Source organism: Hyla sarda, chromosome 2 (assembly GCF_029499605.1).
Source record: "Hyla sarda isolate aHylSar1 chromosome 2, aHylSar1.hap1, whole genome shotgun sequence".
NCBI classification, from domain to species: domain Eukaryota; kingdom Metazoa; phylum Chordata; class Amphibia; order Anura; family Hylidae; genus Hyla; species Hyla sarda.
The window spans coordinates 434017576-434089664 of NC_079190.1; positions in this window are offsets into that span (position 1 = coordinate 434017576).

The following is a 72089-nucleotide window of genomic DNA, read 5'->3' on the forward strand; positions in this document are numbered from 1 at the left end:
TTAGACTTATTAGACTGCTCAAAAATAAAGGGAGCACATCCTAGATCTGAATGAATGAACTAATCGTATGAAATACTTTTGTCTTTACATAGTTGAATGAGCTGACAACAAAATCAGACAAAAATTATCAATGGAAATCAAATTTTATTAACCCATGGAGGTCTGGATATGGAGTCACACTCAAAATCAAAGTGGAAAACCACACTACAGGCTGATCTAACTTTGATGTAATGTCCTTAAAACAAGTCAAAATGAGGCTCAGTAGTGTGTGTGGCCTCCACATGCCTGTATGACCTCTCTACAACGCCTTGGCATGCTCCTGATGAGGTGGCATCTCCTGGACAGTCTGTGGTGCAATGTGGCATTGGAGGAGCGAGATATGATGGATAGAGCGAGACAGGATGTCCCAGACGTGCTCAATCAGATTCAGGTCTGGGGAACAGGTGGGCCAGTCCATAGCATCAATGCCTTCCTCTTGCAGGAACTGCTGACACACTCCAGCCACATGAGGTCTAGCATTGCCTTGCATTAGGAGGAACCCAGGGTGGCAAGCACATGGATGGCTTTGCAGCCCTCCAAAGAAATGCCACCCCACACCATTACTGACCCACTGCCAAACCAGTCATGCTGGAGGATGCTGCAGGCAGCAGAACGTTCTCCACTGCGTCTCCAGACTCTGTCATGTCTGTCACATGTGCTCATTGTGTACTTGCTTTCATCTGTGAAGAGCACAGGGCGCCAGTGGCAAATTTGCCAATCTTGGTGTTCTCAGGCAAATGCCAAATGTCCTGCACGGTGTTGGGCTGTAAGCACAACCCCCACCTGTGGACGTCGGGCCCTCATACCACCCTCATGGAGTCTGTTTCTGACCATTTGAGTGGACACATGCACATTTGTGGCCTGCTGGAGGTCATTTTGCAGGGCTCTGGCAGTGCTCCTCCTGCTCCTCCTTGCACAAAGGTGGAAGTAGCGGTCCTGCTGCTGGGTTTTTGCCCTCCTATGGCCTCCTCCACGTCTCCTGATGTACTGGCCTTTCTTCTAGTAGCGCCTCCATGCTCTAGACACTTCGCTGACAAACACAGCAAACCTTCTTGCCACAGCCCAAATTGATGTGCCATCCTGGATGAGCTGCACTACCTGAACCATTTGTGTGGGTTGTAGACTACATCTCATGCTACCACTAGAGTGAAAGCACCACCAGCATTCAAAAGTGACCAAAACATCAGCCAGGAAGCATAGGAACTGAGAAATGGTCTGTGGTCACCACCTTCAGAACTACTCCTTTATTGGGGGTGTCTTGCTAATTGCCTATAATTTCCACTTGTTGTCTGTTCCATTTGCACAACAGCATGTGAAATTGATTGTCACAGAAGTGTGATTGACTTGGAGTTACATTGTGTTGTTTAAGTGTTCCCTTTATTTTTTGAGCATTGTATAATCTCCCCAGTGTTTTTTGCAGATTGGCTTCTATATAGATTTTTCTTTGTGAAAAATGTGTTATTGGTCTTGATTTTTTCTCTTTGGAACTAATTAGTTATGCAGCCCTCTTTATTTTAGTAATAACCTTTAAAGTGATTGTCCCATATTTGGCTCCTCTGAATTGCAGCGGCCACAGGTGTCAAGAATGGAGAAAGCTTGTAAAGCGGGGAAGTTACGCAAGTTACTCCAAATTACCTTAATGGGAGTTGTGAAAATGGCATAGCCACTGGCATAGCGGGGGCCCCTGTCTAAATAGGGGCTCCTAGGCCTACCAGCAGTGGCCCCGGCTCGCTGCTTATACCTGTCCCTGATCCCCAGACAAGCAATCGCTGCTTTATCCTGTATGCGCATACACGCGCATACAGCTGAAAGCTCCCGGTCAGTGTAAGCCTCAGGCCTGCGGCTTACACTGACAGAAGAGCGTGACCTCTGCCTCTACACAGTGCAGGAGCAATGGTGTCACTCATCGTCACCTGCACTGTAGAGGGAGTGGGCGTGGCAGCTGTACTCCTGATCGCTGCGTGGGAATGATCACTTGGTGAGTATTTGTTTTTTTGTATATTTTTATTTAACCTTACACAACTGAAGAGAGGGATGGTGTGTTGGTGGGGGATGGGGGAGGACGACTTGGCTACCTACAAACCTGGCTAACTACATACCTGGCTACTAAATTACCTGGCTACTTACATACTGGATACCTACATACCTGGCCACCAAAATAACCAGGTATGTAGCGTTTCCCAACCAGGGTGTCTCCAGAAACTGCAAAATGACAACTCCCAGCAAGAACAGCCTGAAGCTTTCCAGGCATTCTGGGAGTGATAATTTTGCAACAGCTGGAGGCACCCTGGTTTGGAAACACTGACCTACTTACATACCTAACTACATACCTGCATACCTAACTAACTACTTACCTACATACCTGGCTACATACATACCTGGCTATCTAACTGTCTATCTAAATACCTGGCTGCCTACCTACTTACCTACAAAACTGGTTACCTAGAGTGGGGCAAAAAGTATTAAGTCAGCCACCAATTGTGCAAGTTCTCCCACTTAAAAAGATGAGAGAGGCCTGTAATTTTCATCATAGGTATACCTCAACTATGAGAGATATAATGAGAAATAAAAATCCATAAAATCACATTGACTGATTTTAAAGAATTTATTTGGTAAATTATGGTGGAAAATAAGTATTTGGTCACCTACAAACTAGCAAGATTTCTGGTTCTCACAGACCTGTAACTTCTTCTTTAACCCCTTAACGACGAAGGACGTAAATGTATGTCCTGGTGATTCGGTACTTAAAGCACCAGGACGTACATTTACGTCCTAAGCATAACCGCGGGCATCGGAGCGATGCCTGGATCATGCGCGGCAGGTCCCGGCTGTTGATCGCAGCCAGGGACCCGCCGGTAATGGCGGACACCCGCGATCCCGCGGATGTCCGCCATTAACCCCTCAGATGCCGTGATCAGTACAGATCACGGTATCTGCAGCATCGCGGTCACTTAATTGGATGATCGGATCGCCCGCAGCGCTGCCGCTGTCCCCTCACCTGCCTCCGCTGTCTTCCGGGAGTCTTCTGCTCTGATCTGCCTTCCCGCAGACCAGAACAGAAGATCCCTGATAACCCTGATCAGTGCTATGTCCTATACATAGCACTGAACAGGATTAGCAATCGAGTGATTGCTATAAATAGTCCCCTATGGGGACTATTAAAGTGTAAAAATAAAAGTTAAAAAGTTAAAAAAAGAAAGTAAAAAAATTTTGATACCCCCCCCTCCCCCAATAAAAACGTAAATTGCCCCATTTTCCCTATTTCACCCCCAAAAAGTGTTAACAAAATATTTTATATACATATTTGGTATCACCGCATGTGTAAATATCTGAACTATTAAAATAAAATGTTAATGATACCGTACGATGAACGGCATGAACGTAAAAAAAAAAAAAAAGTCCAAAATAGCTGCTTTTTTCTAACATTTTATTTAAAAAAAATTATAAAAATGTATTAAAAGTTTTATATGAGCAAATATGATATCAATAAAAAGTAAAGATCACGGCGCAAAAAATGAGCCCTCATACCGCCGCTTATACGAAAAAATGAAAAAGTTATAGGTCTTCAAAATAAGGGAATCTTAAACGTACTAAAAAGTTTGCGATTTTTTTTTTAAGCGCAACATAATAGAAAAGTATGTTATCATGGGTATCATTTTAATCGTATTGACCCAAAGAATAAAGAACACATGTCACTTTTACCGTAAATTGTACGGCGTGAAAACAAAACCTTCCAAAATTACCAAAATTGCAGTTTTCTTTTTAATTTTCCCACACAAATAGTATTTTTTTGGTTGCGCCATACATTTTATGGTAAAGTGAGTGATGGCATTACAACGGACAACTGGTCGCGCAAAAAACAAGCCCTCATACTAGTCTGTGGATGAAAATATAAAAGAGTTATGATTTTTTGAAGGCGAGGAGGAAAAAATGAAAACGTAAAAATAAAGTATTCTGCGTCCTTAAGGGGTTAAGAGCCTCCTCTGTCCTCCACTCCTTACCTGTATTAATGGCACCTGTTTGAACTTGTTATCAGTATAAAATACTCCCGTCCACAACCTCAAACAGTCACACTCCAAACTCCACTATGGCCAAGACCAAAGAGCTGTCGAAGGACACCAGAAACAAAATTGTAGATCTGCACCAGGCTGGGAAGACTGAATCTGCAATAGGCAAGCAGCTTGTTGTGAAGAAATCAACTGTGGGAGCAAGTATTAGAAAATGGAAGACATACAAGACCACTGATAATCTCCCTCGATCTGGGGCTCCACGCAAGATCTCACCCTTTGGTGTCAAAATTATCACAAGAACGGTGAGCAAATATCCAAGAACCACATGGGGGGGACCTAGTGAATGACCTGCAGAGAGCTGGGACCAAAGTAACAAAAGCTACCATCAGTAACACACTACGCCGCCATGGACCCAAATCATGCAGTGTCAGACATGTCCCCCTGCTTAAGCCAGTACATGTCCGGGCCCATCTGAAGATTGCTAGAGAGCATTTGGATGATCCAGAAGAGTATTGGGAAAATCTTATATGGTCAGATGAAGCCAAAGTAGAACTTTTTGGTTAAAACTCCTCGTCGTGTTTGGAGGAGAAAGAATGCTGAGTTGCATCCAAAGAATACCATACCTACTGTGAAGCATGGGGGTGGAAACATCATGCTTTTGGGGCAGTTTTTCTGCTGAGGGATCAGGACAACTGATCCGTGTAAAGGAAAGAATGAATGGGGCCATGTATCGTGAGATTTTGAGCGAAAACCTCCTTCCATCAGCAAGGGCATTGAAGATGAAATGTGGCTGGGTCTTTCAGCATGACAATGACCCCAAACACACCACCTGTGCAACGAAGGAGTGACTTTGTAAGAAGCATTTCAGGGTCCTGGATTGGTCTAGCCAGTCTCCAGATCTCAACCCCATAGAAAACCTTTGGAGGGTGTTGAAAGTCCATGTTGCCCAGTAACAGACCCAAAACATCACTGCTCTAGAGGAGATCTGCATGGAGGAATGGGCCAAAATACCAGCAACAATGTGTGAAAACCTTGTGAAGACTTACAGAAAACGTTTGACCTCGTCATTGCCAACAAAGGGTATATAACAAAGTATTGAGATTAACTTTTGTTATTGACCAAATACTTATTTTCCCCCATAATTAGCAAAAAAATTCTTTAAAAATCAGACAATGTCATTTTATGGATTTTTTTTTCTCATAGTTGAGGTATACCTATGATGAAAATTACTACAGACCTCTCTCATCTTTTTAAGTGCGAGAACTTGCACAATTGGTGGCAGACTATATACTTTTTTGCCCCACTGTACATACCTGGCTACCTAACTACCTGGCTAGTTACCTGCCTACATACCTGACTACTTAACTACCTAGATAGCTACCTACCTGCCCACTTTTTTTGAGCGGGACTCCAAGGGGAGCCTTATTATAGTTTGGGGGCTTATAGACAGGGAGATTGTGCAGAGGAGGGGAAGGCACTGGAAAAAATATGGAGGGACATTTATCAATGTTTGCTTATGTAGTCTTTTTTTTAGTAATTTTTTCCTTACTTTTTTTTCTGCTTATGTGGGACATATTTATCAACTGCTTTCAGCCTGTTGATAATTTTCTTTCATGTAAGCAATTTTTCCTTTTTTACTTTGGTAGTAGCTTTTTCTGCTCCATGTTTGAGCTGGAGTAAATTTAGTCAATTTTTAACGCTGTTGCGACTTTTTTTTGCGCAGTTGCGACTGTCGCAGTTAATAAATACCTGACTACCCGTAGTCCATTTTAAAATTATTACTACATAGTAAATTTTAGGAAAACTTGCTTTTCTCGCTTTCCAGTCAAAATGTCGCACGAAAAATCGTGTAGTCGCAGTTGCGACAATTTTGCGACAATTATAGTAAAGAAAACCTGACTAAACCCGTTGATAAATGTCCATAATGGAGTCTAACATGTTTGTCCTACAGATGCTGAAGAGATGAAGTTTTGGCTGGATGAAGTCAACATGGCGGTCTAAACCGGATGGAGAAGAAAAGGTAAGAAGACCTTGCAAATCATAAAAGATATCTCCTGTGAGTTCCTAGATGTAACTTTATGGATACGTTCACACATGTGTATTTTCTGCTGGAGATTTGCTTTAGCAGATTATAGTATAGTATACAGATCGGTATCTACTTCTATATGCTACTGTATAAAATCACTTATATGGTATATATATGCTGTGTACAGCTGGTATCTACCCCTATATGGCCCTGTATATAATAATTTACATGGTATACAGATCCATTGTACAGCTGGTATCTACTTCTATATGCTCCTGTATATAATCACTTATGTGGTGTATATATCCTGTGCATAGCTGGTATCTACCTCTATATGCTCCTGCATATAATCACTTATATGGTATATATATATATCCTGTGTACATCTGGTATCTACCTGTATATGGTCCTGTATATAATCCCTTATATGGTATACAGATCCTGTCTACAGTTAATATCTACCTCTATATGGTACTGTATATATATATATATATATATATATATATTCACTTTTATGGTATACAGATTCTGTGTACAGCTGGTATCTAATTCTATGTGGTCCTGTTTATAATCACTTATATTGTATACAGATCCTGTGTACAGATGGTATCTACCTTCATATGGTCCTGTATGTGAAGGGATTTGGGTGGAATAGGGGCAGAGCAGAGGTGTGACCAGGAGTCTCACAGGGGGCCTTTGGTTTATTAGGTCCAGGGGCCCTGAGTGATGTCAGTCCGCCCCTGCATGCACATAGATGTTGGATGTCTCAGGCAGATATATAACAAACTGTCCAAAAAGACATTGGGGGAGATTTTTAAAACCTGTCCAGAAGAAAAGTTTGAGTTGCCCATAGAACCAATCAGATTGCTTATTTCATTTATTTAATTTTTTTAAAGAACTCTTAAAAATGAAAGAAACAATCTGATTGGTTGCTATAGGCAACTCAGCAACTTTTCCTCTGGACAGGTTTTAATAAATCTCCCCCATTAAGTCTTTCCAAATGGGATTACACATCTCTATGACACACTTGAAGACAAAGTTGACCTACTTTGAGAGGGGGAGCATCACTGGATGGAAGAATGGTTGTTTTGACAAATTGCCCACCATCTATGCCATTCTGACCAAGCTGTTAGAAGGTGAGGTGAGCAGTGGTTACATGAGGGCATGCACACAAAGCTAACAGGACCCGGATTGCCCAGACAGACCACCAGAAGAGTGGATTGTTTGATCTGACCACAAGCAGCTCCCACAGTTTCGTTGTCCACCATCCAGACACAGGTGGCACCTTCACTACACACACACTGTCTCTGACCATTTCCTAATTTCTCTAATGTTGTAATCACTTTCATATATCATCAATACAACATTACATCACACATATAAAGTTTTATTTGATTTCAACTATTCCTTCTTGGTGCCTTATTTTTATCACTGTTCCTAAACATTCAAATTGTAAAAGATTACAAGCAATGTAAAAAGCTTTTATGGTACCACTGAAACACCAATAAAGGTGCAGGTAGGGGACTCACACAGAGGTTTGCCCTTGACAAGGCATCAGCATAACATAAAATGAGCGTAAGTCGGACCTGTCTTTAGTATCCCCTTAACTGCATCTGTATTGGTATATTGATGCCACAGTTATATCATGTTTTTATTACTACACTGTGAAGGCTGCAGTGATTGTTTTGCAAATCACATATGTAGTCTCTGACTATACCTTCGGTATATTTTTTTTTTTTTTGGGGGGGGGGGGCAAATTTATTTGCATCAAAAAGTGGCACATGCAATTACAATTGTGAAACAGTATACAGTGGCCCCTCAACATACGATGGTAATGCGTCGTTTGTTGAAACCATCGTATGTTGAGGGATCCGTGCAATGTAAAGTATAGGACAGTGGTCTACAACCTGCGGACCTCCAGATGTTGCAAAACTCCAACTCCCAGCATGCTCGGACAGCCAACGGCTGTCCGGGCATGCTGGAAGTTGTAGTTTTGCAACATCTGGAGGTCCGCAGGTTGAAGACCACTGGTAGAGGAAGTTGTACTCACGTGTCCCTGCCGCTCCGGACCGTCACCGCTCATCACCGCTGCCCTGGATGTCGCCTTCCATCGCTGTTGCCACGTCCCCGTGGTGTCCCCAGCGCTCCAGCAAGGCCTCTGCTTCCCCGGCATCTTCGCTCTCCGTTGCCGCCATCACATCGTTATCCACGCTACTCCTATTGGATGACGGGACGGCGTGCGCGTGATGACGACGATGGAGAGCGCCGACGATGCAGAGGATCCCGAAGAGGACGCGCCGGAGCCCCGAGGACAGGTAAGTGATCGTCAGCGGACCACCGTAAACGGCTATCCGGTGACAGCTGAAGCAGTCTGCACTACCGGATAGCCGTTTATGCGATGGTCCCGACATACAAAAGCATCGTATGTTGATGCTGCCTTCAACATGCGATGCCCTCTGAGAGGCCATCATATGTTGAAATGATCGTATGTCGGGGCCATCGTAGGTCGGGGGGTCACTGTAGTTACAGATGTATACAGGGAAAAGGAAGCAAGCAATAGTAGACATTCATGTAAGGAGACACTAGAGAGTGGATTCATTATAAGCAGTAGTATTAATAGCATCAGTAACAGTAGACAAATTGGAATTAATACAAAAACAATGGGGGGAGATTTATCAAAACCTGTGCAGAGGAGAAGTTGCCCAGTTGCCCATAGCAACCAATGAGACCGCTTTTTTTAATTACACATAGGGATCAAAAGTGATTACATATAAAAGTTTTAATATTGTTAATTTTGTACACTTTAAAATAAAAACAAATAAAGAAAAAGAGAAATTCTAATTATAGAGCATCTATCCAGGTATAGATTTACTGCATTCATTTTACCTTGGGTAACTGGATATTAAAGAGCTACTCCTATGGAAAACTTTTTTTTTTTTTTTTTTTTTTTAAATCAACTGGTGCCAGAAAGTTAAGCAGACTTGTAAATTACTTCTATTAAAAAATCTTAAGCCTTTATTTTTGGATTTCTCTTCTGTCATGACCACAGTGCTCTCTGCTGACCTCTGCTGTCCATTTTAGGAACTGTCCAGAGCAGCATATGTTTGCTATGGGGATTTTCTCCTGCTCTGGACAGTTCCTAAAATGGAAAGCGTTTTATGCCCCCTTTGCAGTCAAAATGACAACTATATAGCCAGTGCCCCTATGACCCCTGTACAGTCATCATGCCCCCTCTGTAGCCACTATGCCATCCCATACAGTAGAAATACCCCCTCTGTAGCCAGTAATATGCCATCTATACTGTACAGGGGGCATATTACCAGCTGCAGAGGGGGCGCTTTATTACTGTACAAGGGCCAAAATAAAGCTCAGTTTTTTAAGGACAATTTGGCATTACATTACGTATCCTGTATTGATCCTGAGTTATATCCTGTATTATATTCCAGAGCTGTACTCACTCTTCTGCTGGTGAGATCACTGTGTACATACATTACATTACTTATCCTGTACTGATCCTGAGTTATATCCTGTATTATACTTCAGAGCTGTACTCTATATTCTGCTGGTGGGGTCACTGTGTACATACATTACATTACTTATCCTGTACTGATCCTGAGTTATATCCTGTATTATACTCCAGAGCTGTACTCACTATTCTGCTGGTGAGGTCAATGTGTATATACATTACATTACTTATCCTGTACTGATCCTGAGTTATATCCTGTATTATACTCCAGAGCTGCACTCACTATTCTGCTGGTGAGGTCACTGTGTACATACATTACATTACTTATCCTGTACTGATCCTGAGTTATATCCTGTATTATACTCTAGAGCTGTACTCACTATTCTGCTGGTGGGGTTACTGTGTATATACATTACATTACTTATCCTGTACTGATCCTGAGTTATATCCTGAATTATACTTCAGAGCTGTACTCACTATTCTGCGGGTGGGGTTACTGTGTACATACATTACATTACTTATCCCAGGGGCCTACAGCTATTTACGGAGCACAGAGTGGCCTTCAACTATATATGTGGACACTATTAGGGAGGGGAAATACAAATGGGGAGTTTGTATAGCGGTGAGGATTGTGCTGGAGAAAGTCATGTTCGGGAGAAGTCATCATGATGGTCTTGACCAGATAGAGAAGAAAAGAAATAGAGAACTCCTCTGATCAGAGAAGACTCCCCCTGTGATTGACTCAGAGAAGGCGCCCATGTGAGTCTACAATATCATGCTGTATTCTACCTGATTGTGTCCCATCAGCGCTAAAAGTCACTTGTACATTCTGCAGTTATGTTTAGAGAAACAACTATTTCCAGCATTCCCTCAGCACTGCTTATATCGTACTGGGAGCTGTAGTTTCACATGGTTACAACATCTTTAGCGCTTTTCTCTTTACTTGGCAAATGGTATATTTGATTTTTATAGTTGAAATAATTTTCTGCAACGCTCTACACCACGGGTGTCCGTCATGCCAAGTAGGGAACCTGTTAAAAATGTAAACCCCCTGCTGCCACTGCTGTCACCTGAGCCCCACCTCAGCTTAGAACATAGAGTGGCCTCACCTAATACACCCGTGCTGTCATGCTCCTCATTGGTTCTTTTGTTCCCTGGCTTGAAGTAGCATCAGCTGACAGCCAATAAGACTAACCCCTCTCCCTGACCCTATGCGTGGAGTAAAATTTTGTATGGTCATGCAACATTGAGTGGCCCCACCCCCTTGGTCCCTCCTTTTTGTGGCTCTGCCCTTAGCCACGCCCATAGCCCATGCCCCGGATTTTTTCAAGACCTAGCAACGCCCCTGGTGGTGACTAGTGGGAGGTATACATTATGGGACTCTGACAGATACCTGCAGTATAGCTAGGATGAATGCTATGCTTTGTGACATCTTTTTTTTGTAGAGAGGTCTGCGTTACGCTATCCAATAGAAAAACACAAACCCAGATTAAACCACCCAAATAGAGGCCAAAATGATTCTTCCGTATGCGCCAGGAAATTTCTCGATGCAAATAGATTGTGATGTGAAAAGAGCCTTAGTCTTTGGGTCATCCTTTTTTAGCTTAAACCATGAGTAGGTCCAGAGCACAGAAAAGGGTGTATTATAGTTTTGTTGTGTCAGTTCCACCCCTGGTTTTGGCTAAAAATATTGTCAAAAAAACTAAAGCTTAAATGACAGATACTTGCATAGATTGTTGTTGTTAAATGTAGTATTCATGGACAAAGGTTGTCCAAAAACCAGATGGAGCTGGATGAAAAAGAGTAGAATACGTTTAATCTTTATTCTATAAAATCCAAAAAACACAAAGAAAAAAGAAATTCTAGAATATGTGTGTCACAGCCAGGCCTGGAGCAAGGATTTTTGCCACCCTAGGCGAAAGCTAATTTTGCCGCCCCTTGACCCCGCCCATTGATTTCTACCAATATAAGGAGGCGCAATGTCAGGATGTTGGACAGACCTGACCTTAGTAATCGCCCCTGTCTGCCTCAGAGGTGGCACTGCGCTCCTCCAGAAGCCAATGAGACCCCAAAAGTCTCCTCTGTATAGTGAGGTACAGGGAAGGAGTTAGTCGGTCTAGCACTGGACTTCAGTTCGTCTAGTTCTATCCAGGCTCCTGAGCAACAGCTTCGCTCAGGTGTGCTGTGTGTGTCGTGTGCTCTAAGTAGAGGCCTACTTCAGCTTTAAACCTTCTACTGTTCATACCCTAGCAACTAGAATCTACAGTCTACAATTCCATCCGGTGAAGGCACCACAAGTCTCAGCAAGGCAAAAAGGCTCGCAAGGGGTACGCTGCACTATCACACCAAGGCTGTCTGTGTAATAACATCTGCACAAGCTCAGTAAAGACAGTTATCCGTAACCTGGCGTCGGTGTGGGTATTCACTCATCGTGTCTTGCCCAGGAGAAGCTCTCTCCATACCTTCGGACCATGGATCGGAAAAACAGTGCCCTGGCATCACAAAGTGATCAGGTACGTCTACTAACACCCAGTGGCCGACACACTAACTTTATTGCAGCAGGCAGAGTGGTGCCCCCATCAACAGGGTGCCCTAGGCGGCTGCCTACTTTGCCTATAGGCATAGCTGGCCCGGTCACAGCTTATTCATTGAACCACTTTGCTGGTTGCATTATAATGGTCTTAAATTCAGAGTGCTCCAATGACCAAGACTGTCACCAGATGTCAACCCAAAAATCCAAAAATATTCAATAATATCTACTTGCTGGCTCAATAAATATGTGTTCTCCAATGACTTTGTGTACATATAGCATCTGATGGACTGAGTTTAGAAAAAAGAATTTGCAACTTCACGATGCAGGCATTGTAAACATGGGCAAGAATCAAGATGTTTTCAGCACCTTGTGCAAAAATTTTGTACCGTGGTAAATGCAAAGAGCTACTAAAGCGGCCACATAAAGTAGATAAAGCCCAGATGTTTTATAAAGAATAGATAGATAGATAGCTCATTATCATTTCACAATGGCACATGATATGTCTTACATTCTGATTTATTTGCTTTCACTTACATTAGGTATTATTATGAAATTTATGCCATTACTGATCTTGACAAATTGGCTCTTCATTATATCCTTCCTAACATCTTAGATATCAAAGCCAGATTAAATTTATTAACACAATCCGATTATCTAAAATATAGTTTTATCCACAGGCCCAATAAAAATGGCACAATTGTCTTTTCCACTCCCTTTTCCCAGCCCTTTGAAGAGGAAAATAATTTCAGTGTCTGAGCTGTAACAGCCCAATAAATCAGAAGAAGGCTGCCCGAGGGATGAAATGGGTTGAACTTCACATCAAAGCAACAGAAAAAGGGAGAAAGAGCTCTTTAAAGAATATCTCCCCATAATCACCTACAATTGTTTCTGTTTTAGATCATTAAGGGCTGATCACTTCTCTTTTTTACCCTGCATATAATGCTCTGTGCCCAAGGGGAGCAGTTTGTCTCTTGCTAAAGCAGAACACGTTACCTCTGAGATGATACAGTAAGCACTAGCACCATAAGGTTTCCACTAAGAAAACAGCAATAAATAAACCAATTCCCAAAGAAATCTTTATCTAATTAAAAAAGACAAACAGTAATGATTTATCTCACTTATAATTTGGTTCACTCTGTAAGGATGATCCCTCGACTGCTATACCTGCATGTGATCAACAGCAGGGGACCATTTATACCCTTACTCCTCAACTCATTCATATGATTAAAGGGGTATTGTGGCTTTATTCATCTTATCCCTTATCCAAAGATGTATGATCGAAGGGGTCCCGCCGCTGGGGACCTCCGCGATCTCAGTGCAGTGACTGTGCAGTGACGGCTATCACGCCCCCTCCCATAGACATGAATGGAGGGGGCGTGGCGTGACGTCACATCCCTGTCTCAGAGGCAGCGCCTGGCACAGAATGCCGGGGGCTGCACCAAGATCGCGGCGTCCCCAGCAGCGGGACCCCTGCGATCATACATCTTATCCCCTATCCTTTTGATAGGGGATAAGATGTATAAAGCCGGAATACCCCTTTAATATGGCCATTAGTCCACAGAACTGCTTGTATTATTCGGGTTGGGGCAAAATTCAAATCTAAGCAATCCTAGAGCCCTACGATTCTGTGTGTGTAGATATATAAGTACATACACTCACTCGAACTGGCCACTTCATTAGATACACCTGTTCAATTGCTTGTTAACATACTGTGGGGCAAAAACATATTTAGTCAACCACCAATTGTGCAAGTTCTCCCACTTAAAAAGATGAGAGAGGCCTGTAATATTCATCATAGGTATACCTCAACTATGAGAGATATAATGAGAAATAAAAATCCATAAAATCACATTGTCTGATTTTCAAAGAATTTATTTGCAAATTATGGTGGGAAATAAGTATTTGGTCACCTACTAACAAGAAAGATTTCTGGCTCTTACAGACCTGTAACTTCTTCTATAAGAGTCTCCTCTGTCCTCCACTTGTTACCTGTATTAATGGCACCTGTTTGAACTTGTTATCAGTATAAAGACACCTGTCCACAACCTCAAACAGTCACACTCCAAACTCCACTATGGCCAAGACCAAAGAGCTGTCAAAGGACACCAGAAACAAAATTATAGACCTGCACCAGCCTGGGAAGACTGAATATGCAATAGGCAAGCATCTTGGTGTAAAGAAATCAACTGTGGGAGGAATTATTAGAAAATGTAAGACATACAAGACCACTGATAATTTCCCTCAATTTGGGGCTTCACGGAACTAGTGAATGACCTCTAGAGAGCTGGGACTAAAGTAACAAAGGCTGCCATCAGTAACACACTACGCCGCTAGGGACTCAAATCAAGCAGTGCCAGACGTGTCCCCCTGCTTAAGCCGGTACATGTCCGGGACCATCTGAAGTTTGCTAGAGAGCATTTGGATTATCCAGAAGAGTATTGGGAGAATGTCATATGGTCAGAAGAAGTCAAAGTAGAACTTTTTGGTAAAAACTCAACTCGTCGTGTTTGGAGGAGAAAGAATGCTGAGTTGCATTCAAAGAATACCATACCTACTGTGAAGCATGGGGGGTGGAAACATCATGCTTTGGGGCTGTTTTTCTGCTAAGGAACCAGGAGGACTGATTGGTGTAAAGGAAAGAATGAATGGGGCCATGTAGTGTGAGATTTTGGGTATTTCAGCATGACAATGATCCCAAACACACCGCTCGGGCAATGAAGGAGTGGCTTTGTAAGAATAATTTCAAGGTTCTGGAGTGGCGTAGCCCATCTCCAGATCTCAACCCCATAGAAAACCTTTGGAGGGAGTTTAAAGTCTGACTTGCCCAGCGACAGACCCAAAACATCACTGCTCTAGAATTTGCACATGCTCATAATTGGACAATGGAAGACTGGAAGAACTTTGCCTGGCCTGATAAGTCTTAATTCCAGCTGTAACATTCAGCTATTGGTGTAACCAACATGAAAGCATGGGTTCATACTGCCTTGTATCAATGGATCAGGCTGATAATGTCATTGTGTGGGGGCATTTTCTTGGCATTCTTTGGGTCCCTTAGTATATATTAAGCACCATTTAAAGGTGTACTCCGGTGAAAAACTTTTTTTTATTTTTTTTTTTAAATCAACTGGTGCCAGAAAGTTAAACAGATTTGTAAATTACTTCTAGAAAAAAATCTTAATCCTTCCTGTACTTATTAGCTGCTGAATACTACTGTGGAAATTATTTTTCGTTTGAAACACAGAGCTCTCTGCTGACATCATGAGCACAGTGCTCTCTGCTGACATCTCTGTCCATTTTAGGAACTGTCCAGGGTAAAAGGAAAACCCCATAGCAAACAAATGCTGTTCTGGACAGCTCCTAAAATGGACAGAGATGTCAGCAGAGAGCACTGTGCTCATGATGTCAGCAGAGAGCTCTGTGTTTCAAAAAGAAAATAATTTTCACTGTAGTATTCAGCAGCTAATAAGTACAGGAAGAATGAAGATTTTTTTAATAGAAGTAATTTACAAATCTGTTTAACTTTCTGGCACCAGTTGATTAAAAAAAATAAAAAAATAAAAATAAAAATTTTTCACTGGAGTACCCCTTTAACCCCTTAAGGACTCAGCCCATTTTGGCCTTAAGGACTCAGACAATTTAATTTTTACGTTTTCATTTTTTCCTCCTCGCCTTCTAAAAATCATAACTCTTTTATATTTTCATCCACAGACTAGTATGAGGGCTTGTTTTTTGCGCGACCAGTTGTCCTTTGTAATGACATCACTCATTATATCATAAAATGTATGGCGCAACCAAAAAACACTATTTTTGTGGGGAATTTAAAACGAAAAACGCAATTTTGCTAATTTTGGAAGGTTTCGTTTTCACGCCGTACAATTTATGGTAAAAATGACGTGTTTTCTTTATTCTGAGGGTCAATACGATTAAAATGATACCCATTATTATATACTTTTATATTATTGTTGCGCTTAAAAAAAATCACAAACTTTTTAACCAAATTAGTACGTTTATAATCCCTTTATTTTGATGACCTATAACTTTTTTATTTTTCCGTATAAGCGGCGGTATGGGGGCTCATTTTTTGCGCCATGATCTGTACTTTTTTTTGATACCACATTTGCATATAAAAAACTTTTAATACATTTTTTATAATTTTTTTTTTAATAAAATGTATTAAAAAAGTAGGAATTTTGGACTTTTAAATTTTTTTTTAGTTCACGCCGTTCACCGTATGGGATCATTAACATTTTATTTTAATTGTTCGGACATTTACGCACGCGGCGATACCAAATATGTCTATAAAAAATGTTTTTTACGCTTTTTGGGGGTAAAATAGGAAAAAACGGACGTTTTACTTTTTTATTGGGGGAGGGGATTTTTCACTTTTTTTTTACTTTTACTTTGACATTTTTTTACATTTTTTTTTACACTTGAATAGTCCCCATAGGGGACTATTCATAGCAATACCATGATTGCTAATACTGATCTGTTCTATGTATAGGACATAGAACAGATCAGTATTATCGGTCATCTCCTGCTCTGGTCTGCTCGATCACAGACCAGAGCAGGAGACGCCGGGAGCCGCACGGAGGAAGGAGAGGGGACCTCCGTGCGGCGTTATGAATGATCGGATCCCCGCAGCAGCGCTGCGGGCGATCCGATCGTTCATTTTAATCGCGAACTGCCGCAGATGCCGGGATCTGTATTGATCCTGGCACCTGAGGGGTTAATGGCGGACGCCCGCGAGATCGCGGGCGTCGGCCATTGCCGGCGGGTCCCTGGCTGCGATCAGCAGCCGGGATCAGCCGCGCATGACACGGGCATCGCTCCGATGCCCGCGGTTATGCTTAGGACGTAAATGTACGTCCTGGTGCGTTAAGTACCACCTCACCAGGACGTACATTTACGTCCTGCGTCCTTAAGGGGTTAAAGATGACAGCCTACCTAAGTATTGTTGCTTTCCATTCCTTTATGACAACAGTGTACTCATTTTCTGATGCACCATGTCCCATAGCTCACCTTAAACTGTTCTTGAACATGACAATGAAATCACTGTACTTTAATGGCCTCCATAGTCACCATATGTCAATCCAACAGATCACCTTTGTGATGAGGTGCAACAGGACATTCACCTCATGAATCTGCATGGAACCGTGTGATGTCATCATGGACCAAAATCTCAGAGGAATGCTTCCAGCACCTTGTAGAAAGTATGCTACGAAGAATAAAGATAAAAGAGGGTCCAATCCCATACTAGCAAGGTGTGTCTTATACAGTGGCCATTGAATAAATATATATATATATATATATGTCATCGACTACCTTTTATCCTAAAATGTATACCATTATTGATTTTTGCTGAATGTATACCACCGAAATCTTTGTCAAAAGGACTAGTTTATGGCATACATTACAAAGAGATAATGAAATTTATAGGCACATTTGTGCACATGTTGGGTCCCACAGATAGGCATGACCAGAGGCATCATTATATTTACCAGTGATAACCAAATAATCCTAGACATAAAAGATAAACATGGCAGTGCTGATGTGAAAGCTATGGACCCTTCTAAGAATCACGAGGGACTATGCCCCCCCCATGCCAAACCACCTGTAATTAACTATTGAAAAGGTTGTTCATGAAATATTTGCCAAGACACAGTTTATGGTCGAACAAATAAAAATAAAACATTTACTCACTCCTTCACTCATTCCTGGGGGAAGTGACATCACTGTACATGTAGTTCCACCGCTCCTCCGGTCCGGGGGACGGGGTCACGATCTACTGCTATGGCCTATGGGCCATAGCAGTAGGTCCCGGGAGTGAAGGTTGGAACACTAAAGATGACCGCAGGTCACTTACCATACCCGCGCGTCCTCCTCGATGCTCCGCTCTGCTTTTCATCTGGGGGTGAACGCACGGGACGTCAGTGACGTCCCTGCGTGCGCTACCTCCCAGCGGCCCCTGTGTTTTTAAAGTTAACGCGGGGCCACCGCAAAGAGGTAACCGCCGGGACATCCTTGAGTCCTGAAAATATTTTTCGGGACACAGGGATGTCGCAAGTGTGACGGGGCCCCCTGCGGGCACGGGGCCTGGAGCAGGTGCTCCATAGCGCCAATGATGATCTGGCCCTGCATGTGGAGAGTGTACAAGGCACTTCCCCAGTGTTCGACTGGGAGTGATCAGAGGAGTGAGTATGTTTATTTATTTATTTTAATTCAATGACATGTTTTATTTAAAGTTTTTCACTTACAAACAGTAGTGAGAATAATTCAAACTAAAAGGAAAAAATAAGAGCCTCACAAAGAGCCTCAGTAAAGACATGCCCCTTCAGGGTACTTCATAGTCACAGGAGTTAGGGAGCTAGGTGATGGCTAAAACAGATCCCCTCTCACAATAAATAGTTGGTATCTAACCCGTGCTCGGAGAATCAGGGTGGGCTTGGTAATGATCGAACAGAGGAGAACAAAGAACAAAATAAACGAAACAAGTAGTACAAATGTAATTTTATTTCTTCTACAATCCCCTGCACCTTGGGAAATGTTTCATGAAGATGGGAAACCTCTTTATGACATAACTCATCTATGTGCATCAATGATTATGGTGGGGGGGGGGGGGGGGAAGCTATACTGTGTACTTTACTCCTATTTTAGTAAAAGAGAAAACAGATTAAGAAATCTTGTAGAGATGAGCGAACTTACAGTAAATTCAATTCGTCACGAACTTCTCGGCTCGGCAGTTGATGACTTATCCTGCATAAATTAGTTCAGCTTTCAGGTGCTCCGGTGGGCTGGAAAAGGTGGATACAGTCCTAGGAAAAATTCTCCTAGGACTGTATCCACCTTTTCCAGCCCATGGGAGCACCTGAAAGCTGAACTCATTTATGCAGGATAAGTCATCAACTGCCGAGCCGAGAAGTTCGTGATGAATCGAATTTACTGTAAGTTCGCTTATCTCTAAAATCTTGGTTTTAATTAAATAAGTAAATGAATGAATGAATTAATAGTGATTTTGGAAAAATATTATTTTCTTACACATTTCAGATTCATTGCTGAGCAACATCCTTGCAAGAAACGTTTGATACTGTATGATTAACATTAGATGGAGCTCCAGTTCACAGCAATAGTCTTGTACAGTGGTCCCTGAACATACGATGGTAATCCATTCCAAATGGACCATCGTTTGTTGAAACCATCGCATGTTGAGGGATCCGTGCAATGTAAAGTGTAGGACAGTGGTCTACAACCTGTGGACCTCCAGATGTTGCAAAACTACAACACCCAGCGCTGGGAGTTGTAGTTTTGGAACATCTGGAGGTCCGCAGGTTGAAGACCACTGGTATTAAAGGTTGTACTCACGTGTCCCCCGCCGCTCCGGACCATCACCACTCGTCACCGCTGCCCTGGATGTCGCCGTCCATCACTGTCCCTGGGGTGTCCCCCCGACGCTCCGGCAAGGCCTCTGCTTCCCCGGCATCCTCACTCTCGGTCGCCGCCATCACGTTGCTACGCACGCCACTCCTATTGGATGACGGGACGGCGTGCGCAGCGACGTGATGACGACGATGGAGAGCGCCGACGATGCAGGGGATCCCGAAAAGGACGCCCCCGAGCCCTGAGGACAGGTAAGTGATCGTCAACAGAGCACACGGGGCACCATAAACGGCTATCCGGTGGCAGCTGAAGCAGTCGGCGCTGCCGGATTGGCGTTTATGCGATGGCTCCGACATACAAAAGCATCGTATGTTGATGCTGCCTTCAACATGCGACGGCCTCTGAGAGACCATCGTATCTTGAAATGATCGAATGTCGGGGTCATCGTAGGTCGGGGGGGGGGGGGTCACTGTAGTTCTCACTTTTCACAATATATTATTTGTACAATTTTACGCAGTGTGAACCCAGCCTAGCAGTTTTACAGGAGAAAAAAGAATAAATGGTATTGGATTTTTACATATAGTGCCGGAGAGGTATTGGTCATTATGGACACAATGCTAGAGGTGGACATTTAGGAAATCTGTCTTATTGAAGCACTAATCACATTCCTTTTGTCTAGTAATGTAAAAGCGAGTGTCCTGGATTACACGCCAATAGCTCTATGTTGTGGGGAGTTTTATGAGGTCAGGGCAATTTCCCTGGGGCTAAAAGGAGGTATGACAGGGATTCCTCACCTAAGTCAGTGCTTCTACAGCAATATGTTTAGATTTTGGTTTCTTGGACCCTGTAATTTAGCACTGACTGAAAGGTTGTAATCAATAGTAGAAAAAATGAGGCTATAAAGCTCAGAATTGTAGAAGACCTTACTAAAGTACAGGGAAGACTCCAATATGGGACGTACAATGAACATACATGGATTGTAAGAGAAGACATGTACTTTCCATGTTCCTGTGCTCACTATAAATAAGTATTGTCAAGAGTCCTGAGAATTCGGAATACGGATAAAAGAAGTTGTCTATAGCAAAAACACTTCATTATTTATTTTGTGATTTTGCTACTGATTCTGTCACTGGATAAATGCAACATGTCCATGAATACAGAATGTGTACAAGAAATACCTGCAGCTATTCATTGCTACATAGATTATATTGCAAAATTCCTTATTGAAGCCACATTAATCCACAGGAACAGCTTGACCTGTTCTCGCAATATCAGATACATGTATATGGTGATTAAGGATGACCACATATATGTACCTGATGGATTTAAACTGTCTCATCTCCACTAGAGATGAGCGAACTTACAGTCGATTCGTCACGAACTTCTCGGCTCGGCGGTTGCTGACTTTTCCTGCATAAATTAGTTCAGCTTTCAGGTGCTCCGGTGGGCTGGAAAAGGTGGATACAGTCCTAGGAGACTCTTTCCTAGGACTGTATCCACCTTTTCCAGCCCACCGGAGCACCGGAAAGCTGAACTAATTTATGCAGGAAAAGCCAGCAACCGCCCAGCTGAGAAGTTCGTGACGAATCGAATTTACTGTAAGTTCGCTCATCTCTAATCGCCACCCGGCGCTGTGACAGTTTAGTAAGCTCGGCGGTGCTGTGTACTCCACTGTATTATGTGTATGATCAGTAAAAAAAAAAAAAAAAGTGTAGTGTAAACGTCAACGTGTCCCACAATTGTATCACACAAGTCCTAGCCTATTCAGCATACACATCATGTTACACCAGTGTTTCTAAACCAGTGTGCCTCCCGCTGTTGTAAAACTACAACTCTCAGCATGCCCTGACAGCCTTTAGGCATGTTGGGAGTTGTAGTTTTGCAACAGCTGGAGGCACACTGGTTGGGAAACACTGGCTTAGCCTATTCAGTATATTACAAACAAAGTGCATTGTTTCCCAACCAGGGTGTCTTCAGCTTTATCAAAACTACAACTCCCAGCATGCCCGGACAGCTTTTGGCTGTCCGGGCATGCTGGTAGTAGTAGTTTTGCAACACCTTGAGACACCCTGGTTGGGAAACACTGGTGTATGCCCTACAGAGGTGTGGTGAACTACAACCCCCAGGAGACTACAGAGGCAGCATGCTGGTGTTATACCACAGACTGAAGACTCCTGTTTGACACATGTTGGGAGTTGTAGTCCCTTTTGTGTGTGTATGCCAGTGTATCCCAACCAGGGCTGATTATATTAGTGTACTGTGTATAAGGGGGCTGACCCGGGAAAATAGTAGGGTGGGTAAAGGGCGGAACAAACATTAGCAAGGCATGTGGCATGCTGGGATTTGTAGTTTTCAGCACAGCAAGAAACAGGAAATAGAAGCAAAGATAGGAAAACAAAGTGGGGGATAAAAAGACAACAAAAAACGGAAATAGAGTAGGCTAATCAACAAGAATAGAAATGAAAAAAAACAAATAGGGTAAGTCAAAAACGGAAAAACACGTCGACCACCGGAGTACCTCATTAAAATGAAAAATATGCAAAAAAAATAAATTTTTAAACACTGCCCATTTCGGTGAAACACCTAAAGGGTTAATAAACTTCTTAAATGTCATTTTGACTACTTTGAGGAGTGCAGTTTTTAACATGGGGTGATTGTTGTCAGTATCTAACAGTCTCCTCAGTTCCACTTCAGAAATGAACTGGTCCCTGAAAAATCAGATTTTGAAATTTTCTGAAAAATCTGGAAAATTGCTGCTCAACTTATAAACCTTCTATCATTCTAAAAACATGAAAGAATGTTTATCAAATGATGGGAACATAAAGTAGACATATTGTAGATGTGAATTAATCATTAATTTGATGCGCCATTTTATTCACATTTTGGAGTTTTTCTCAAAAAATGCTATATATATATATGTATATCAAAATTTGGAGAAGGGTACAAAACATTTCTGCCGCACTGAAAATTTCCAAGAGTGTGGTGGCCCTCAAAATTCTTAAATAGAAGAAGTTTGGAACAACCAGGACTCTTCCTGGTAATCAGGGAAGAATGGTTATGGGGAGTATTGCTGTCTGCCACATTTGAGTGGAATACTTCCTAGCACTATTACATAGTAATATAATATACACATCAGCTGCTGAACAGCTCCATTATTAAGTGAAAGACTATTATTTAAAGACCTATCATCAACTGCACTATCCCTAATCCCCCTCCCAATCTGTTCCCGACTCTAACTAACTGTATTCCTGCACGTTTTTTTATTTCAAAACCCCCTAAAAATACCTTAATTCATTGCTCTGTTATCTGCCTTGTGCCAGGGGAGGAAGTGGGTGTGGCCCAGCAGGCGCAACGTCATCTGATGCCTGCCGGGTCTGGCTTTCGCCCTTCTTCCCGTATGCTGCAATCCCTCTCTGGAGCGCACATACAGCCCCACCACAAGGCAGGGACGGCAGCCTCTGAGTCTACTAGAAGAGCAGCGCTCCACTGACTCTGGGCCAGCATGTGCCGGCTCTCCTTGTCAGGGCATGGAGCCTCAAGACGCCGCTAGCCGGCAGAGTCAGGAGCATGCCCTGCAGTGATAGGAGCACAGTGCTTGTTCCCGTCTGTCTGATTGACAGGCGGGGAGCTGCACTGAGTCTGCGATTTTGGACTCAAGCCAGGCCGGCGTGAGTCCGAAATCAATGAAAAAGCTTGCGACCAGGAACTCCTAGGGAGACCCCTAGTGGCCACAGTTTCAAAATGAAAATAGACATAAAAGGAATCATTTTTTCTGATACAATCCTATTACAAAGTTGATCTATATAGAATAAGCTATAACATATAAAAACATTTTTGATGATAGGTATTCTTTAATCAAATATCTTCAAGAAGTATTCAAGAAATAATGTAACCATCTAGTATAAATTACTTAATCTATAAGTAGCCACCTCAAAGTTGTGTGATCATTAAGTTTAAAGCTATATATTCTTATGAATTATGTAGGAGTATACACAGAAATGATAGCAGAAGATGACAGCCTCTATGGTAGCAGAAGATGACAGCCTAGCTGTGAATGTTGAGCTGTGATTGGTTGCTATAGGAAAAAACAGGCAATTAGGGTTTCAGGCTGATTGATAAATATGGGCCAGTATGTTTATGGATTAATAAAATACATTTTCATGATCACCAATGGTGGAGTGCCAGCTCTCCTTTCTTAATTTGGATGTTTGTTCTCGGCAGATAAGAACCTGATACCCAATCTACCAATGCCATTTGTGAGAGTGCTGCCTGGTTACTAGAATCTGGATTAAATATTTTTTTCTCCTCCCAGCATCAGCATGTTGAGGGTAAATGGCCACCCTGCTCCACCTTCTTACCAAGCTTTCCTATTCCCTAAGTCATTGGTTCCTGTCCCCGCTACTCTCAATTGACTAGCCGATTTACACAATGCTTGCTGTGTGGGCCGGAAGTCCTTTCTCAATATCTCCGCTCTGGTGGCCGCCGGATGAAAATACTTTGGCGGTAGGACTGCGCGGCACTGCACTGTCACCATTGATGGCTATGCAATGCTCACAGAATTTCGCGCAAAGAAAGAACATGATCTTTCTTTGCACGAAAATTGTTCAGTGTGAACGGGTCTCGCAGAAGACCCATTTACATAGATGATAATGTTCAGAGCGAAGAATTCTACTCACGGAATTCCGCAGTGTGAACATACCCTAATACTATGAGACTCACATAGGCAAAGTATCTGCTTTGATTTATGGATTTCTTGTTCCTTGTGACCACTCAGTTATGACCCATAATGACCCGATTATCCTTCTGTACTTCATTCTAATCAATGATTTTCTAAGGATCACAAACTGGGGATTCGACCAGGTCTAATCCTGCATTGTAATAGTCCCTAGGGAAGAATGGAAGGACGCCTTAGGCTCAGAAACACATTGAAGTCAATTCCAGACTGTTAGGGCATGGTTTCATTTTAGTGATTCACTAAAGGAAATCTGCAGGAAACTAAACTTATCTCCTATCCACAGGATAGGGGATAAGTGTCTGATCACGGGGGGTCCGCACGCTGGGAACACCCGCAATCTCCTTCACGGGTCCTTGGCTCTGCCGGGGCTCTCCTGAGCAGGAGGCGTTCCGGCCGCAGCATGGCGCCAGGGCCAACATGCCTCCTCTGTGTATCTCTATGGGAGAGGCGGGTTGCAGCGTTCTTGCCTGCCTGCCTCTCCCATACAGCTGTGTGGAAGGGACGTGTCTGTCGAACTCAGTGAGCTTGACGCTACGCGCTATAGCCCATTAGCACAACGTGGCAATGCCAGGGCCCCGTTCAGGAGATCGTGGGAGGGCCCCAGCGGTCGGACCCCCCCCCCCCCCCCCCCCCCCCGCAGTAATGGATAGGGGATAAGTGTATTTTGCGGTTGTCCTTTAAGGTACAGTTCTAGGGAGATTTCTAAAATGTACATGTATGGCATATTCATTTGATATGCCAAAAAAAAAAAAAAGTTTCACTTTATGGAAAATACAATTTAAAAACTAATCATCAGATCCAACTGTTTCGTTATATATACATGTGCAACGAAAGATGCTGAAACATTCAAATCTGTTTGTTCAATTGTTTCTGTATGTCCCATGAAGTTTAATGGAATCTTTATTAGCAACTACACCTCTCCTCCACCCATCTGACATTAAAAGCATATCAAATTAAAAAAAACATGAAAATGATCTATAGACACTTGGTTACATACATTCTTTACATTTATTATTAGATATGTCTCTGCAATGTCCTTCTTTTTCCCTCCTAAACAGCATGAATCTTTTTTGGTGTTAGTTGTGGATATTATTCCTTACAGAGTCTGGTTTGGCAGTTCCCGTTATTGCTGCAGATCTGTTTGTTACACGGCTTTGCTGCAATCTCCCACCACATGCCATGATTGTTATATTACACTGTGATAGTGCCGGCAATTTATCTGCATGTATTGTTCACTAAACAAGATTGACAAGATGTGTGCTCTTTGACATGGTGTGGGATTATTCCATTAGATGGGCTGTAAGCCATGGCCATAAAAGAAAAGGATGTTTATGGTCAGCTACAATGTTCCCGTGTACCTGTGGCATTGGAACAATTCTCACTTGCTATTAAGCGATAAATGTGTGTAAAGAAAACATTCCGCACACTGTGATACTACCAATTAAGCATTCGTGTGATTTACAACACACATGCTAACCTTACATCTACACATGTTGAAGAGTTGCGGCCAGGCGTCATTTTTCCGGTCCTCTGCTGTCCAGAATAGGTTAGCCTTTTTTCCCCATAATACCCTCAGATTGTTGCATTTAGCTGACAAGAAAGAAACCTGGAATGGTCTTCCCCTGTTCTAGCCCATCCAATCTAACATGCTGTGTTTAAATATGTTTTTCCGTATTCTGGTGTTGTAATGGTTAAGTAACTGCTCCAGCTTTAATCATCAATGGGCAATCTATCTTCAGGACAGGCCATCAATATCAGCACTATAAGTAGAAAGAACAGTAGATTCTCTCTTGCGTGAACTGTAAATTCTTTGAAAATCGTTGTCTGTCACTTTAAATAGACAGTGCATCTGAATGACAGTTTATTGGTACTTCTGTTTTAACTTTGCACTTTTATATGTATATATCTGATACAGTTTATACATGGTTTATACAGTACTCTGTACTCAGTGGGCCATTACATATAATGGCGCTGCCAAGCTGTTCTGCTCTGCCTCATAACAAATGCAGAAGTATTTTGAGCTCACAGGCACAAAAGATATAACAAACACTGAGGTTTGGCGCCAAACGGGGAATGTGAGTACAGCCCTTATGAATGTAATGTGCCTTTGGCCTTGTGAATTAAAGAGGTACTCTGGTGGAAAACATTCATTTTTATTTTTTTTTTCAAATCAACTGGTTCCAGAAAGTTATACAGATTTGTAAATTAAAAAATCTTAACCCTTCAGGTGCTTATCAGCTGCTGTATACTACAGAGGAAGTTGAGTTGTTCTTTTCTGTTTGACCACAGTGCTCTCTGCTGACACCTCTGCCCGTGTCAGCAATTGTCCAGAGTAAGAGCAAATTCCCATAGCAAACCTCTTCTGCTCTGGACAGTTTCTTTTTAACTTTCTGGCACCAGTTGCTTTGAAAAAAATGGTTTTCTGCTGGAGTACCCCTTTGAGGAGCAAGTCTCTAAGGTAGAAGTGGTTCAGATGCTTTGCCACATAGGGCCTAGTTGTCCTAAAGCAAATAAGAAGCAGAAAAAGGAAAAACGGTCTTGGAGGCGCTGCTCAAATGGAGGTCACAAATTGGATAGACTCAGGCCAGCACAGGAAATAAATATTTTATTTTTTTGACAACACGGACGACGCGTTTCGGCACACACGGAGTACCTTCCTCATGTCCAAACATACAATGATAAAAGACAGTAATATTAAGGAAAAGAGTGATAACGAAGATCTCAAATATTGATAAAAATAATAAATATAAAATAAAAGTAGATATATTATAGGTGTATTTCTATAGATGGGCCAAATATTTGTTTCTATGAATAAGCATTTTTTTTCCTTGTCTTGTTATGTATAAGTATTTTTATTCCTTGGTCCTTTATTTCAAGTATTTATGTAACTTATTTTACACTTTTCATTACCTACTACTCATTTTTTAATATATTGAGTACATACGGCATACCATCGTCATCAAGTTTGGAGGAACATTTGTCTGTTGCCACTATTTTACCATACTTTTACAGATTTAAAATCTAAACTCTGTTATACAGCAACACATAATAACATAATACAATGTGCACATACAACCATCTATAGACATACACCTATAATATAACTACGGTACTTTTATTTTCTATTTATTACTTTTATCAATATTTGACATCTTGGTTATCACTCTTTTCCTTAATATTACTGTCTTTTAGCATTGTTTGGACCTGAGGAAGACACTCCTTGTGTGTCGAAACACGTCGTCCATATTGTCAAAAAAATAAAAAATAAAATAACATTTTTATTGTCCTGTGCTGGCCTGCGTCTATCCAGTTTGTGACCTCCATTTGAGCAGCATCTCCAAGACCGTTTTTCCTTTTTCTGCTACTTGTTCTCTCCACTGGCTTCCATAAGGGAGTCCAGATCCGGTCTGAGTGCGGCAGCCATCTTTCTACCTATCTTAAAGGGGTACTCCGGTTGGAAAACTTTTGTTTTTTAATATCCAAATAATGCTTTATTCGTAAAACTCAGAAATACAAGCCACGATCATGAGAGCAAAAAAGCAGTACAAAAACGAGGAGCGGCAGTCTCATCTACCACTTCTATAGCTATGTGTCACCAAATAAAGAATGCTGTAGCTAAGTGGAAACACCTGTAAGCCAGTCATGGTGTATAAACATCAGATAATAACACCTCACCAATAAAAGCAAAATAACAAAATCAGGGAACAAACATAGGAATGGACAGGCAGGTCCGAGAAAGAGGGATGGAGGAGTAGAAACGTGGGCAATAAAGATATTAGAAAAGAAGAAAGTAAACAAAATAAGGATGATAGACAGCAATGTCAGAGTTGGGATATCTCTAGACTGCAGTAGTAGCACTTACTATGTCGCGGTCACCGCCAGGGTCCCTTGTCCCAGGATATTCTCATAGGCCTGTTACATGACAGTCAATTCCGGAGAAGAGGTCCCTCACAATGAGAGGGAGGGGAGGGGGGGCTAGGTCAGGCTCGCTAATCCTCCCTATAGAGCTGGGTATCGAGAAAATTAAGCCACGGGCCCCAGATCAATGTGTACCTAGCAGTACGACCGTTCGAGTCGGCCATGAGTTCCTCCATACGGCACACAAACAGGATTTCCTTATACCACTCATTAATTGTCGGGGGATTACAGTCCTTCCATTTCTTGGGTATTACCGACCTAGCTGCCATGAGCAACATGTTAGTCAAAAGTCTAGCAGGTATTTTCTGGAGGTAGGTAAAACTGACAGGAGAAGCCCCTTTGGGTCATTGGGGTACGTCACCCCCGTCACTAGAGCAATTCGGGCGATTACTGTCGACCAAAAGGTTGTGAGGGAGGGGCAGGACCACCAGATATGGGACATGGTCCCTGTATCTGTACCGCAGCGCCAGCAAAGATCTGATAGCGTTGGGTAGAATTTATGCAATAAGGCCGGTACCCTATACCACCTAGCCAAGATCTTAGAATTCGTTTCTTGCGCCCTGCATGATATAGACATCTTATGGCACATGACATAGGCTAACGTCCAGTCAGAACGAGCGATGGTGGTGTGTAGTTCCTCCTCCCAGGCCGCTTCAAATTTGGGGGGTTGTGGAGCCGTCTCTTCTATAAGAAGGCCGTACACTTGGGGGACTGCCTTACACACCGGGGAGGAAGACATACACAGCTCTTCAAAAGGAAGGAGGGGTCGGTCCAACTTTAAGGAGTGCCCTGCAGTGTCAATGAAGTGTCTCAGCTGAAGGTATTGTGTGTCGGAACTAGTTCCGTGTAAGGCTTTAGCTGCGTCCCATTAAGGAAACATCTTATGGGCAGGGATGGGGGGCGAGGAAAGGCCCAGGAAGGAGTCAGATGCCATTCCCGGCAGGAAACTAGGGTTACCGAGGATCGGGGTCAGTGGGCCATCAGTTGCTTTAATCTGAGACCTCCTCAAGTATCTGTTCAGAGCAACAATCAATTCTCTGGACACCCAAGGCAGTGTCTCCAACACTCGCGGGGAGTATGTGCTTGGGGGCAACCAAGGATCCTGGGCTACATCCGTGACTGCTCCGTGCGCCTCCAGCAGAACCCATTGCTTAGAAACGCGACCGTGGAAGAAGTCTAGGAGTCTGGTCAGGGTAGCCGCTACATAATAAGCCTGACAATCAGGGACCGCCAGACCACCTGCCTTCTTCCTCCTGACCAGGACCCGGCCAGAGATCCTAGACGGCCGACCCGCCCATATGAAAGAGCGTATCATCTTGTCAAGTTTATGAAAGTAGGAACGCGGGAGCGCTATTGGAATCGTCTGAAATAGATACAGCAAGCGGGGGAGAAAATTCATTTTAACAATATTAGCACGCCCTAACCAGGAGAAGGTACCAGTCGTCCATCTACGCAAGGCTCTATCTAGGGTTGCCGACAGAGCCTGGAAATTCAGGGCAAAGGCATCTCCAGGATCCAATGGGATATGCACGCCTAAGTATTTAAAGGACTTGGTAGCCCAATGAAAAGGGTGATCCCTCTTCAATTTCGCTACAGTATCCATCGGGAGGGCTACAGGTAGAGCCACACTTTTGGACATGTTGATCTTATGATTGCTGTAGTGGGAGTATTGTCGTATGGCATGCAATGCAGCCAGCAGGGAGGCGCACAGGGAGGCTAAGTAGAGGAGGAGGTCGTCCACGACTGGTGCCAGAAAGTTAAACAGATTTGTAAATTACTTCTATTAAAAATTCTTAATCCTTCCAGTACATTTTAGGAACTGTCCATAGCAGCATATGTTTTCTATGGGGATTTTGGCAGTTACTGACATGGACAGAGGTGTCAGCAGAGAGCACTGTGGTTGTGAAAGAAAAGAAATCCAAAAAGAAAAGAATTACCCCTGTAGTATACAGCTGCTAATAAGTACTGGAAGGATTAAGATTTAATTTTCAAATCTGTTTAACTTTCTGGCATCAGTTAATTTAAAATTTTTTTTAAAAAAAAGGTCTCCATGACGCAGGATGTACCTGTATGCCCTGTGCCCGGTCCCGGTATATAACGCGGGGTCATGCGGGTCGGGTCGGTCCCATCGGCTAATAGCGTGCGGCACCGAACGTTGTGCCGTGCGCTATTAACCCTTTAGACGTGGCATTCAAAGTCGATCGCCACGTCTAAAGTAACAAAAATACACTGCCGGCAGCTCAGTCGGGCTGATTGGGACCATCGCGGTGAAATCGCAATGTCCCAATCAGCTAGAAAGTGAGCGGAGGGTGCCTTACCTGCCTGCGTCTTGTCCGATTGGCGATTGATTGCTTCAAGTCTGAAATCCAGGCTTGAGCAATCGACTGCCGATAACCCTGATCATCTCCATGTTAATGCACGGGGGTGATCTGTGTATAAGATCAGTATGTGCAGTGCTATAGCCACTAGAGGGTAGCTATAACACTGCAAAAAAAGTGTGAAAAAGTTAATAAAGATCATTTAACCCCTTCCCTAATAATAGTAAAAATCGCCCCCCCCCTTTCCCATTGAAAAAAAGAACTATGTAAATAAAAATAAACATATGTGGTATCGCCGTGTGTGGAAATGTCCAAACAATAAAAAATATATCGTTAATTAAACTGCACTGTCAATGGTGTATGCGCAAAAAAATTCCGAAGTCCAAAATAGCGTATTTTTGTTCACTTTTTACATCGTGAAAAAATTAATAAAAAACAATAAAAAAAAGTCCGATCAATACAAAAATGGTACCGATAAAAACTTCAGATCACGGCACAAAAAATTAGACCTTATATTGGCCTGTACGCAGAAAAAATAAATAAATGAAAATAAATAAATACAGAATAAAGAAAAGGTGTCATTTTTACTGCTGCGTAGAAACAGAAGCCCCCAAATTACAAAATGGCATTTTTTTTATTCAATTTTGTCGCACAATTAATTTTTTTCTGTTTTACCGTGGATATTTTGGTAAAATGACTAATGTCACTGCAAAGTAGAATTGGCGCAAAAAATAAGCCATAAAATGGAATTTTAGGTGCAACTTTGAAAGCGTTATGATTTTTAGAAGGTGATAAGGCAAAAACGGTGATAAGGCAAAAAATGCAAAAACTGAAAAACCCTGAGTCCTTAAGGGGTTAACCTCTCTCACATCAGCCTTTGTGAGGCACGACCCCAAGTAACTTGGGACAGAGCTACGTCACCCAATTAGGTGAGTATATCACTTAGGTGTGGTGGAGGGTCACACCAAGTTAATATATAATATTAAGGAAGCGCCCCCTGTTTTCTCTTTTTTTATCTACCAAAATCGTAAAGCAAATAGTGAGCTATTTCAACAACTGGTACTAGTATGGATAGCCTGAAAGGAAGCATTGGATTGGAGTGCTTAAAGGAAATGTCCGGTACTCACTTTTCTTATTTTATCCGTTCCGGGCTGAAAAATTAAAGAAAACAAATTTTCTCTTACCTGCCTCGGCCAGTGATAGGCTGAAGTTCCGTGTGACGTGTCGGGCTAACAGTAAGTAAGAAGAATACAGCCCGGGGACCGAACACCTGTACCGGAGCACCAGGGGGAGTGTAGGCAGGCAAGAGAAAGCTTATTTTCTTTTTTTTTTGCAGCCTGGAACGGATACAATAAGAAAAGTGAGCACCGGACATCTCCTTTAAAATGGTACACCACTGGCCAGCCTTCTGGCTGCGTTCGGAACATTTAGTTCCGAATACTGTGCGCGCACTGCAGGGACCAGACATGCCCCCTCATGATGTCAGACCACGCCTGAATTGTACCTTACTTTTTTTTTTTATTGAAAAATGGGATTGGATCACAGTAGGAGGAAAAAAAACTCAAAACAATCCCAAATGTGCATTACGGACCTATAATAGAAGGACTGCACCAAGCACTGTGACTGCAGACATATGCATTTTCCATATGGATGTTATATAAGGCAACATACTCCCCCCCCCTAGAGGCAAATTAAACAGCTTTTATGGGGCAATACAGTGCCTAGTGTGGCACATAATAGTGCCCTGTACTGCTCAGTATTCTGCATCCACCCCATACTGACAAAATGGAGAGCCACAATATACAAGTGAAGAAGATGAGTTTTCTATATAAGGCCTATTATATGCCTGTGAATGGGTATTATAATGTAAAATATTCGCGTGCCATTTGCGATGGCTTTATAGTAGATTTCCAATTGCATTATAATGAATGAATTCTTCCCAGGACATAGTAGGTAAACAGTGTCATTTGTAACATCCTGTTTAACAATAGCTGCTAAATGACTTGCATAGCCCAAAGCAGCTATATCTCTTAAATGATTTATAATGAAATTGAAAAGGCATTTATATTCATGCGAATAGACATGGGTTGGAATTGATTCCGGTGAGCAGGAAAAATGTAGAACCCAGGCAATAAATCAGCGTCCATTCTATAACATAGGAGAGTAATATCCGGCATGAGGTCCTGAATGTGTGGCAGGAAGGGGAGCTGTAACAAGGCGGGGATGGTAAATTGGGCAGGTGCATTAAATGTAGCTGTAAAGACAATGAGGCAGGTGGGAGTTTTGTGTATCAATCATTCTGCCCCCGGATGGGAGAAGATTACACACATTTTCTGAGGGAGGATTATAATTTGATAATAGGAAAGTGTATGGAAGGAAGGGAAATAGAGAGAAAAATTACTAGCAAGTCTAATCCTACATAAACAGGGCCCTGCAGATTTCAAACAGGTTAATACCAGCCAGAATGGATAATATTGCTTAGCATGCTGGGAGTTGTAGTTTTGCAACAGCTGAAGACGCATGGGGGGATATTTATCAAAGCTGTCTATGTCCCGCATCAATATAGACCAAAGTACAGAGGGTTAGGCCGGTCTATTGTGCACCTAATTTATCAAATGGTGCACGGCTCTTGATAAATTCTGTGCACGGACTTCGGGATCTATGCTTTAGACTGTATTTAACCCCTTAACGACGCAGGACGTATATCCCGCATCATATCGCGTCGGTCCCGGCGCTAATCAGCGGCCGGGACCCGCGGCTAATACCACACATCGCCGATCGCGGCGATGTGCGGTATTAACCCTTTAGAAGCGGCGGTCAAAGCTGACCGCCGCTTCTAAAGTGAAACTGAAAGTATCCCGGCTGCTCAGTCGGGCTGTTCGGGACCGCCGCAGTGAAATCGCGGCGTCCCGAACAGCTGATCGGACACCGGGAGGGCTCTTACCTGCCTCCTCGGTGTCCGATCGACGAATGACTGCTCCGTGCCTGAGATCCAGGCAGGAGCAGTCAAGCGCCGATAATGCTGATCACAGGCGTGTTAATACACGCCTGTGATCAGGATGAGAGATCAGTGTGTGCAGTGTTATAGGTCCCTATGGGACCTATACCACTGCAAAAAAAAAAGTAAAAAAAAAGTGTTAATAAAGGTCATTTAACCCCTTCCCTAATAAAAGTTTGAATCACCCCCCTTTTCCCATAAAAAAAATAAAACAGTGTAAAAAAAAAAAACATATGTGGTATCGCCGCGTGCGTAAATGTCCGAACTATAAAAATATATAATTAATTAAGCCGTACGGTCAATGGCGTACGCGCAAAAAAATTCCAAAGTCCAAAAAAGCGTATTTTGGTAACTTTTCATAACATTAAAAAATGAATAAAAAGTGACCAAAAAGTCCGATCAAAACAAAAATCATACCGATAAAAACTTCAGATCACGGCGCAAAAAAGGAGTCCTCATACTGCCCCGTACATGGAAAAATAAAAAAGTTATAGGGGTCAGAAGATGACATTTTTAAACGTATAAATTTTCCTGCATGCAGTTATGATTTTTTCCAGAAGTGCAACAAAATCAAACCTATATAAGTAGGGTATCATTTTAACCGTATGGACCTACAGAATAATGATAAGGTGTAATTTTTACCGAAATATGCACTGCGTAGAAACGGAAGCCCCCAAAAGTTACAAAATGGCGTTTTTTTTTCGATTTTGTCGCACAATGATTTTTTTTTCCGTTTCGCCGTGCATTTTTGGGTAAAATGACTAATGTCACTGCAAAGTAGAATTGGCGACGCAAAAAATAAGCCATAATATGGATTTTTAGGTGGAAAATTGAAAGGGTTATGATTTTTAAAAGGTAAGGAGGAAAAAACGAAAGTGCAAAAACGGAAAAACCCTGAGTCCTTAAGGGGTTAAAGGGGTATTCCAGGCAAAAACGTTTCTATATATATATATATATATATATATATATATATATATATATATATATATATCAACTGGCTCCGGAAAGTTAAACAGATTTGTAAATTACTTCTATTAAAAAATCTTAATCCTTCCAATAGTTATTAGCTTGTGAAGTTTTCAGTCTAATGCTCAATGATGATGTCACGTCCCGGGAGCTGTGCATGATGGGAGAATATCCCCATAGGAACTGCACAGCTCCCGGGACGTGAGTCATCAGAAGTCAGAAGAAGTTGAGTTGTTGTTTTCTGTCTAACTGCTCTCTGATGACTCACGTCCCGGGAGCTGTGCATTTCCTATGGGGATATTCTCCCATCATGCACAGCTCCCGGGACGTGACATCATCATTGAGCATTAGACTGGAAACTTCAGAAGCTAATAACTATTGGAAGGATTAAGATTTTTTAATAGAAGTAATTTACAAATCTGTTTAACTTTCCGGAGCCAGTTGAAATATAAAAAAAAGTTTTGGCCTGGAATACCCCTTTAACCCCTTAAGGACGCAGGACGTAAATGTACGTCCTGGTGCGGTGGTACTTAACGCACCAGGACGTACATTTACGTCCTGTGCATAACCGCGGGCATCAGAGCGATGCCCGTGTCATGCGCGGCTGATCCCGGCTGCTGATCGCAGCCAGGGACCCGCCGGCAATGGCCGACGCCCACGATCTCGCGGGCGTCCGCCATTAACCCCTTAGGTGCCGGGATCAATACAGATCCCGGGATCTGCGGCAGTGCGCGATTTAAATGAACGATCGGATCGCCCGCAGCGCTGCTGCGGGGATCCGATCATTCAGAACGCTGCACGGAGGTCCTCTCACCTGCCTCTGTCCGGCTCCCGGCGTCTCCTGCTCTGGTCTGAGATCGAGCAAAGCAGAGCAGAAGATGACCGAAAACACTGATCTGTTCTATGTCCTATACATAGAACAGATCAGTATTAGCAATCATGGTATTGCTATGAATAGTCCCCTATGGGGACTATTCAAGTGTAAAAAAAAAATGTAAAAAAATGTCAAAGTAAAAGTAAAAAAAAAGTGAAAAATCCCCTCCCCCAATAAAAAAGTAAAACGTCAGTTTTTTACTATTTTACCCCCAAAAAGCGTAAAAAATAAATTTAATAGACATATTTGGTATCGCCGCGTGCGTAAATGTCCGAACTATTAAAATAAAATGTTAATGATCCCGTACGGTGAACGGCGTGAACGTAAAAAAAAAAGTCCAAAATTGCTACTTTTTAACCCCTTAAGGACTCAGGGTTTTTCTGTTTTTGCACTTTCGTTTTTTCCTCCTTACCTTTTAAAAATCATAACCCTTTCAATTTTCCACCTAAAAATCCATATTATGGCTTATTTTTTGCGTCGCCAATTCTACTTTGCAGTGACATTAGTCATTTTACCCAAAAATGCACGGCGAAACGGAAAAAAAAATCATTGTGCGACAAAATCGAAGAAAAAATGTAATTTTGTCACTTTTGGGGGCTTCCGTTTCTACGCAGTGCATATTTCTGTAAAAATGACACCTTATCATTATTATGTATCAGCTTTGACCGCCGCTTCTAAAGGGTTAATACCACACATCGCCGCGATCGGCGATGTGTGGTATTAGCCGCGGGTCCCGGCCGTTGATGAGCGCCGGGACCGACGTGATATGATGCGGGATTGCGGCGCGATCCCGCTTCATATCGCGGGAGCCGGCGCAGGACGTAAATATACGTCCTGCGTCGTTTAGGGGTTAAATACATTTTATTTTAAAAAAAATTATAAAAAATGTATTAAAAGTTTTTTATATGCAAATGTGGTATCAAAAAAAAGTACAGATCATGGCGCAAAAAATTAGCCCTCATTCCGCCGCTTATATGGAAAAATAAAAAAGTTAGAGGTCATCAAAATAAAGGGATTATAAACGTACTAATTTGGTTAAAAAGTTTGTGATTTTTTTTAAGCGCAACAATAATATAAAAGTATGTAATAATGGGTATCATTTTAATCGTATTGACCCTCAGAATAAAGAACACGTCATTTTGACCATAAATTGTACGGCGTGAAAACGAAACCTTCCAAAATTAGCAAAATTGCGTTTTTTTTATTTCCCCACAAAAATAGTGTTTTTTGGTTGCGCCATACATTTTATGATATAATGAGTTATGTCATTACAAAGGACAACTGGTCGCGCAAAAAACAAGCCCTCATACTAGTCTGTGGATGAAAATATAAAAGAGTTATGATTTTTAGAAGGCGAGGAGGAAAAAATGAAAACGTAAAAATGAAATTGTCCTTAAGGCCAAAATGGGCTGAGTCCTTAAAGGGGTACTCCGGTGAAAACCTTTTTTCTTTTAAATCAACTGGTGCCAGAAAGTTAAACATATTTGTAAAATTACTTCTATTAAAAAATCTTAATCCTTCCAGTATTTATTAGCTGCTGAATGCTACAGAGGAAATTCCTTTCTTTTTGGAACACTGATGACATCACGAGCACAGTGCTCTCTGCAGACATCTCTGTCCATTTTAGCAACCGTGCATAGTAGATGTCAAGGGCAGCATGGTGGCTCAGTGGTTAGCACTGCTGCCTTGCAGTGCTGGGGCCTTGGGTTCAAATCCCACTAAGGACAACAATAAATAAAGAGTTATTATTATTATTATAATGACGTCAGCAAAGAGCACTGTGCTCGTGATGTCATCAGAGAGAATTCCAAAAAGAAAAGAATTTCCTCTGTAATATTCAGCAGCTAATAAGTACAGGAAGGATTAAGATTTTTTTAATAGAAGTAATTTACAAATCTGTTTAACTTTCTGGCACCAGTTGATTTAAAAGAAAAATGGTTTTCACCGGAGTACCCCTTTAAGGGGTTAAAGTGTCCCTTTCATTACAATAAACTTACAAAAAAAAATGTATGGTAATGTCTCAAACCAAATATGATCATAATGACTGGTATATCTGAGGATATTATCAGAACTGAAGTGTGTGTTACAAGACATCAACCTATTTATTTCAATTACTTTCCATAACCCTGATATAAAAAATGTATTATTTTGTGCAGTAAGCAAGGAGCTCTATTAAGGTCAATAGCACAAATCTATCAGATCGGCGGAGTGCAGCAATGTTCCTGCCAGACCCTGCTTCACCCCTCAGCATATTCATATAGAGAGAAGATTTATTGTGCCATGACAGATTGATGAGCTGATGCATGGAGCATGAAATGTGTTGCTGGGGCACTCCCTGAACCCTCTCCCCGGCTGATGACAGTGAGCAGTAATTATCAGTCGCCAGCACTAAATCACTGCTATGTCTACATAGCCCTGGGCACTGCTATCCACCAGCACATTAACTCCATGATGAGGAGTAGAGATGAGCGAACTTACAGTAAATTCGATTCGTCACGAACTTCTCGGCTCGGCGGTTGATGACTTTTCCTGCATAAATTAGTTCAGCTTTCAGGTGCTCCCGTGGGCTGGAAAAGGTGGATACAGTCCTAGGAGACTCTTTCCTAGGACTGTATCCACCTTTTCCAGCCCACCGGAGCAGGAAAAGTCAGCAACCGCCGAGCTGAGAAGTTCGTGACGAATCGAATTTACTGTAAGTTCGCTCATCTCTAATGAGGAGCTACCACTTGGCCACTACATATATATATATATATATATATATATATATATATATATAAAACACTCTTTTCATAAAGTATCATATAAACTGTAAGCTGCAATGGGCCAAACTACTGCTCGTTGGATAAAACAATGTTAAAAAAAAACAAATGACCTTCTCAGTTCTCCTACACCAGTGGTCTTCAACCTGCGGACCTCCAGATGTTGCAAAACTACAACTCCCAGCATGCCCGGACAGCCGTTGGCTGTCCGGGCATGCTGGGAGTTGTAGTTTTGCAACATCTGGAGGTCCGCAGGTTGAAGACCACTGTCCTACAATATTATATGTGATCAATAAAGAGGCTCCAAAGTTTCCAAATGATCTGTCCTGCTACTAAAAGTCAGGGTGACATGACTGTATGTGTGCCTCCCATTACATCCAAGAAGAATTAAAGGGGTACTCCGGTAATCCAAAGGATAGGGGATAAGATGTCTGATCGCGGGGGTCCCGCTGCTGGGGGACCACCACTATCTTGCATGCAACACTCAACTCTGCGAGCTGCACGCAGCGCTGCAGCCTGGGAGTCTGCCGGGTCATGACTACGGGGCCAGGGTATCGTGAAGACACGACTCCGCCCCATGTGACATCACGCCCCACCCCCGCAATGCAAGTCTATGGGAGGGGGCATGACGGCCGTCACGCCCCCTCCCATAGACTTGCTGCTTCACAGCTAAGCAAAGCAAATGGAATTGTACTGTGAGGCTGTGATCCAACAGTCAACAGACAACTTGGATGGATTTTAGTGACTATTGGATCATGGCCACCTGTGGGTTACAACGCAACCCCTTTTAATATCTTAGCCTCGACACAGCCGGATCATCGATGTGCGACATAGCAACTTTTGTCTCGCGACTCCTTAGCCCCACCCTTATGCCATGTTCCCACAAATTTCATGGACCAAAAAATGGTAAAACAATGGGTGCAAAAATACAAGAAAAGGGTTAAAAAAAACAGCTTAAAAACAAAAAATAGTTAAAGGGTACCTCTCATCAAATAAACTTTTGATATATTTTAGATTAATGAATGTTGAATAACTTTCCAATAGCATGTTAATGAAAAATATGCTTCTTTCTATTGTATTTTTCCCGATCAGTCCTGTCAGCAAGCATTTCTGACTCATGCTGGAGTCCTCAACACTCAGAGCTGCCAGCCTTCTTTGTTCACAGCCAAACAGGCTGTGAACAAAGCAGGCTGGCAGCTCTGAGTGTTCTCCTTTGTGAACAAAGCAGACTGGCAGCTCGGAGTGTTTAGGACTCCAGCATGAGTCTGAAATGCTTGCTGCCAGGACTGGTAGGGAGACCCCTAGTGGTCATTTCTTCAAAGTGGAAAATTAAATAGAAAGAAGCATGTTTTTTAATAACATGCAATTGTAAAGTTATTCTGCATACATTAATCTATAATATATCAAAAGTTTTTTTGATGAAAGGTACCCTTTAATAATACATCAGTAATTTCATCTGTTTTTTTTATTACTAACAAAACATTTTTTGAGCTGAAGATTTACAGCTCAAAAAATGATATGTGAACATAAGGTAATAAAGTCAGTAAAATAAAATAGTCAAGCAGTTTTTTTCTATGATTTTTTTTCAACTCTGACTTCCGAGAGCACTTTTTTTTTTTTTGGAGGATGAGTTGGAGGATGAGGATTTTTTTTTAATAGCTCCATTTTCAGGCCCATATAATGTATGGAAAAACTGTTATTATTTTCTGAGCTACGAATGAAACGGGAGCTCCCTCCCTATGTCTGAGGCTATGTTCACACTTCAGAATTTCTGTGCGTAATTCCGCATTGGAATTCCACACGGAGATTCCACAGCAGCAGAGTCTCATAGAATTCAATGGGATTCTGCTGCGCTGTGCACACAGCGGAATTTCCACGCCTGATATTTCTGGTGTCGAAAGTCTGCTTCTGGTGTCTGCAGAAAGAATGGACATGTCCATTTTTTTCTTTGGACTCCGCACGGAAATACATTGCCATCTATGGAGACGGCGCATTTCTGAGCAGTCTTAGCACCAGCATGTTCCAGTTTAGGACTTCTCCTGCATTTAATTGTTCAAAACTAAATTATACAGCCATATTCACACTGGCATAAAACAAAACCTGCTTGTCTAAGCACAGGCGTTGACTTAGCTATACAAAGAGCTCACTTCCAGCCACCTAACAAAACAGTCATTACAGGGTTGCAGACTTCAGGACTTCCAGACAAGGTTTCTCACAAAGCCTCTCCAGTCACACTGACTCTCAGATATTCTTATTTCCCAGCAATTAGCTGTATACAGCACCTGTGCTGCTCTGGGTTTGCTTTAAAGGGGTACTCCCGTGGAAAACTTTTTTTTTTTTTTTTAAATCAACTGGTGCCAGAAAGTTAAACAGTTTTGTAAATTACTTCTATTAAAAAATCTTAATCCTTCCTGTACTTATTAGCTGCTGAATATTACAGAGGAAAAATCTTAATCTTTCCAGTACTTTTTTGGGTCTGTATTAGAGATGAGCGAACTTACAGTAAATTCAATTCGTCACGAACTTCTCGGCTCGGCAGTTGATGACTTATCCTGCGTAAATTAGTTCAGCCTTCAGGTGCTCCGGTGGGCTGGAAAAGGAAAGAGTCTCCTAGGACTGTATCCACCTTTTCCCCCCCCACCGGAGCACCTGAAAGCTGAACTAATTTATGCAGGAAAAGTCATCAACTGCCGAGCCGAGAAGTTTGTGACGAATCAAATTCACTGTAAGTTCGCTCATCTCTAGTCTGTATACTACAGAGGAAATGGTTTTCCTTTTGGAGCACAGTGCTTTCTGCTGACATCAAGACCACAGTGCTCTCTGCTGACATCTCTGTCCATTTTAGGAACTGTCCAGAGCAGCATATGCTTGCTATGGGGATTTTTTCCTACTCTGGACAGTTCTTAAAATGGACAGAGATGTCAGCAGAGAGAACTGTGGTCATGATGTAAGCAGAGAGCTCTGTGTTCCAAAAAGAAAACAATTTCCTTTGTAGTATTCAGCAGCTAATAAGTACTGGAAGGATTAAGATTTTTTTTTATAGAAGTCATGTACAAATCTGTTTAACTTTCTGGCACCAGTTGATAAAAAAAAAAAAAAAGTTTTCCACGAGAGTACCCCTTTAAGATTAGCACTGGAAGGGGGATCATTTTGGATTTTCTCTCATCTCACCTAGCTTTCCCCGGATAAGATATGTGCCTTCAGAAACCTGGCTGCTACATATGACAGGTACCTTTGAGAAATAGAGCGATCACTACCCATGATTCCTGTCACACTAGCTATCTATACACACAGTCCTACATTAAGTTCTTATAGTAAAGATTTATAAACTAAGACACAGAGTCAGTGGCAATTTTTAACATTTTTATTAATGGACCATACACCACATATTGGAAATGGATCCTGAAAAGTGCAATCATGCTTAAAGCAACCACTGCGTAATACAACATGTCCCATCAAATAGGCAAAAAATTAGTATAATGGGCCGGCCCCCCATATTTATGACTACACAATACTGAATCTACAGTATGTCAGAAAGAATAACGTCTTAAATGAACATGATCTAATCTTTTGTAAGTGGCATCACAGAATTTGTTGTCTCTGTATTTCAGATTAATATTTCTCCATGTCATACTGTCGATGTGCACATTACCCAGGGGTAAGTATGAGATGTTTAGAAATGACATAACACTGGTAAAATGTTAAAATTATAAGCTCCATGTGTGATGATTGATACCATAATCATCCTTCCTCTGCACGAGGAACCCCTGAAGTGCTTCTGCTTTTGTTCTTCAAAGGAAAGATCTTTACGACATGTTGTATAGGTCTGGCAGCTGGAACCTCAGTGATGTCCAGAACGAGGGGGTCCTGTACCCTATTCCAGTGGAGAAGCAATGACATGTGTACAGTAATTAGTTAAGAGAGTGAAAAAATACAGAAACCTATGTTTCTCGCTTGCTTACAGACCGGATTCAGTAACACAGCCACCTCTGCAGTACAATGAGTAAATCCCCAAATTTCTATTGTAAATCCTTCCATGGTCCCATTTGCTTCTAAGTTCTCCATCTGTAATGTTGTAGTTAAAGGGGTTCTCCAGTGCTTAAACATCTTATCCCCTATCCACAGGATAGGGGATAAGATGCCTGATCGTGGGAGTCCCGCCGCTGGGGACCCCCGGGATCATGCACGCGGTACCCCATTTGTTATCAGTCCCCGGAGCGTGTTCGCTCCGGGACTGATTACCGGCGACTACAGGGCGGGCGGCGTGTGACATCACACTCAACCCTGCAATGCAAGCAGGGGACGGAGCGTGACGTAACACGCCGCCCGCTCTGTAGTCGCCGGTAATCAGTCCCGGAGCGAACACGCTCCGGGGACTGATAACAAATGGGGTACTGCGTGCAAGATCCCGGGCGTCCCCAGCGGCGGGACTCCCCCGATCAGGCATCTTATCCCCTATCCTTTGGATAGGGGATAAGATGTTTAAGCACTGGAGAACCCCTTTAAAGGGGTTATCCAGTCTGTAAAAAGTGATGGCCTATCTTCCAAAATTATCCAGGATTTAAAAAAACAACAACAACAAAAAAAGCATAACTGCTGCCTTCTAAAAACAGCACCACACCTGTCTGATGGACTGAGCTGCAATACTGAGCACAAAAGTGATGCCGATCTAGAAGAAAGAAGCTACTTTAATATTGCATCTAGAGATGAGCGAACTTACAGTAATTTGATTTGTCATGAACTTCTCGGCTCTGCAGTTGCTGACTTTAGCCTGTATAAATTAGTTCAGCTTTCAGGTTCTCTCTCCTAGGACTGTATCCACCTTTTCCAGCCCACCAGAGCACCTGAAAGCTGAACTCATTTATGCAGGCTAAAGTCAGCAAACGCCGAGCCGAGAAGTTTGTGACGAATCGAATCACTGTAATTTCGCTCATCTTTAATTACATCTGTGGTGCACCAACTCCAAGAACTTCAGACGATCAGTTGTTTGAAGAGGCCCTGGCGTTCGGCAAGCATTGCAGCCTCTTGAGTGTTTACTTGCACCCATCCTTCAAATAGCCAAACTATATTAAGTGGTGGTGGAATGTACTACAGCATTGTCACATTCTCTTACAAGTGACAACACTGCAGTTCCTTGAACCGCAGCTACAAATATTACGTGACTGCAAGGACAAACACAAGTAAACATTGTGTGCTTGAAAAAGTGCCATGGCCTCTTCAAACAGCTACTCAGCAGGGGCGCCAGGTGTCAGGCTCCTGCTGATCTAATATTGATGGCAAATTTCAAGGCTAGGCTATCAATTTTTACAGGCTGGATACCCTGGATAACAGGAACAGATGCAGAAAGGCATGATCATGCCTAACCACTTTTATTTTTTAATGCCAAGGAACAAGGCAGAGAAAAGATAAGACAGATTGGTTAACAGCTACCTAACAACTCATAATACAAAATGATGGGAAAAAAATACATAGGGTTCCCCATATTTTTACCAACCAGCAACAGCCTGACGTTACCAAGGTGGGCAAGGAACATTGTTACTGGCCCTCCCCAGCCTAAATAATGCCAGCCTGTTACCACCTAGACCCAGGAGCTTCATTTTTGATGCTCCGGGCCTGTTCATGCCGGCTCTTCCCGGTACACCTGTAGTGGTGAGTACTGGGGTAATAATTGGGGGTTAGTGCTAGCTGTTTTTGGGGCTAACGCTAAGCCCCGGCTTAGTAATGGTTTCCATCCATAAGACGGCTTCCACCACTAAGCCTGAAAATTCAATGAAAAAAAAAAACACGACACATTGGAAAAATTCTTTTATTTTAAAAAACACTCCCTCCACAACCCTCATTAGCCATTTTATTAAAAGAAAAAAAATCCAGTTCACCGCCATTGTCCACCAAATCCGCTTTAATCCTCTGCATACATGAATCTGAAATGGCAAGAAAGAAAAAAACACTAAAAATGGGCTAGGACATTTATGGCACTCTCCACTGGGGAGAGCACCCATAATGCAATGTCTTCCCAAACAGAGAGACTCCAATCATTGCAAAGACACTCTGCCTCCCATCTGTAGCTCGGCCCCCTAATGACATCATCACTAGGGGGCGGGGCTACAGAGGCCAGGGAGTGGACCTCGTGTTCTGTATACACTATATACAGCTATCTATAGATAGCTGTATATATTATATATCGCCCAAAGGGTTAACTTACACTGTCCGGCAGTGTAAGTTAACTCTTTCCTTGCTGGGCTGGTGCATAGCACACAGCTCAGCAGGGGGTTAAGTTAGCCAGCAATGTGTATACTGCATACACATTGCAGGCTCACTGTAAGTTCTTGCTGGGCAGTAGAAATACCATGTATATCTACTGCTCAGCATCAGCTGTTCTCCCGACTCTGTAGCTGTGGCACAGCTGAGTCCTGATCTGTGCAGGGACATTTTCCAGCGCAGCATGGCATTTGCATTTCCCCATTGATCCCCTGCAAACGTCTGTCTGTAGCGTTTTTCCTACGGAAAAACTCCATGAGGCTTTTATGACTACCCATCCTGGACATCACTTATGTTTGTTTGTTTATTTGTTTGTTTAATTTCCATCATATATTTTTTTATCGCACTGTGAGCCAAACTGTTTGCTCGTCATTTCTCAAGAAATGCTTTCCTGGAAAGGAGCTTGGGAGCTTTTAGTAAAATTATCCTGAAAATGATTTCTCTTTAACAAACCTACGGTACTTTATATTGATGAAATAAGAAAGTTTCCACAATTGTTAACTACCCCAGTTGAGGTAATGACAGCCTTCTTTCCTGGTCCTTTACCTGACAAGTAACCCCATATTATAATTGGTATCATCTTTATATGTTTTCTTAGAATGGCATCAGACAAATGTTATCTCCTTGGACACTGCAGACAAGGGATTTATCAATAAATATCACTTTTATCCAATTCTCCATGCTCTATGATTGCTTCCTTTTAGCCTCTTTAAACTAATTTTTATTTTCTTATTATCTTCTTTATGTGTTTTTGCTGGTTATCATTTAGCTTTATTATATGTAAATCCTTTTTCATTCAGCTAATTTTTTACAGTTCTGTCACATGTCACAGTTCTGTCTCATGTTTCCACCTATTTGTTGTGCTATGCATTTTTTTAGGTATACTGCTTTACATTTTTTATCCTAACACTTTGACATCTTTCTTGGTCTACCCATATGTTTTCCTACTATAACCCTCAAATTGTAGTTACACTTGGACAAAATTTTACACATAGCTGCCTGGGAGCAGCCAAAATATTTTGCCACAATTTATATTGGATTTTTTATAGGAAGGCCCAGATTTACCAATCTGTCAGTGACAACTGTGCAAGCTTAGACAGACTTTAAATCGGCTAGATTCATCAAGGTGTCTAAGACTCATTGATGAATTTGGTAAATCTGATGACCGCAAGGGTAAGGTGGATCGACCCCCCCCCGCAGCACGATCGCAGGGGCCAATCCACTGCTGAGGTAGCCAGAGGGCTAACCTCACAACCTGTCCTGGGCTGGACTGGCCATCGGGCAGACCCGGCACTTGCCCGGTGGGCCAGGCCATCGGACTGCCCTTAGAATCTGCACTCTACTGCAGGAGTAGCCGGCACTGTGACCCCTCTGTACAAATCTCATGTTAGAAAACGTATCCCCACCCGAAGCAGAGGCCACCACACCCCCTCCATAAAGCTCAATGGGAGAGCTCTCCCATAGAACTATATGGAGGGTGTCGTGACGCGCTCCAAACAGAAGATTGCGGGCCGTCAGTTTTACAGTAGACTCTTGGGGAGTCCGAAGACTGGGGCCTCCCGCAATCTTCTGTTTGGAGCGCGTCACGACCCCCTCCATATAGTTCTATGGGAGAGCTCTCCCATTGAGCTTTATGGAGGGAGTGTGGCGGGCTCTGCTTCGGGCGGGGATACGTTTTTTAACATGAGATTTGCCCTTCAAAAAAAGAAAAAGTAACACATTTTAGCATCCCAGAAATGTGACTTATTTAGGCCCATTTTTTACACTGCTGTTGCTCCCCATTGAGAACAGCCGTTAAAGTTTTATTTTTTCTCATGACTTTAATGACTGTTCTTATAACAGGGTGCAACGTCAAACAACGGGTCCCGGCGACTCCCATTTACTATTATTATATGACACATGCTGTCATTTTTCTCCCGTTATTCTGGCTGGCTCTCGGAGCGGCCGTCACACTGCCATGCACTAACTGCAGTATGAAAGGGGCCATACACGCCAGTAAAAAATATGTATTTTTTACATATTGTGTGCACAGACATCTACTTCCCCATACACTTACGTTAAGCACTTTTATAATAAAAATACAAACACAATCTTTCCACAATTTTGCGGACCCATTTAAAAAAAAAAAAATAAATATGCCTGAAATACACTGTGTGACCATAGCACGTATATATATCTATATGTGTGTGTTTTTCCCCATTATGTACCCATTATACCCAACTATGATTAACATTTAGCCCCTCACATTTGTGGCTCCGCCTCCACATAGCCACACCCACCCATGACTAAAATGGGCTGCTAATTCTAAAATGGCTGCGGCTCTGACAATGATAAAGCCTGGCAGGACCAGGCTTTATCAATCGAGCACAGAGCACACAGGTCAATGAGGTTCTATGAAACCACATTGATCTGTATGAGGAATCTAATGATTCCTCCTAAAACGTCACCTAAGGGGACTAAAAATGTAAAAAAAAAAAGTTTAAAAACACACATTAACTCCTTCCTTATAGAAAGTTTAAGTCACCCCCCTTTTCCCAAATTTTATATAAAAATGCATAAACATAATAAAAATAAACATATGTGGTATTGCCGCGTGTGTAAATGTCCGAACTATAAAAATATAAGGTTAGTTAAACCGCATGGTCAATGGCGTACATGTAAAAAAAAATTTAATCCCAAAATTGCGTATTTTTGGTCACATTGTATACCCTAAAAAAAAGAATAAAAGGTGATCAAAAAGTCTGATCAAAACAATCATGGTACCGATAAAAACTTCAGATTACAGTGAAAATGAGCACTCATACAGCCCCATATACCAAAAAATTAAAAAGTTGTAGGGGTCAGAAGAGGACAATTTTAAACATACTAATTTTGGTGCATGTTGTTATAATTTATTTAAAGTAGTAAAATAAAGAAAACCTATATAAATTGGGTATCATTGTAATCGTATGGACCTACAGAATAAATATATGGTGTCATTTTTACTGGAAAGTGCACTGCGTATAATCGGAAGCCCCCAAAATTTACAAAATGGTGGCTTTTTTTCCAATTTTGCCTCACAAATATTTTTTTCCTGGGTTCGCCATAAAGTTTGTGGTGAAATGATTGATGTCATTACAAAGAACAATTGGTGGTGCAAAAAATAATCCCTCATATGAGTCTGTAGGTGCAACATTGAAAGCATTATGATTTTTAGAAGGTGATGAGGAAAAATGAAAGTGCAAAAACGGAAAAACCTGTGGTCCTAGGGGTTAACCTGTTAAGGATGAAGGGCGTACAGGTACGCAATTGTATCCTGGTACCAAGGGTGTACCTGTACACCCTGAGTCCTTAAGCAGCTTTGAAACAAGAGGAGGAGCTGTGCTTGCTTCAGAACAGTGTCAGCTACTATCAGTAGCCAGACACTCACTGTTAATGACAGGCAGCAGCGATCCTGCCACTGGCGGTCATTAACCCTTTAGATGCCGTGATCAATGCTGATAAAAATCTAAAAATTTCTGTTAACTCAGAGGGGCTCACAAAACCCCCACAATGTGATTGCGGGGGTTCCGTGAGCTATAACGGCGGAGGAGCGTCCCCTTACCTGCAACTGATCGCAGATTCACTGATGTGGATATCAGTGGATCGCCGACCACACTGTATAATGCTATACCATAGGCATAGTATTATACAGTAAATGCAATCTAATGATAGCATATCAAAGTCCCCTATGGGGACTTAAAAAGTGTAAAATCAAAATAAAGTTTCTGAAATGATATAGAACTCCCTCCCCTAATAAAAAATTAAATCCAAATGAAATAGGAATTGGGTGGCTACACACTATGCACCCAAAGGTGCCAATGAAATAGAAGTGCTCAAAAATAAGTGGAATCAGCCTTTTAGGTGTGGACAGGAATTAAATTGTTCTGAAAACAGGGTTTTACCTCTTGGGGATGCAGGAAGTATGCATACACCCTGCCTCCAAGATGACACCTATCACCCTTTAGCAGCAGGAGTGAGGTGGCACTGCCACCTCACGATCGTCCTGATTAGTCAGCCGTTATTGGCCAACGAATCAGGACTCCTGCTGTGGGGGTGTCCTGTAACGGCACCCGCTCCGCAACTATTCCAGAGGGCAAGAGCGGGTGCCGGGAGTCGTTACCTGGCATTGGGCCCCGGCATCAGCGGCAGGATCAGGCCCCAAGAGCGGAGACAGCAGCGGCCTCCAGCTGTTGCATAACTACAAGTCCCAGTATGCCCTTCACGGGCTCCGCCCCGTGTGACATCAAGCTCCGCCCCCTCAATGCAAGCCTATGGAGGGGGCGGGGCAGCTGTCACGCCCCCTCCCATAGGCTTGCATTGAGGGGCTGGAGCCTGATGTCACATGAGGGCAGAGCCGTGACGTCACTATGCTCCGTCCCGATGATCGTCAGTAATCAGACCCGGAGCGAAGACACTCCGGGGGCTGATTCTAACGGGGTGCTGCGTGGAAGATCACGGGGGTCCCCAGCGGCGGGACCCCCGCGATCAGGCATCTTATCCCCTATCCTTTGGATAGGGGATAAGATGTCTTAGCACCGAAGTACCCCTTTAAGTATTGCATTAGTATAAAGATAAGCACACGCTATTATGAAAATAAGTCATAAGTCATAAGCGCATAAGTTCCGCACAAATTTATGCGCTAGGGGTACCCGTGGACACACTTTCACCCTTTGGGGGTATAGTCACGAAAAAGGTTGAGAAAGTTCTGATTTGGAACAGTTTATGGCAGTCTGTTAGTACTACGGCACAAGCAATTTGAGATAGCAATAAATCCAGTTGAAAAGTAAATCATTAAAGGGGTACTTCGGTGGAAAACTTTTTTTTTGTAAATCAACTGGTGCCAGAAAGTTAAACAGATTTGTGAATTATATGTGTGTCACATAGGAGAAATGACCTGGCACTAGTCAAAACACTGTCCAATTATGGAAAGCCCACCTGTCAGCAGACAGGGAGCAAGCAGCTTATATCTCGGTGCGTGTCTCAGTGTGGTGCTACTCAACTCCAGGCAAGGTATGCAAACGATATTCTTATAAGACAAGAAAAGTGTTTTCGGAGCACTCACCTCAGACACTGGTTATGTTGCAAATTTTTCTTTATTCATAGTGCGAGAACAAGTGCATAGCAGGGAGGTGGCAAGATGGTACAGGAGCGAGTGATTGTCTCTCAGGATACATTTTGTGTTTTTAATTGTTTTTATTACACTTGTTTTCACTACACTTGTTGTGTGATACTACACTTTTGTAGTTCCCGCCCCTTGATGATGTCACGCAGGTATTTTACCGGTGGCTACACCTGGGGCGTGCATGGTCTGAAGAAGTACGGAAGTACGACACAGCTGTTACCTGCACGCTGAGGTCCTCGGTGCCCCTGTCTCGATAACTGCTTGACACTGCCACCCAGCTTGCACAATAAAGAATATCTTGAAGCTACTACCTTGGTGAGTGCCGTCCATATTTCTACACTGCGTTATTTGGATTTATCTCTACTGTCTCTGGACTGAGCACCGTGCGAGCTAGTTAGATTTCTCTATACATACCGGTGTTTTGCCTATGCCGTAATTACAGCAGTGCCATATTCTTTGCCTTGTCCGCGTTCGATTTGTAAATTACTTCTATTAAAAATTCTTAATCCTTCCAGTACTTATTAGCAGCTGTATACTACAGAGGAAATTCTTTTCTTTTTGGAACACAGAGCAGCATATGTTTGCTATGGGGATTTTCTCCTGATCTGAACAGTTCCTTACATGGACAGAGGTGTCAGCAGAAAGCACTGTGGTCGTGACAGAAAAGAAATCCAAAAAGAAAATAATTTCCTCTGTAGTTTACAGCCGCTAATAAGTACGGGAAGGATTAAACATTTTTAATAGAAGTAATTTACAAATCTTTATTCTTATAAGACAAGAAAAGTGTTTTCGGAGCACTCATCTCGGACACTGGTTATGTTGCAAATTTTTCTTTATTCATAGTGCGAGAACAAGTGCATAGCAGGGAGGTGGCAAGATGGTACAGGAGCGGGTGGGCTCGGCCGGTGGGCGACGGTCCGTTATCGCGCTCTTGCGCTTCATCAGGCCCCTTCCGGCAGATGTGTGTCAGGTAGGTTTATACACAAAACATAGGGAGGGGTCAAACACCAAAGACAGAGACTCCAGTGAACATATTAACCCTGTAAGTGCTTAACTAAAGAAAAAAATCATCAGTGACTTTAAAACCAATGTGAACATGGTTCAACAGGATTCCATATACTCCACATCTATTTAATCAGAAGATCAAAAAATGATGAGAGGGTAGAGCTCAATGCATGTAGGAACAATATATTTATAGCAATGCATTTAATTCATTGGAGTCATTCAGACCGAGGAGACCTGTCGCATTGCAACGTATGATCCACCTGGCTTCTTTGTTCAATATAATTTGAGCTTTGCTTCTTCCTGCATGCGTTTGTTCCACTCTCTCTAAACCTGCAAATTTCACAGATTTAGGGTCTCCACTATGAACAGTTAATACATGTTCTATGAATCTAGTCGATCCTTTTAGTTATTAATAAATAAAGATGTTCCCTAACTCTGTGAAAAAGTGGATGAATCGTCTTGCCTATATAAAACAGGCCACAGTCGCAGATTAAAGCATAAACGACATGATCGGTTCTACAAGTAATCAATTGTCTAACTTCTATTGTGTAACCACTTAAATTCACTGTTTTTGCTTCCATATTATGACTACAGTAAGTTCCACACTTGTGGTTGCCCGATGGTCTCATGTCTGTTAACCAATCTTTTCTGGAAGCATTAGTTCTAGCAAATCTTTTAATGTAATCGTGGATAGTGTGGTTTTTTCTGTATGTGACTATGGGTGGTTTATCTACTATAGAAACTAGGTCTATATCAGATTGCAGCAAATGCCAATGCCTGTGTATGGCATTTTTAACTGTATCATTCGTGTTTTTAAAGGAAAAAAATGATCTCTCTTTATTCTCTTCCCTTCTCCTATTAACTCCCTTTAGCAGATCAGTTCTGGATATTTTATCAATCTTCTTTTTAGCCTGATCACAGATGGTTTTCGGGTACCCTCTTTTATGAAGCCTAGCCATTAACTCACCAGCTTGTTCTTCAAATGTATTCTCTGTATTATTTATACGTTTAAACCGGACCAATTGTCCATACGGGATACTGTCCCTAACTTGGGGGGGATTAGAAGATCCGTAATGGAGCAAGGAATTTTTCGAAATGAACTTATGGAAACCTGACGTGACTATTTGTCCCTCCACTATGTCAACTCTGATATCGAGGAATTTCAGGGAGTCACCACCGAATGTATATGTAAATTTCATATTGAAATCATTAACATCATTCAGGTATGATATGAATTCCTGGTACTCTCCGTCAGAGCCATCCCAGACGACTAATAAATCGTCAACAAAATGCAGTAGTAGTTTGATATGGCGGTTGAATGGATTAAGTGGCGTAAAAATATAGTTTCTCTCAAAAATAGATCAGAAAATATTTGCGAAAGAAGAGGAGACCGGAGTCCCCATCGCAGTTCATGATTTTTTGTTAAACCACTGTAAATCAAACTGGAAATTGTTGTGGGACAAGACAAATCTTGTGGACTCTGTAACGAATTCTATGAACTTCTCAGATTTATTAGTACTCCTTAGGAACTCTCCAAGAGCCTGTATACCCGCATCCTGAGGCATCCTGAGGCAAAATATCCTTATGGACCTTTGGTAAAATATACCATTTGGGCTTATTGGGGTTTGACAGGAGTAATTTTTCGGCTGTTTTTACAGAAATTATACCCTCCTCTGCATATTTTCTTAGATGTGTTCTCAATCTATCCATAGTTCTCTTGGTAGGGTCGCAAGCCAATTTTTGGTATACCTCTGCACTACTCAATTGTTTAAGGGAATTACTATTATAATCTGCTTTTCACCAAACCACCACTCCTCCTCCTTTATCCGCTTTTGAAATCATAAGACCTTGATGGGTCGCTATCCATTTTAATGCTTGTCTTCCCTTATGAGTAATATTGCACTGGGTTCCAGGATAAACCAGTGCCCTAACATCTCGGCATACTGATTTATAGAATAGATCTATCTGACTACCTCACTGATGATTTTTTTTCTTTAGTTAGGCACTAATAGGGTTAATATGTTCACTGGAATCTCTGTCTTTGGTTTTTGACTCCTCCTTATGTTTTGTGTATAAACCTACCTGACACACACCTGCCGGAAGGGGCCTGACGAAGCGCAAGAGCGCGATAACGGACTGTCGCCCACCGGCCGAGCCCACCCGCTCCTGTACCATCTTGCCACCTCCCTGCTATGCCCTTGTTCTCGCACTATGAATAAAGAAAAATTTGCAACATAACCAGTGTCCAAGATGAGTGCTCCGAAAACACTTTTCTTGTCTTATAAGAATAAAGATTTGTAAATTACTTCTATTAAAAATGTTTAATCCTTCCAGTACTTATTAGCGGCTATATACTACTATTTTCTTTTTGGATTTCTTTTCTGTCACGACCACAGTGCTTTCTGCTGACACCTCTGTCCATGTAAGGAACTGTTCAGATCAGGAGAAAATCCCCATAGCAAACATATGCTGCTCTGTGTTCCAAAAAGAAAAGAATTTCCTCTGTAGTATACAGCTGCTAATAAGTACTGGAAGGATTAAGAATTTTTAATAGAAGTAATTTACAAATCGAACGCGGACAAGGCAAAGAATATGGCACTGCTGTAATTACGGCATAGGCAAAACACCGGTGTGTATAGAGAAATCTAACTAGCTCAAACGGTGCTCAGTCCAGAGACAGTAGAGATAAATCCAAATAACGCAGTGTAGAAATATGGACGGCACTCACCAAGGTAGTAGCTTCAAGATATTCTTTATTGTGCAAGCTGGGTGGCGGTGTCAAGCAGTTATCGAGACAGGGGCACCGAGGACCTCAGCGTGCAGGTAACAGCTGTGTCGTACTTCCATACTTCTTCAGACCATGCACGCCCCAGGTGTAGCCACCGGTAAAATACCTGCGTGACATCATCAAGGGGCGGGAACTACAAAAGTGTAGTATCACACAACAAGTGTAGTGAAAACAAGTGTAATAAAAACTATTAAAAACACAAAATGTATCCTGAGAGACAATCACTCGCAATGCAAATACCGTATTTATCGGCGTATAACACGCACTTTTTAGGCTAAAATTTTTAGCCTAAAGTCTGTTTGCGTGTTATATGCCGATACACCCCCAGGAAAGGCAGGGGGAGAGAGGCCGTCGCTGCCCGCTTCTCTCCCCCTGCCTTTCCTGGGGTCTAGAGCGCTGCTGTCGGCCCTTCTCACCCCCTGGCTATCGGCGTCGCTGCCCGTTCTCTCCCCCTGACTATCGGTGCCGGCGCCTATAGCCGGGGGGAGAGAAGCGGCAGCAGCACCCATTGCCGGCGCCACTGCCCCGTTGCCTCCCCCATCCCCGGTGGCATAATTACCTGGGTCGGGTCCGCGCTGCTGCAAGCCTCCGGCGTGCGTCCCCGGCGTCGTTGCTATGCGCTGAACGGCGCGGCGCATGACGTCAGTGCGCCGCACCGTGCATAGCAACGACGAAGGGGACGCACGCCGGAGGCCTGCAGCAGTGCGGACCCGACCCAGGTAATTATGCCACCGGGGATGGGGGGAGGCAACGGGGCAGTGGCGCCGGCAATGGGTGCCGCTGCCCCTTCTCTCCCCCTGGCTGTCGGCGCCGCTTCTCTCCCCCTGGCTATCGGCGCCGACAATGGGGCGCCGGCACCGATAGTCAGGGGGACAGAACGGGCAGCGGCGCCGATAGCCAGGGGGAGAGAAGGGCCGGCAGCAGCGCTCTAGACCCCAGGAAAGGCAGGGGGAGAGAAGCGGGCAGCGACGGCCTCTCTCCCCCTGCCTTTCCTGGGGGTATATCGGGGTATACACGCGCACACACGCACCCTCATTTTACCATGGATATTTGGGTAAAAAACTTTTTTTACCCAAATATCCTTTGTAAAATGAGGGTGCGTGTTATAGGCCGGTGCGTGGTATACCCCGATAAATATGGTAATTTTAATAAATATACTTAAATCTAATTTGTCATTCAATCCTAACTTTTCTTGTACGTCAGTACGCATGATCCAGCGAAACTCTACTTGCAACTCTACGTCTATCCATTCCATCTCGGCTGAACACCCTTTCAATGCCAAAGAAGTGTAAGGCCGAGGAATCCCCTTTGTGCATCTCCCACATATGTTCAATAACTCGAGGTGAGCCTTTTTTAGTACGTAAAGAATAGATGTGCTCGCGGAATCTTATATGCATTGGATGAGTGGTGCTTCCGATGTAGGAACGTCCACACTCACACATCAAACCATACACCACACAATTCGTTTTACAGCAAATAAATTATTTACATTGTATACATATTCCACCTAGAGTAACTGATTTTTCACACTACAAGGAATGGCACCATTTACAGGCCCCACATTTATGTTTACCTTTTAAATCTGTTTAACTTTCTGGCACTAGTTGATTTAAAAAAAAAAAAAAATTTCCACCGGAGTACCCCATTAAGACAAACTACTCATCTGTAATAGTTATGCCCCACAGGTTGGCAAAGGCTGCTCCTGACCTGATTATGTCTTTTACCTGTGGTCCCGAAGTGGAGATAGTAGCTGTGTACGGGTGAAGCGAAGATCGTAGCTGTGAGAAGATAACTGTGAGAAACGCTGTTTGTGTTGTACAACGTGCAGGTGCCGGCTCCCTTGGCTGCTCTTTGGCACGGACCGGCGTCCGGCTCAGGATGATGGTAGTTCGGTAGCACAAGTATCACTGATCAGAGAGCTGTCCTCGTGCAGCAGTTAGGCACGTAAACACACCATGGGGTGGTCCTGGGTTGCGGGGACTGCATCGCTTGCGAGGAGCTGATCATAAGAATTTGCAGAAGCAGTAGGGTGGTAATGGTAGTTAGTAGATTGTGTGGGTATCACCAGACGCGTTTGGGGGGAGCCTCCCTTTATCAATGGCTGAAACATGTCTGGCGATACCCATACAATCTACTGACTACCATTGCCACCCTACTCCTTCTGCAAATTCTTATGATCAGCTCCTCACAATCGCTACAGTCCCCGCAACCAAGGACCACCCCATGGTGTGTTTACACCCATAACTGCTGCACGAGGATAGCTCTTTAATCAGGTTTGCCAGCGATACTTGTGCTACCCAACTACCATCATCCTGAGCGTGACACGGTCCATGGGACAGATCAGCCAAGGGAGCTGGCACCTGCACGCTGTACAGCACAAACAGCGCTTCTCAGCGTTATCTTCTCACCGCTACAATCTTCGCTTCACCCGTACACAGCTTCAATCTCCACTACGGGACCCAGGGGCGGATCCAGAGTCGAGTCTCGGGAGGGGCACTATTAGAGTATTTTGTGTTGGCGGACAGAAAATAAGATGTTGCTCACGGAACTTACAATATTATTAAATGCATCATACAATCCTAACCTTGTTTAAGACTCTTAGGCCATGTTCACATGTCAGAATAATTATCAAATATACCAATTGCCACAGAAGGGGAAAGTGCTAAAGAAGTTTTTACCATTTAAAACTACAGCTGCCAGTATGACCTAAGCAGTGGTGAGGTTATGCTGGGAGTTGTTGTTTCACCCATCATTACTGCAGAACTTACAAGTGACTCCAGCTCTGATGGGACATAGTGAGGAGAATACACAATGATATCAGTGACTACAGGTGACGTCTTCTCTATAGTGAGAATACAGAATGATATCAGTGACTACAGGTGACGTCTTCTCTATAGTGAGGAGAATACACAATGATATCAGTGACTACAGGTGACGTCTTCTCTATAGTGAGAATACAGAATGATATCAGTGACTACAGGTGACGTCTTCTCTATAGTGAGGAGAATACACAATGATATCAGTGACTACAGGTGACGTCTTCTCTATAGTGAGAATACAGAATGATATCAGTGACTACAGGTGACGTCTTCTCTATAGTCTTTCCTTATCTAATTCAGATGTACTTACCACCGGGACTTGTTCTAGCTAAATCTTCTCTGCAGAACTTACAAGTGACTCCAGCTCTGATAGGACACAGTAAGGAGAATACAGAATGATATCAGTGACTACAGGTGACGTCTTCTCTATAGTCTTTCCTTATCTAATTCAGAAGTACATACCACCGGGACTTGTTCCAGCTATATTTTCTCTCAGCAGAACTTGACGCCCAGATGGTTTCTATGTCAGCGGATTCTGATCCTCTATATGAAAACAATAATTATTATAATACTGCCAAACACTGTATTCTTCTAATACAGTACCGCCACACACCCTCTGAATATAATTCTGACACACTGTACCCCCTGAATATACAACACACTGTACCCTCTGAATATAATACCGCCACACACCGTACCCTCTGTATATAATACTATCACACACTGCACCCTCTGTATATAATACTATCACACACTGTGTTCTCTAAATTTAATACTACCCACACTGCACTCTGTGAATATAACTTGCTGTGCAGTGCACCCTCTGAATAAAATACCCAAATGTTTTGTGGCCCATAAAAAACGTACCACCCCAGAAATTCCTCATCATATACACTATACTTCTGAAATACAAAACACTCTGTGCCTTCACATATAGTAATAATGCCCCATCTTGTGCCCCTACATATAATAATTATGACCCGTCCTGTTCCCCCACATAATAATAATGCCCTCTGTCCTGTGCCCCTAACATATATTGCCCCGTGCTGTGCCCCACACATAATGCCCCCGTTCTTTGCCCCTCACATATAATGCCCCCATCATGCACCCCTCACATATAATGCCCCGTGCTGTGCCCTTCACATTTAATGCCCCTGTTCTTTGCCCCTCATATATAATGCCCCCATCATGCGCCCCTCACATATAATGCCCCGTGCTGTGCCCTTCACATATAATGCCCCTCACATATAATGCCCCCATCATGCGCCCCTCACATATAATGCCCCCTGTGTTGTGCCCCTCACATATAATGCCCCCTGTGCTGTGCCCCTCACATATAATGCCCCCATCCTGTCCCCTCAGGGGGCATTATATGTGAGGGGGACAGCACAGTGGGCATTTTATGTTTGGGGCACATGACAGGAGCATTATTTGTGAGGGGCACAGCACAGGGGGCATTATATGTGAGGGGCGCATGATGGGGGCATTATATGTGAGGGGCGCATGATGGGGGCATTATATATGAGGGGTGCATGATGGGGGCATTATATGTGAGGGGTGCATGATGGGGGCATTATATGTGGGGGGTGCATTATGGGGCATTATATGTGATGGGCACAGCACAGGGGGCATTATATGTGTGGGGCAAAGCACGGGGCATTATATGTGTGGGGCACAGCACAGGTGGCATTATATGTGTGGAGCACAGCACAGGGGGCATTATATGAAATAATGCCTCCTGTGCTGTGCCCCTCACATATAATGCCCCATGTGCCCCACACATATAATTTATATGTGTGGGGCACAGCACAGGGGGCATTATATGTGAGGGGCACAGCACAGGGGGCATTATATATGTGGAGCACAGCACAGGAGGCATTATATGTGTGGAGCACAGCACAGGGGGCATTATATGTGTGGAGCACAGCACATGGGGCATTATATGAAATAATGCCTCCTGTGCTGTGCCCCTCACATATAATGCCCCCTGTGCTGTGCCCCTCACATAAAATGCCCCCTGTGCCCCACACATATAATTTATATGTGTGGGACACAGCACAGGGGGCATTATATGTGAGGGGCACAGCACAGGGGCATTATATGTGTGGGGCACAGCACAGGGGGCATTATATGTGTGGGGCACAGCACAGGAGGCATTATTTCATATAATGCCCAATGTGCTGTGCTCCACACATATAATGCCCCCTGTGCTATGCCCCTCACATATAATGCCCCCTGTACTGTGCCCCACACATATCATTTATATGTGTGGGACACAGCACAGGGGGCATTATATGTGAGGGGCACAGCACAGGGGGCCCCCCTGCCATGTGCTCTTCCCACATAATGCCCCCTGTGCTTTGCCCTGTAGCCCCTCACATTAAATATTCCCTTTTTACAAGATTTTAAAAAGACTGGGGGGGGGGGGTGGATGGCAATTGCCCCGTTGCCCCCCCCTGGACCACATATAAAAGACATCATCAGGTCAGGAGCAGCCCGTGCCAACCTGTGGAGCATAACTATTACAGATGAGTAGTTTGTCTTAACAATTTACTTTTCAACTGGATTTATTGCTGTCTCAAATTGCTTGTGCCGTAGTACTAACAGACTGCCATAATCTGTTCCAAATTAGTACTCGGCACTATCTAAGATACTATTTTTCCTTCAAAGATGCCCATATATTGTTACTATACCGGTTTTAACAACATATTTACATCCTATGTTACGATCTTAGTACCAGAATAACATTTGGATTTAAGTTCAGTAAGGCGGCAGATATATTTTGCTAAACAGCATATATATATATTGCATTTTATTATGTTTTATTGGATATTAACCATCTGAATCTGTAGCAAGGGCCCTGCTCAGATTCTAATCTTATATGTCTATTTTATAAATCTATTTAATTATTTCTAATAAAATATACGTTTATTGACAGAGAACCAGCTATATATATAATTTTTTCATCAAAATATTTGTAACATTTTTAAAACCTTGTATTCAGAACAATTTAAAGGGGTACTCCGGTGGAAAACTTTTTTTTTTTTTTTTTATCAACTGGTGCCAGAAAGTTCAACAGATTTGTAAATTACTTCTATTAAAAAAATCTTCCAGTACTTATTAGTTGCCGAATACTACAGAGGAAATTCTTTTCTTTTTGGAACACAGAGCTCTCTGGTGACATCACGAGCACAGTGCTCTCTGCTGACATCTCTGTCCATTTTAGGAACTGTCCAGAGCAGCATATGTTTGCTATGAGTATTTTCTCCTTCTCTGGACAGTTCTTAAAATGGACAGAGATGTCAGCAGAGAGCATTGTGCTTGTAAAAACCAAACCCCCAAAAGTTCCAAATTGCATTTTTTTTTTTTTTTTTTTTTTTTTTTATAAATGTCTGCCAGCAAATATACATTTTTTGGTTTCATGGTACATCTTATGGTAAAATTAAAGAGGTCATTACAAAGTACAATTGGTCTTGCAAAAAAACAAGCCCTCGTATGGGTCTGTAGGTGAAAAAAAGTAAGAGTAAAAGATTTTAAAAGGAGAAGAGGAAAAAACAAAAACACAAAAATGAAAATTGGCCTGGTCCGTAAGGTCAAAATGGGCTTCATCCTTAAAGGGTTAAACATGCACCAGAGTGTAAACTAGAATTTGGTGCAATTTTTTGGCATTTCCCAAGCCATGACATTTCCCACAAATTCATGCTCTCTTTAACCAAAGACCCACCCTTTTTGGGGGGAGTGGAAAAGTGGTGGAAGTTTCCTTTAGAACTAATTGCATAATTTTCTCTTCTTTAAAATAATTTTCTTTAATTTGTTTGAGGGATGTTTTATGCAGCCAAAATGTTTAGCTACCAAACATTGTAAAGTCACAAATATAATTTGTGCATTTTTAAGATGTAAAAAGCTGGATGACCATTCCCAAGTGCAGGGATTCCATCAATTTTGTCAGGGGGTGGTAAAGACTAATTTCGTATGACATTGCAGGAATAGTACTTTGCTACCATCTAAAGTGTCTCCCTGTACTTTGATAATTATACAGTATATTCAGAGTGCCAAAAAATTAATTACAGTTGATGCCAGCATACACAGGGTCACACGGAGCTGGATGATGCCCACGATAACCTGCCAGCATAGTCAAGCACAGCATTGTCATTGAGTGAGCACCCGGGAAATAATGGTAGTCATAAAAAAGTGATGTTTTATTAATTCATTTATCTTCCAAACTAATATAGCGCTTACCTTACTTTTCTTCTAGTACTTGGATACAATGTTCCAGATGTCTCTATAGATATATTACCCTATTCTTCAATGTAAAGGCTGGGCCTTTAACCATGGTAATGTAACACAATGACTGGTGACTTATCAGCCCTTTCTCTCAGGTGAATACCTTGTTATGCTAGAAGAACCCTGATGTAGTGTATCTCCAGACTACAAATATTTAAAGAGTAGCTCCCACCATCCTATTTTTTTTTCTGTCCCTGCCTATTGCCAATCTATCCCTAACCCCCTCCCTGCTTTTAATTTTAATTTTTACTATATTAAAAATAACTTTTTAATATAGTAGTGTGCTCCCTACCAGGCAGACTTCCCCAGCAGGCACGACGTCACTGATGCCAGCTGGGGGGGACTTCCGCCCTTAGTTTATCTACACAGGGTGCCTCCAGCTGTTTCACCACTACAACTCCCAGCTTTTCCCTGACATCTATTGGCTGTCAGGGCATGCTGGGAGTTGTAGTAGTGAAACAGCTGGAGGCACCCTGTGTAGATAAACTATAAGTTAGTGCCATGCGGCGCTACGACACTAGCCCGTTCCCTCCGTCAAACCCCCTCCCCACCATACTCCGTTCCCTCCATCACAAACCAAGTGGCCCAATTCTACAACTACTATCACCTTCATATGTTGCTAAATTTTTACTATCAATTTTACTAGAATAAAAAAAGTAAGGTTCACTTCGCGTACGCCCTTAAATAAATCTTCCTGGAACTGAACAAAATCTTTTCGATGAGACCAAAGTTCAGTCCTTTGTTTAATACTGCAATAGTGTCCTCATCTAGCTCTTTATCTGTGAGGTTTAACACTATATTTTCTGGTTTCACTTGCGCCAGGTCCCATTCTTGCGTTTTGGCATGCGTTTTCTCAAAATTCTTCGGTTTTCCTCTGCCTCTGCGGGTTCTGGATCTAAAGGGACTGTGGTGACATTTTCCCTCATATTAACAGCTTCCGAAGCCGACTCATTAGATCCACTACTGTCCGTATCTATTATCATGAAATCAGAACTCTTGGTTTTACTGTTAAGTTTATACATTTTATTAGAGGTTCTAGTATAGAACTTTTGGTTGTTATTCTTTCTTTTATTCCATGTAAATTCTTGTAGATTATCAAAGTCCTTCTTGTCCCTAATAAATTTATCACGTTTAACAACCTTGATTTTTTCTTGTAATTGACTCATATTTTTTCTCTAGATTCTGCAAGAATAAGGTAAATAAATTGCTGGTCTGAGCACCTTGTTCTCATCTCACATTTTGCTCTGCATAGTTCAGCAGTGGTGAAGAAAACGCATATGGTGAGTTGCCCTAGTTATTTTCTACGTTGTTGGATTTTGTATGTTGGACTGTGCATTATACAGAGAGCACCACCTGGCGTGGATCAGCTAACAGAGGTACTGACATGTTGACGCTATACAAAAAGGCAGTAGTGCCGAGTGCTTGCTATTCTCTATGAAAGGAGTAGTCATATTTTATTTTTCTATGTCCAGTTCCAAAGGGCTATAGGAAAAAAAAAGAAAAGAAAATTGCAATGTTCTACTACATACAAAAAAGTGAACCCCACACCACATTTAAGAAGATATTCTTCTCACATTCCAGGTTTTATGAGGACCTCAAGTCAAGTAGAGGGAAGAAACAACTTTTATTATTCATTATCAACTCGCCTTTAGCTAAACTAAAATAAGCCCTTTATCCTAACTGCTTGTTAGCATACCAGGACTAGCACACTTATGTAGTTGAAGGTGAGCTGTTGGGTCAAGCTTTCCCTCCACCCCACCTGTGGGAATATATACCATATCTATGTTTAGACACTAGCTCTATCATCTGTCATGGAACCCTTGGGCAAGAGAGAAGTTTAATTTTTCCAGTACCAATCCAGTCATAACGCCTTAGTGGTCCTTAAATGCTGGTTTATTCCCCATGTACATTTCTGCATGTTAATGCTTGCAAGCCTTCAATAAAACTATATTACTAACCATATACTTTAAAGCAATATGCTGCTGGCATCTACATGAATGCCACATGCCTCAGGTATTTCATTTGACTAGTTAATTTATTTTATTTTCGTATTATCAATATACTGTATAATAAGGGTGGATAAAAAAAAAAAAACTTAAAACGCATCCAGTAAAGCAAGCAAAAATCATCCACAACAAACCTAGGGCCCCATTCTGGAGATCTAGGGGGTTCGTCTGGTGGAACCCCTGTGAACAGGGCTCCAATCCATAGGGCAGGGCTTTGACAAATTTGTTACAAATCTAGGAGCCAGCAAAAAAAGTTAGGAGCCAGGACACCGCACATCACGTAACGTGACGTCATATGATCAGTCATTACTGTCCCTTCATCTTAGGCTGCATTCACGCCACGATTTCAGCCTATGGTTGACGGATCCGGCTGGGGGAGGGGAAAGTCGGAACTGTGCTGAAATCCATTCACTTTTATGAGCCGACCGCAGTCAAACAGTGACTCCGGTCGGCTCATTTCTGCCCGTATCCGGTTTTGTGACCGGATGTAAAACCGTAGTATACTGGCACCAGTTGATTTTAAAAAAATTAAAAAAAAAAAAAATGTTTTCCACCGCAGTACCCTTTTAAGCAGTGCACAAACTTAAATAAAAAAAAAAGTTGATTAAATAGTACTTGCGTCCTAATGCAAGTAAGACACTGTTCAATCATGAAGCAGATGAATGTCAGCTCACCTCCCCAACACTCTGCATGGATCCGCCCCTACCAGGTGCGTAACGTCGGCAAACAAGATGAAAGTGATCCAGCAGAATGATGTAAAATCCAGTTTTATTCGTATCAAATCAATACATCATAGTAGATGGTGAAGAGAATTCTGGATGCATTCCGAACGGCAATCCGTTCTTTGTCACAGATGTGACAAAGAATGGATTGCCATTCGAAACGCGTCCAGATTCTCTTCACCATCTACTATGATGTATTGATTTTATACGAATAAAACTGGATTTTGCATTATTCTGCTGGATCACTTTCATCTTGTTTACTGTTCAATAATGCAACATAGGAACAAAATTTGCTTAATCTTGTCTAGACCACACATTATAGCACAATAAGGCCACTTCATTCTTAAGGTGAGTCAAAATGCTTCTGAGAATGCATAAATCTGTACATGGTACATGTCTTACGATGCTTTGTCATTCAGGGTTAATGTTTCTTGTGTGAATCACTGAGGGTTGTGTAAGACATGTATAAGTCTCTCCCTCTTTTTGGAGATGACCCGTAACTGTAAATGTCCTACTATTTGTAAATCAAAATAAGAGTAAGAACCTATCAAGGATATAGCGGGTCATTACCATTCAAAAGAGATGTATTCTGTAAAACAATAACTAAAAAAAGGTCTATTGTAGTTTTGATCATTTTTAGAATGGCTTGTCTTGTCTTCTGCTTACCAATAGCAGATTCCCATTGACACAAGGGTATTAGAATGTTGATATGATGCCAATAATAATAACAGCAGATTTGATGATTAAGAATATTTGACTTATGTAAAATAACATTACAATCGCCTGTGTGAACGGCCTTTAACTGTGGGTTGGAAGCACCAGGGTAATAAGAAGTAAAGTAGGTCCCCCCCCCCCCCCCCCCCCCCCCCCCATGGACCCTGGTGGAAAAGTTTAGTATGGGCAGTATAACCTACATAATCCCCTTGTGCCATCATTTCCCCCTCCATCTTAATCCCCTTGTGCCATCATTGCCCCTCCATCTTAATCCCCTTGTGCCATTATTCCCCCCGTCCATCTTTAGCCCCTTGTGCCATTCCCCCCCCTCCCTCTGATCCCCTTTTTCCATTATTCCCCCCTCCATCTTAATCACCTTGTGCCATTATTATCAAATATGGTGGAATTTTCCGTTTGCGCGGAATTTACGCGCGAGGAATATCCGTGGACAAAAGAGTGTGCTTACCTTTATATTAATGCGATACTTAATCCCCTTGTGCCATTATTCTCCCCTCCATTTTAATCCCCTTGTGCCATTATTCTCCCCTTCATCTTACTCCCCTTGTGCCATTATTTTCCGATGTTGCAAAAGGGAATCAGAGGGAGGGGGCATAATCAACCCCCTTCCATATTAATCCTCTTGTGCCATTATTTCCCCCCTATATTAATCCCCTTGTGCCATTTTCCCCCCCTCCATATTAGAGGATCAGAGGAAGGGGGGATGGCACAAGGGGATTAAGATGGAGGGGGGAAATGGCGCAAGAGGATCAGAGGGAGGGAGGAATAATGGCACAAGAGATTAAGATGGAGGGGAGGGGTGAGGGTTGGTCATTACTCTCCCCCCCCCCCCCCCCCCCCCACTTACATATTAATCCCCCTGTGCCAATATTTCCCCCTCCATCTTAATCACCTGGTGCTATTATTATCGGATATGACAAAAGGGAATCAGGGGGGATAATGGCACAAGGGGATTAATATCCCCTTTTGCAATTATTATTCAAACCCCCCCCCCACCCCCTTCCATCTTAATGCCTTGTGCTCCCGCATACCCCCGAACAACAGGTTGAGAACCCCTGATCTAATGGGCATGCACGAGGGTTTGTCACTAACGAGACAGAACAAAGGTGTAAAGGGGCAGGTATGTCCTGTGACCTCCATCAAAAGAGGGTCCAGTTGTGCCTTGATCTTTTAAGTGTACAACAGGAAGAACTATTCCATACAGAGAACTCCAATGTATATCAACTGAATGGCGGCAATAATGTCACTCTTTTGGAGTTTGTTGGGATCGGCCAACTATCATACATATACATGGGGGCTTCCCAACTCAGGCATGTTGAATTTCACCTTTTTTTTCTCCGGATGATAAGATGCCAATAAAAAGGTGTCTGGCAGTGGCTTTTCTCCCTCTGTCCATTTCACACACACATAAACACTCAGTTGAGTCAGGCTATATTCTGCTCCCCACTCCAGCTGCTCAGGCAGAATCAAAGTGGAGTGTAGTACAGGCTCTGCAGACAGAAGTACCTGTATGGGTCCCTGCTCCAGACATTGCTCTTTTTTCTTATAAAATACTAAATCCATTCTGCCCCAGGGTGGCAAAAAAGTGGGGCCTGGAGCCAATCTGGCCCTGGCCATAGCTATTGTTAGTAAAATAGTAGTGGTCGGGGATCACTATATTTCATATACATTTCTATCAGGTCTCAGGAAGTGCATATCTCATCCAGGGAAAGCTGGATGAAATTTGGGAAATCCAGGAATAGTTGAAATTCCTAGCAAGACATAGCTTCTGAGGACTTTGGTAAATGAAAGTCCCATTGGTAGTGGAGTCGGTCATTCCCTTTCTGGCCAGTCCAGGTTTTCAGTGTGGCCATGGTCAGCACAGGTGCTGAAGACAAGCATTACTGGACTTAAAAAATGTTTAAATGGGCACTGTCAGATACAAAAACTTTTGATATGTTGTAAATCATGCAAAACCAATAGGTTTTGCAATTGCTTTCATTAGAAAATTTTCAGTATTTCATACTGAAAAAGCCAGTCAAACAACTGCCCCTCCCCTGCCTGCTTGGACTAGTCCTGCTGTGTCCATGCGTCATGGACACAATTCCTTGATTGACAGCTGTGAGTGCAGGGCTCACAACTGGAGGAAAAATCCTCCCACTGTCAGCCTGTGTCCCGCTACTAATGCTAATGCTAGGGGAGATGTTTGCAGACAGCATACTGAGGGAGGGGGCGGAGACCTGCACAGTGAGGCCACGCCCCCTCCCTTTGAGAGGAATTCAGACTAGTGAGCTAAATTAAAAGTGTAATAAAAAAATAAATAAAGGTGCATTTAAATAAAGACACATAAAAATTAGATGCACATGGTCAGGATTAGGTACTGAGTGTTATATTAAAAAAAAAAATGTTTGTTGGATCTGACGGGTACGCTTTAAGCAATCCTGCAATAGAGACTATGAGGAATCCTGAGTTCTGCAGCCTCTAAGGGGACATTTTGATTCACGTGTAAATAACACGAATTGATGTCTACCATGTTTGGGTGACTGCAAATATAGCCAGAAGTGACACATGTATTAAACACAGGTATTAAATACATTTCAATGGAAACACTGCCTTATAGCTATTTCATCTGCTTGTAGACATGATGAGCTGCCCAACAGCAAACTAGGAAAATCAGTGAGTAACCTTACCCAGAAGGTGTGTGAGTCACATTTCTACATTACATATTTTCCCATTGCATCACTAAAATTGTAGTTACATTACACTAAACTTCAGGGAAATCTCCAAGCACAAGCCTGTGCTCTATAAGTGGAAGATAAACAATGGTATAAGAAGAAAGATTTTTTTTTCTTTTTTTCCCCCCTAAATTGAGAATTAAAGTAGTGCTCCTCATGCTACTTTAATTATCAATTTAGGGGGGGGAGGGGGGAAATAAATAAAAAATCTCTTTCTTCCCCTCCCCAACACTTATGTTGGACTTAAAAATACACTCATGATATATCCCATGTTTGGGTTTTTGCCTTATGACACCATTCATGCTGTTTAAATGTCATTATTTATAATATATGTAACTCCTCCCTCCAGATTCGGCTTCAGTGATCTGGATGTATTCACAGCCACTGCGCCTGTTGCATGTGCGCATGCGCTGGTCCGACGCCGCCGGGGATCCGGGCGGTCGGGTCTACGTCATGATGCGGTCATGTGATAATCTCGCATGCCGCGGCCATGTGATGCGGCCGCTTCCGGATTCCCTGGCGGTGGATTGTGACGGCGTTCATGCGCTGCTGACTGCCACAGGTGTTCTGCTGAACTTAATGCAGGTCAGTATGTTGATTGGCGGTTCCACATATAAATGGACAGACAGACCGGGATAGAGACACTCGAAGGTGACGTACCGAAACGTACCGAAACGTGCGTTGGAGTGGTGCTATCCTGGTGTCTGCCCACTTGCTGCTCTTATCTGGTAATATTCTCATGGTTTTTTGTATCTGGCATTTGTTCTTATCACTGTATGTTTATGCACATGACACTTTGTCTTCTGTAGCACCTTTTTACCTCATTGTGAGGTGTGTTGCCATTGCTGCTATGAATATATAGGTGCAATACATATATTATACATTGTGTATGTTTACATATTGCAACCTGACTATTGTCTTCGGTTGCCTCTAGATACAATCCATAGGTTATCTATATAATTAAGGAACCCGTACCCATTTTAGTGGGCAGAACCGGTGATATCACCTTTATTTGCTGTATTCCTCTTTTAAAAAAATGTTTTTTACTTCACTTGTATTGTTGCTGTCATTTCAATAAAATTTGTGTCCATTGGACACTGTACTTGTTTGCATAAATGACTCCGTTGGTTCTTCCTTGTTTTACAAATTGACATTCCAGAACTGCAGGAACAAGTTACAGTGATAAGTACTGCACTTCATCCTCAATGTCTCACTCAAGCAAAGTAAACTGTCCTTTTATTTGCATTAGTATTTTGCATTAGTATATACAATGCTGCATGGAAAGAATAATTCTAAAGGCACCATGACCAGGAGTTTCAAACTGCTAGGTAAGTTGTATTGTAGCAGTCAAGTGCAGCAATACAACTGACCTAAGCAGTGCTATCAGCTGGAGCGCGGAGGAGACGGAGTTCCCGCTCCCGGTGGGAGATAAGAGGGAAGTTGTGGTGGAAGAGAAGACCATAACTGCCTGTGTGCCTCCAGTTATTGCAAAATTACAACTCCCAGCATGCCTGGACAGCTAAAGGCTGTCCAGGCATGCTGGGACTTGTAGTTTTGCATCCAGTGTCCCAAAACTACAAGTTGAAGCATGCCTGGACAGCTTTAGCTGTCCGTGCATGCTGGGAGTTGTAGTTGCCACAACTTGAGGCACACTGGTTGGGTTGCAAAACTACAACTCCCAGCATATACGGACAGCTAAAGGCTGTCTGTGCATGCTGGGAGTTGTAGTTTTGCAACAACTGGAGGCACACTGGGTATGCTGGGAGTTGTAGTTTTGCAACCAGTGTGCCTCCAGTTGTTGCAAAACTACAACTCCCAGCATGCACAGACAGCCTTTAGTTGTGTGTGCATGCTGGGAGCTGTAGTTGCAACAACTGGAGGCACACTGTTTGCAAAACTACAAGTCCCACCATGCCTGGACAGCCTTTAGCTGTCTGTGTATGATGGGAGTTGTAGTTTTGCAACCAGACAGCTAAATGCTGTCCAGGAATGCTGGAACTTGTAGTTTTGTAAAAGCTGGAGGCATACTGGTTGCAAAACTACAACTCCCATCATACACGGACAGCTACAGTGGGGATCAAAAGTTTGGGCACCCCAGGTAAAAATTTGTATTAATGTGCATAAAGAAGCCAAGGAAAGATGGAAAAATCTCCAAAAGGCATCAAATTACAGATTAGATATTCTTATATGTCAACAAAAGTTAGATTTTATTTCCATCATTTACACTTTCAAAATAACAGAAAGCAAAAAAATGGAGTCTGCAAAAGTTTGGGCACCCTGCAGAGTTAATATCTTGTACTGCCCCCTTTGCCAAGTATCACAGCTTGTAAACGCTTTTTGTAGCCAGCCAAGAGTCTTTCAATTCTTGCTTAAGGTATCTTTGCCCATTCTTCCTTACAAAAGTTTTGCAGTTCTTTGAGATTTCTGGTCTGTCTGTCATGCACTGCTCTTTTAAGGTATTTACATAGATTTTCAATTTGGTTGAGGTCAAGAGATTGTGAAGGCCATGGCAAAACCTTCAGTTTACGCCTCTTGATATAATCCCCCGTGGATTTCGAGGTGTGCTTAGGATCATTATCCATTTGTAAAAGCCATCCTCTCTTTAACTTCAGCTTTTTCACAGATGGCATCAAGTTAGCATCCAAAATTTGCTGAAATTTTATTGAATCAATTTTTCCTCCTACTCGTGAGATGTTCCCTGTGCCACTGGCTGCAATACAACCCCAAAGCATAATTGATCCACCCCCATGCTTAACAGTTGGACAGAGGTTCTTTTTATTAAATTCTGTTCCCCTCCTTCTCCAAATGTACCTTTGCTCATTCCGGTCAAAAAGTTCAATCTTAACCTCATCGGTCCACAGAACTTGTTTCCAAAATTCATCAGGCTTGTCTATATGTTCATTTGCAAAGTTCAAGCGCTAATTTTTGTGGTTAGGACGTAGAAGAGGTTTTCTTCTAATGACTCTTCTATGAAGACCAGATTTGTACAAGATGATGATTGGGAACAATCCATGACACTGGCAGGTCTCAGCTTTGCAAAGGGGGCAGTGCATGCTATAAATTCTGCAGGGTGCCCAAACTTTTGCAGATGCCATTTTTTTGTTTTCTGTTATTTTTAAAGTGTAAATGATGGAAATAAAATCTAACTTTTGTTGGCATATTATAAGAATGTCTAATCTGTAATTTGATGCCTTTTGGAGATTTTTCCATCTTTCCTTGGCTTCTTTATGCACATTAATACAATTTTTTTTACCTGGGGGCCCAAACTTTTGATCCCCACTGTAGATATATACATATGTTTAGGCTTACACATTCTAGGTAAGGGTCTGTATGGCAGGTATTCTCTTTTGTTCTGGTCAGCATTGGTGTATGTATATGATTGTTATTGTTTGTTTATTTGCATTATACTTTGCCGTACCAGGTTACAATTGTCTGTCAAGAGCCAGTGATGGTACATTTATCACATTACTCATATGACCTCCCTTGTCCTTTGAAAATGTGTTCTTTTTGTGTGAAAGGTTTTCAGTGCCTTTATAATTAATTTTTCTCAAAGTATATTTCTTTTTTGCATTCATTGTGATAAAGTGTTTTTGTTTGGAGTATTTTTTTTATTTTGAAACGGAGGGGGGGGGGGATTTACATTTTTAAAATGGAAGGAGTTAACTGTATATTTTTCTTTACACTTTAATAGTCCCCCTAGCAGACTTTAATGAGCAGTCATTATATGGCTCATACAGATCAATGCAGAAAATATGTCCTGCATTGATCAGTGAGATCTGCGCTCTATTGATATAGCCTGCCCAAGGCCCAAACTTCCCACCCCCACGATCACCCTGCCGGGAGTGCAATCCAAGCCACTGCACCAACATCCAAACTGCTGTAAGCGTGAAATGAAGGTTGCCAATTAAAGGTGTTGGTGGGAAAATAAAAACATTAGGGGTCTAATGAGCGAAAAATCAGGAAGCATGGTCACGCAGCTTAGCATCAGTTTCCACTAACTACAGAGAACATGTTGCAGGTATTGTCCCGCACCTGCCATGTTCTCTGATTCCACTTTTCAGGGCCCGTCTGCCCTAAACCACCCCTTGTTAATGCCTGCTCAAGCAAGAGGAACATTCTATGGCATCGGAAATCATGATACACATGATACTATCAGTATCGAAGTCCAAAGTCATAACAACTCTATTCTTAACATTTGTAAATAAGCCCTAAACAAAAAAGCCCCAAGTCTTGCAGCTATATGCTATACAACTCTCTATGCTACATACTGGAAGAGGAGTTTCAAAAAATAGTTTTTTTATTACTTTCTTCTGAACATATACCCCATAGGGCCAACATATATGCATACAGGAATACTACACAAGTAAAATAATACAAACCATTCTTTCTGTGTCAGTTCCAATTCTTTTAGCTAAAAATACTGACCGAAATGTGTGAAGCAGTGCTGTGGAGTCGGACGAAATTTTGGGTACCTGGAGTCGGAGTGGGCAAACAATGCACCGACTCCGACTCCTACTAAATTTAGATTGGAATAAAAAAAATAAAAAAAAATTTAAATGTCCCAATTCACAAAAAGTTATAATTAATGACTTCTCTACTGTAAGAATAAAGACCAATGCATGCAGTGCCTCACGTAACCGCAAAACGAACACGTTAAGTGACCGTGAAGAAGCATGCTTTTCATGTGCTTCGCTATGTGGCACGTAACGCACAATTAGGAGCGGCAATACTTATACTTTCCATAGTGGTGTGTTCTGCTGTTACAGGGAACCCATGGGTAATCTAGCCTCTCACTGATAAGGGATTAAGTAAATATGTTTTTTGCAGGACTAGAGACACTTGAATAAGTGAAGGGAATGGAGGGTCAATAGTTCAAGACTGAAGCTGTAAACCATTGGAAAAACTGCTGCCATTCAGCTAAAGCTATAAAAACTTGTAAACTCCGATTGTTAGCTTAAACTTTAAACATGACTATGGAATTCTACTAGGGAAATCATGTTTTATAATAAATGCCCCTTCCTGCATCCTCCCACTGCCCTATCTTCAGCAGCAGATCAGCACACAAAAAGGAGAAGGCAGCAGCTTCTGCCCAACTACCTCTCTCTGCTAGACGAGCTTAGAAAAACTTAAACAAAAGGATTTGGACTCGCTGCATGCCACCTCGATTGGGAGGCTGCTCCAGGCTTCCTAGTATGTGAGGATTTGCAGCCGCAATTCCAATGGCACCTAGCGGTAACTGAATGACGAGTGACCCGGTACACCAGGGTGCATAACAGCAAATCCAGAACAGAGGCCTGTATCTCAAACTGAACTTACCACTGTGTCCTTTGCCCAAATGACTCGCAGTAAGGTGAAGAAATCCACCCCTCCGAAATCGGCGAACTTTTTCCTTCCGTTGGAGCAGCAGGGGCGCTCGGGACTGAGAGGAGTGGCAGCGACGGCCCGCGATTCCCCGGCGGCGAGAGCTTCCGGACGCCAGGTGATGTCGCAACTTCCAGTGAGCGGAGCTCGCACAGGACTCCCCGGATGCGAGAGCGGAGATTGCAGAGGACGGCCTGGCACCCAGGAAAAGACCCCAGCGCTGGGGGCTGCTGCTCAGGCC